A 72,089-nucleotide genomic window follows, 5' to 3' on the forward strand; every position below is an offset into this window, starting at 1 on the left:
GGACTCAGCCCACAGTTTCGCTCGGGAGCAGCTGCAGGAAGCTGGCATCAAACAAAAGCGCTACTATGATGTGACGACCCGAGGAAGGGACTTCGCGCCAGGCGAGTTGGTCTGGGTCTACAACCCGATTCGGAAGAAGGGCCGCAGTCCCAAGCTGGACAGCAAATGGACAGGACCCTGTAAGATACTCCAGAAGCTGGGAGAGGTTGTGTATCATGTCCAGCTTCCCCCCCGGGGAAGGAAGGTGGCCCTCCACAGAGACAGACTCGCCCCCTACCGGGGGGTCCCCCTTCCCTTGCCTCGGATACACAGGTGACCTCTCCCTTGCCCGCCCAGCCCTTTACCAATACCCCGCTTACGCCCCAGGGGGAACCAATTTCCCCACTCCCCTCCTCCCCCGCCCCCTCCAGCTCCCTCCCGAGGACTGGCACACCCGACCCAGCTGTCCCACTGCTGGGAAATGGAAGAAAGCGGCCGAGGCGGATGAAGAGGCCTCCGGACCGCTTGCAAGACTTTGTGGTGTCCTTAGACTGAAGGGAAGGGGGGTGGGGGGGTTTGTGAACCCGCTTTTGTGTGATGTGTTGTTTACACTGTTTTGTTTGCACTAATGGGTTGCTCTGTTTTACATGCTGCTATGGTGTTGCCAAATGTTGCCTTACGGGTCAGTCCTCGAGGGCGAGGACTTTTTGTAAGGGGGGGGTGATGTAGCGGCTGGCTACGGGGTGTTAGCCAATGGCTTTGGATGGGGGGCGGGACTTCTGGGGAAGTGAGGGAAGTGACGTTGTTGACAGGAAGTGTTGGTTCGAGTTTTGCCGGGAAAGGAGATAGACGCATGTTGGAGCTGTTGTGTGCCTTAAATGCATCTTGTACAATAAATGCAAGATAACTGAAGAAGTCTCTGAGCCTACATTCCTGAGATTATTACCGTATATACTCTGATGATTATCTTGTGTGATGACTGTATTATGATGTTAGTATATATTTGATAGTATATATCTGTTTCATGAATCAATTTAAGTGGACCCCGACTTAAACAAGTTGAAAAACTTATTCGGGTGTTACCATTTAGTGGTCAATTGTACAGAATATGTACTTCACTGTGCAACCTACTAATACAAGTTTCAATCAATCAATCAATCAATCAACAATATGATTTGCCTGAGTGGCAAAAGAAAACATATTGAAAAAATGGAAGCCAGCGTGTTCACATTAAACAAAAGTTATACACTGAGTTTCTTAATTTTTGCAAGTGACTCGTTGTAGAATATTCTGGTTTCTGTTGATGTATGTAAAAGGTAAAACCAAAGGCCACAAGAGCAAAATGGCGCCACCTATTAGAGCGAGAGACGTCCAAATGGTAAACATCACCAACAATTTAACGTTTATTAAACACTAAAAACGAAGCCAGAGTTAAACTGTTTAAAATCCCATTTTGATGGTAAATAGAGTATTATGTTGTAGTTATGATATAGTGACAGCGCGTTTGAAAAATGGCGGCTGGCATGTTTTGAGGAGGAGCTCGCTATTCATTCACGTCAGCGCCTCTCCCCCCTCCCTCCATCCTGCCGTCACACAACGGCTGCCGTCGTTTCCAACCGCTTCTCCATATTTCGTCTCGTCGCCACCATAAACCCGTTTTGGAACCAGGTGAGCCATGTTTACAATCTATCTGGCATTCGTGCTAATGTTATGCTAGGTTCCAAGAGTTCGCTCCATGCTTACATTCTAACCCCAGGGGTTAGCTGGCATCGTCTCCCACCGTTTATGTTCCATGGAGGTTTGCAACTATCGCGAAAATGTCGCCTGCTTTGTTTTGTTTGTTTATTTGACGTTCGGCCATACCATTGCTGATGGCGTCGGTAGAGGTGGGGACCGGGTGGACGACAAGCCAGCCGCAACCCGGTCGACCAGGCCACACTAGCCCGGCTCTGCCCATCCCTACACGGGGATGTCAGGCACAAAGGCCCGTCCTCTATTAAGTTCTTATTCATACATTCATTTTCTTAAATTAGTTGATTGTAACTGTACCGTTGTCATTGCAAACTATGACTTGTCACTGGCGCGGTAGAATACATTTTTTTGTGTACTTGACAATTGACTTTGACACCTCGGGGACATACTTCTTGGAAAACGGTATTATAAGTAACACTAGAGACCAATATTTATGCACATTATTTCCAAATTGCACTACTGTGAAAACCATGCAACACTGAATGCATCAGTCAGACATGCTAACTCACAACAACAATGGAGCAGACTGAGGGCAAAGTAGCGACTGTGGAGTATAATAGTGCAGTGTCCAAAGCTATATCGCAAGCTAATGTTAGCATGTGTGTTTATTTTGGTCATTTCCAGCTGTGAATCAGTGTTACATTTGGCAGCAGTTTTTAATTTAGTCTTTTGATGAAAATGTCTAATCTAAATTGATTTAGTTTTTCTAGTTTTAGACAATGGAATTACTAAACATTTTAATAATAATAATGGATTAGAATTATATAGCGCTTTTCTAGACACTCAAAGCGCTTCACAGAGAAGTGAGAACCCATCATTCATTCACACCGGGTGGTGGTAAGCTACATTTGTAGCCACAGCTGCCCTGGGGTAGACTGACGGAAGTTTCTGTCACGGCTGCTCTACCGACCACGCCATGCCGCCCCTGCTTTTAGCAGGTTTTAGTTAGCTAACATTACAGTAAATTTAGTTGACTAAAATATAAACTATAAAAGATGAAGCCTTTTCAAAGTTTATTTCAAAGCACCTTATTTGTATCTAATCAACCTGCCAAGCATTTGATTAACACAAAAGTAGCATTATCTCATGGTCAGGAATGATGTGTGATGAATACAATGGTCAATGCTTAAAAATATATTTTGGGAACTTTTTATATTTTTTCATGCTACGTCGTTGGCAAAACAGGTGTGTATGTGTGTTGTGAAACGGAGTTATGATGCATGCCTTCATCGTAATTTATGAACGCAGCAAATATACAAACCCCAAAATGAGTGAAGTTGGCACGTTGTGTAAATCGTAAATAAAAACAAAATACAATGATTTGCAAATCATTTTCAACCAATATTCAGTTGAATAGACTGCAAAGACAAGATACTTAATGTTAAAACTGGAAAACATTATTTTTTGGCAAATATTAGCTCATTTGGAATATGATGCCTGCAACATGTTTCAAAGAAGCTGGCACAAGTGGCAAAAAAGACTGAGAAAGTTGAGGAATGCTCATCAAACACTTATTTGGAACATCTTGCAGGTGAACAGGCTGATTGGGAACAGGTGGATGCCATGATTGGGTATAAAAGCAGCTTCCATGAAATGTTGAGTCATTCACAAACAAGGATGGGGCAAGGGTCACCACTTTGTGAACAAATGCGTGAGCAAACTGTGGAACAGTTTAAAAACAACATTTGTCAACGAGCTATTGCAAGGAATTTAGGGATTTCACCATCTACGGTCTGTAATATCATCAAAAGGTTCAGAGAATCTGGAGAAATCACTGCACGTAAGCAATGATATTACGGACCTTCGATCCCTCAGGCGGTACTGCATCAAAAAGCGACATCAGTGTGTAAAGGATATCACCACATGGGCTCAGGAACACTTCAGAAAACCACTGTCAGTAACTACAGTTCGCCGCTACATCAGTAAGTGCAAGTTAAAACTCTACTATGCAAAGCGAAAGCCATTTATCAACAACACCCAGAAACCCTGCCGGCTTTGCTGGGCCTGAGCTCATCTAAGATGGACTGATGCAAAGTGGAAAAGTGGTCTGACGAGTCCACGTTTCAAATTGTTTTCGGAAACTGTGGACGTCTTGTTCTCTGGACCAAAGAGGAAAAGAACCACCCGGATTGTTATAGGCACAAAGTTCAAAAGCCATCATCTGTGATGGTATGGGGGTGTATTAGTGCCCAAGGCATGGGTAACTTACACATCTGTGAAGGCACCATTAATGCTGAAAGGTACATACAGGTTTTGGAGCAACATATGTTGCCATCCAAGCAACGTTATCATGGACGCCCCTGTTTATTTCAGCAAGACAATGCCAAGCCACGTTTTACAACAGCGTGGCTTCATAGTAAAAGAGTGCCGGTACTAGACTGGACTGCCTTTAGTCCAGACCTGTCTACCATTGAAAATGTGTGGCGCATTATGAAGCGTAAAATACGACAAAGGATTGTTCAACAACTTAAGCTGTACATCAAGCAAGAATGGGAAATTATTCCATTTGAAAAGCTTCAAAAATTGGTCTCCTCAGTTCCCAAACGTTTACTGAGTGTTGTTAAAAGGAAAGGCCATGTAACACAGTGGTAAAAATGCCACTGTGCCAACTTGTTTGCAATGTGTTGCTGCCATTAAATTCTAAGTTAATGATTATTTGCAAAAAAAAATTTTGTTTCTCAGTTCGAACATTAAATATTTTGTCTTTGCAGTGTATTCAATTGAATATAAGTTGAAAAGGATTTACAAATCATTGTATTCTGTTTTTAATTACGAATTACACAACGTTCCAACTTCACTGGTTTTGGGTTTTGTACATAGCTGTGTAGCTGTCACAACATCTTGACTGCGAATGGCATCATATAGCACCAAATATAAAATGTGTCCTCTTCACTTTCTCCCAGGTGTACACATATTACGATGTGGAACATGTTAAATCCATACATTATTGTTTTCACGATGTAAAATAAACACTGCTGTGGATGCTCAAAGCACACTACACACACTTGGACCTCCTGCCACATATAGCTGTGTTACATAGGTACTGTTCAATGGAACTGTGCGTGTACTTTTTCATTGTTCAATCAACATTTAATGTACCTTGTATAGCTATTTAATAGCGACTTGATGCTAGTAATACAGGTCCAAATTGACATCGAAAGCAAAGATATGCAAATGAACAAACATGAAAAAGAGTGGAGGAAAATGACATGTTTATGTATATTTATAATCAGCATGTGTGAATGTAGTAGCCATGCTTAGAGGTTTAGAATTGCTAATGATAGCGTAAGCACATTGCAGTGCTCTGCTGCAGGCAGGGTTAAAAAAAAAAGGAATAAAAGAGGCTGGTGATTCTGGAAGCAGAAAGAGTGATGGGTCGGGCCTCTGGGTTCTAACCATGTTAACACTTTCTACTTTTTAATGTGCTGTGAAACTGGTGTAAATGCCATAAAGGTCGCTGCAGCATAAATACAAAATTGCCTGTCTTTTCAGTCTGGTAATTTAAACCATGTAGGCATGGTGGAGATATTTATAAAACAATCTTGACTTCCTCCATATTTCCTCCAAACAAGCTGTTTGGAATTAGCCAATTTGCGTGTGACGTTTTCCAACATGTGACGTCAACATATAGCTCCATATATACTAGAGCAGGGGTGCTCATTATGTCGATCGCAAACTACCGGTCGATCGCGGTGGGTGTGTCAGTCGATCGCCAGCCAGGCATTAAAAAAATAGTCCTAAAAATGAGCGATCATAAATCTTTACCATGACGTCACTTTCGTCACTTGATTGACATTCACGGCACCCGAGGGTCTTGTGAGATGACGCTGGCTGCTGCCAGCTCATTATTAAGAAAAAATTACAGACAGGAAGGCGAGAAACACTTTTTATTTCAACAGACTCTGGCGCCGTACCTGTCGTCAAAACTCCAAAGACCGGCTGCACAGTTCCTGCCTTCACAATAAAAGCTCTGCTTCATCCTGCCTGTGCTAAGAGTCTCAGAAAGCTGGCGTGCACAAGCTAGCAAGCTACGGAGTTTGCCGCCAATGTATTTCTTGTAAAGTGTATACAAAGGAGTATGGAAGCTGGACAAATAAGATGCCAAAAACCAACCACTTTCATGTGGTATAGGACAGAAAGGAGGACTTTTTTTCTCCTCCATTTGAAAATGCGGACGTTATCAGCACCACTGTCTGATTCCAATCAATGCAAGTTAAACTGAGATAATAGTCAGATAACAGATTAAGAAACTACAAACTAATCAACCATTTTACAAGCTCTCAACCACCAGTCTGCAAGTCTAAACAACAGTTAGCTAACAGGCTAAGGATCAACCTTATAATAACTTGCTAACAGCTTCCTGGTTAACCAACAGCAGGATAACTGGTCAACTACCAGTGTTGTTGGAATCATCAGTTGACAAGCCAAGGAGCAAACGGCCAACAAGTTTAACAACCAGTTAACAACTTAACCGAAGGTGGGAATCTTTAGGCACCTCACGATTAGATTACAATTCAGGAGCTACGATTCGATTAAAAATCGATTATTGATGCATCTTTAATTTATGTATATTGATGCAGGTTTACATTTATTTTTGTTTCACTAAAAAAGTGTTTCTTACTTGCAACTTTTAAAAACAGTGCATTTGTAATAACAAATTCCCATAACATTTATTAAATTAATGAAAATGTGTGCAAAACTGGAAAATAAGTGCCCTATAATAAAGTAGCTGATCGAATCTCTTGGTGAGGTGGCTTGCTGCAGTCAGCCACATTTTAGAACTGTCTGCATTACTTTATTTACAATAAATAAATCGATTATCGATTATTGACATTTACTAATCGATTTTTATAATCGTCCATGTCCGAATTACGATGCATCTAAAAATCGATTTCCCCCACTTCCAGTTAACACGCTTAACAGCTAGCTAACCATCAGCAAAGTAACAGGCTAAACAGTGTCGCTGGCTATACAAAAGCAGCTAATAGGCTGAACCAAACAAGTATTGACAAGTTATCAATAAATCATTTTACCTGTCAGTTCTCTGAAGCCAAAATATTAGCGGTGTTAAACATGCTACAAATGCTATTGTGTTCTGTCGATGCATTAGTCCTGGTTAGACAGGATCAGTAACAAACACGATTCAGCGTTCTCTAGCCTCTGCTCACTTAACCCAATTTGTTCTCTCTTCAATGTAATTTTAGCTTGTGTGTGTGTGTTGACACATTTGTCACCACCACCAACCCATCATCTCTCACACTGTGTTTCTATCACCAGAGGAAACATTTGCTGGGGCTGTACACATTTTGCTTTGTTGTCTTGATTGGCACTTGTTAAAATAATATACTCCCATTTGGTTGAAACATGGCAAAGCGTCATAATTATTTTTGGTTTGTGTGTTTGTGTTAGCAGGATAAGGCAAAAAATAGTGTTTACTGATTTGTCTCTTGAACAAGCCGTCAACTTCTGGATCCATTTAAATACTTCTATAAAACAAAAGGGGGTTTACTCTTCTATTACTTTGGTAATTACAAACTTGGTAACCATTTTGTATTTAGCATTATTGCCACTTGAAAGGACTTGTCAGTAAACAGAATGGTAATGTGTGTAGGGCTGCAACTAACGACTATTTTGATAGTCTACTAGTCATTGACTATCTTAACGATGAGTCAACGAATCAAATTATATATACAGTGCCCTCCAAAAGTATTGGAACAGTGAGGCCAATTCCTTTATTTTTGTTGTAGACTAAAAACATTTGGGTTTAACATCAAAAGATGAATATGAGACAAGAGATCAACATTTCAGCTTTTATTTCCAGGTATTTACATCTGGATCTGATATACAACTTAGAAGATAGCATTAATTATAATGGAACACAACATTTTTAGGTGAGCAAAAGTATTGGAACATATAAACTTAAAATAGATTAAAGTAAATAAGACTTAATATTTAGTTGCAAATCCTTTGCTTTCAATAACTGCATCAAGCCCGTGAGCCATTGACATCACCAAACTGTTGCATTCTTCTTTTGTGATGCTTTTCCAGGCTTTCACCGCAGCCTCTTTCAGTTGTTGTTTGTTTTGGGGGGTTACTCCCTCCAGTCTCCTCTTCAGCAGGTAAAATGCATGCTCTATTGGGTTTAAGTCTGGAGACTGACTTGGCCAGTCTAAAACCTTCCACTTCTTGCCCACGATTAACTCCTTTGTTGTTTTGGCAGTGTGTTTTGGGTCATTATCTTGCTGCATGACGAAGGATCTCCCAATCAGTTTGGTTGCATCTTTCTTTAAATTAGCAGACAAAATGTTTCTGTAGACTTCTGAGTTAATTTTGCTGCTGCCATCATGTTAAATCATCAATGAAGATGAAAGGGCCCGTCACAGAAGAAGCCATGCGAGGCCAAGCCATGACATTACCTCCGCTGTGTTTCACAGATGAGCTTGTATGTTTGGGATCATGGGCAGATCCTTTCTTTCTCCAAACTTTCGCCTTTCCATCACTTTGGAAGAAGTTAATCTTTGTCTCATCAGTCCATAAAACTTTTTCCTAGAATTTTTGAGGCTCATCTCTGTACCTTTTGGCAAATTCCAGCCTGGCCTTCCTATTCTTCTTGCTAATGAGTGGTTTGCATCTTCTGGTGTAGCCTCTGTACTTCTGTTCATGAAGTCTTCTGCGAACAGTAGATTGGGATACCTTCACTCCTGCCCTCCGGAGGTTGTTGCTGATGTCACTAACGGTTGTTTTAGGGTCTTTCTTTATAGCTCTCACAATGTTTCTGTCATCAACTGCTGATGTTTTCCTTGGTCTACCTGTTCGACGTCTGTTGCTTAGTACACAAGTGGTTTCTTTCTTCTTCAGGACATTCCAAATGGTTGTACTGGCTATGGCCAATGTTTGTGCAATGGCTCTGATTGATTGTCCATCTTCTCTCAGATTCACAATTGCTTCTTTTTCACCCATAGACAGCTCTCTGGTTTTCATGTTGGTTCTACCTCTAAATGCAGTCTGCACAGGCAAAACCTATCCTACCCAATCTGAAACTGAGCTCAGACATTCAGTGCTATTTATTGTTTGAATAATCAATGTAATTGGGAGACATCTGGGCAACAAAACACACCTGTCAGTCACATGTTCCAATACTTTTGCTCTGATGAAAAATGGGTAGTTTCAAACAAAATGTGCTATCTTCTAAGTTGTGTATCAGATCCAGATGTAAATACCTGGAAATAAAAGCTGAAATGTTGATCTCTTGTCCCATTTTCATCTTTTGATGTCAAACCCAAATGTTTTCAGTCTACAACAAAAATAAACAAATTGGACTCACTGTTCCAATACTTTTGGAGGGCACTGTATATATATATATATATATATATATATATATATATATATATATATATACACACATACATACAGTCGTGGTCAAAACACTTGTGAAGGACATTATGTCATGGCTGTCTAGAGTTTCCAATAATTTCTACAACTCTTATTTTTTTGTGATAGTCATTGGATCACATACTGGTTTGTCACAAAAAACATTCATGAAGTTTGGTTCTTTTATGAATTTATTATGGGTCTACTGTAAAAGTATACTTACAGCAACATACATTATCAATTTTGGTGATGTAGAAAAGTTACAATCAAATCAAATTAGTTTCATGGCAAGGCCTCTTAACTTCATGTGAGTGATTATGATTGACTTTTTGATTGATTGATTGAAACTTTTATTAGTAGATTGCACAGTGCAGTACATATTCCGTACAATTGACCACTAAATGGTAACACCCGAATAAGTTTTTCAACTTGTTTAAGTCGGGGTCCACGTTAATCAATTCATGGTACAAATATATACTATCAGCATAATACAGTCATCACACAAGTTAATCATCAGAGTATATACATTGAATTATTTACAATCTGGGGGGTAGGATGCGGAGGGGTCTGGACGGGGGGATTAGGTTGGGTTGCTATCAGCATACTTCAGTCATCAACAATTATATCATCTGAGAAATGGACATTGTAACGGTGTAGGTCTCACTTCGTAGGATATGTACAGTGAACGGTGAACATAGTGAGCTCAGAAAGCATAAGAACAAGTATATACATTTGATTATTTACAATCCGGGGAGGTGGGATGTGGTGGGTCGAGGGGGTTAGTCTAGGGTTGTAGCTGCATGGAGGTGTTCTTTTAGTGTGGTTTTGAAGGAGGATAGAGATGCACTTTCTTTTACACCTGTTGGGAGTGCATTCCATATTGATGTGGCATAGAAGGAGAATGAGTTAAGACCTTTGTTAGATCGGAATCTGGGTTTAACGTGGTTTGTGGATCTCCCCCTGGTGTTGTGGTTATGGCGGTCATTTACGTTCTGGAAGTAGTTTGACATGTACTTCGGTATCAGAGAGGTGTAGCAAATTTTATAGACAAGGCTCAGTGCAAGTTGTTTTACTCTGTCCTCCACCCTGAGCCAGCCCACTTTGGAGAAGTGGGTAGGAGTGAGGTGTGACCTGGGGTGGAGGTCTAGAAGTAACCTGACTCGCTTGTTCTGGGATGTTTGAGGGTTTTGGAGATTCTGGGGTACCAGGAGGTGCATGCGTAGTCGAAAAAGGGTTGAATGAGAGTTCCCGCTACAATCGTTATGATGCTTTTGTTGACCAGAGAGGAGATTCTGTATAGAAATCTTGTTCGTTGGTTGACCTTTTTGATTACTTTGGTTGCCATTTTATCACAGGAAAGATTAGCCTCTAGAATGGAACCTAGGTAGGTGACCTCATCTTTCCTGGTGTTAACAATGTCACCCACTTTAATAGTGAAGTCACTGACTTTCTTAAGGTTGATTTGGGACCCAAATAGGATGGATTCCGTTTTACCTAAGTGTATGGATAGCTTATTGTCAGCGAGCCAGGTGCAAATTCTATAGAGTTCGGCACTGAGGATTTTTTCCACCTGTGATTTGTCCTTGCCGGATACCAGCAGGGCAGAGTCATCCGCAAACAGGAACAATTCTTTGTCTACTGACACCTGTTGACTTCTCTGAGCCCATTTAAATAGGGCTCATGTGATGCAGTCATTAGACTCGGTTACAAACGCAACAATGGGAAAGTCAAAGGAACTCAGCACAGATCTAAAAAAAACGAATCATTGACTTGAACAAGTCAGGAAAGCCACATGGAGCCATTTCAAAGCAGCTTAAGGTCCTAAGAGCAACTGTGTTGGGTGTTGTGGCCAAACAGCTCAATTTTTGTTTCATCTGACCACAAAACTTTCCTCCAGAAGGTTTTATCTTTGTCCATGTGATGTCAGATGAAACAAAAATTGAGCTGTTTAGCCACAATACCCAGCAATATGTTTGGAGGAGAAAAGGTGAGGCCTTTAATCCCAGGAACACCATACCTACCGTCAAGCATGGTGGTGGTGGTAGTATTATGCTCTGGGCCTGTTTTGCTGCCAATGGAACTGGTGCTTTACAGAGAGTAAATGGGACAAAGAAAAGGGAGGATTACCTTCAATTTCTTCAGGACAACCTAAAATCATCAGTCCGGCGGTTGGGTCTTGGGCGTAGTTGGGTGTTCCAACAGGACAATGACCCCAAACACACGTCAAAAGTGGTAAAGGAATGGCTAAATCAGGCTAGAATTAAGGTTTTAGATTGGCTTAAACGTGCGGACAATGATGAAGAAACAGGTCCATGTCAGAAAACCAACACATTTAGCTGAACTGCACCAATTTTGTCAAGAAGAGTGGTCAAAAATTCAACCAAAAGCTTGCCAGAAGCTTGTGGGTGGCTACCAAAAGTGCCTTATTGCAGTGAAACTTGCCAAGGGACATGTAACCAAATATTAACATTGCTGTATGTATACTTTTGACCCAGCAGATAAGTAGCGTCTTATAGTCCCAAAAAATATGGTAATTTATTAGCACATTTAACCATACCAGTGCATCCCAAATATTTTCTGTTACGCCGCCCCCAGGGAGAAGAATATATTTTTGAAGTGCGTCGATCGTAGGGGAAAAAAACCCAGAGATTTATTTAAGAAGGTAACTAAGGCAATGTAAAATGCCAGCATAATTCGGACTCCCAAACAAAATACGAACGAGATGAAAGATAATGAAGCAGGTATAGGAAAAGTGAATAATAAAGCGTACACAAACCTCTTCACGCTGCATATGTGCACTCCAAACTGATTAACTTTCCGCACAACTGGCAAGATCAATCAATGAAAGTTTATTTATATAGCCCTTAATCACAAGTGTCTCAAAGGGCTGCACAAGCCACAACCTCATCCTCGGCTCAGATCCCACATCAGAGTGAGAAAAAACTCAACCCAATGAGAAAAGGGGACCGCAGATGTGGGGACCCCCCCTGGATGACCGGTGCGATGGGTGTCGAGTGGATCTAGTTAATAATGTGAGAGTCCAGTCTATAGCGGGGCCAACAGGGGATCATCTTGAATGGAGACAAGTCAGCAGCGCAGAGACGTCCCCAACTGATGCACAGAGGTGTGGTCCACCCCGGGTCCCGACTTTGAACAGCTAGCGAATCATCTGTGGTTACCTTAAAACATCTCCACGCAGGAGAGGGGAGCAGAGCAGAAAAGAAGAGAGATGGTAGATCAACTGATCTAAAAGGGAGGTCTATTTAAAGGCTAGAGTATACAAATGAGTTTTAAGATGGGACTTAAATGCTTCTACTGAGGTAGCATCTTTAACTGTTACCGGGAGGGCATTCCAGGGTACTGGAGCCCGAATAGAAAACGCTCTAAAGCCTGCAGACTTTTTTGGGGCTCTGGAAATTACTAATAAGCCGGAGTTCCTAGAACGCAGATTTCTGGCCGAGACATATGGTACAATACAATCAGCAAGAAAAGATGGAGCTAGACCGTTTAGTATTTTATATGTAAGTAGTAAAACCTTTAAGTCGTATCTTAAGTGCACAGGAAGCCAGTGCAGGTGAGCCAGTATAGGCGTAATATGATCAAACTTTCTAGCAGCAACATGGATGACTCATTAGCATCCATAGTTAGCAATAAATCATTAGTAATTTTTGCGAGGGCTGTCTCCTTAGAGTGATTTGCCCTGAAACCGTACTGAAAGGGTTCACAGGGATTGTTAGACACTAAGTGTTCATTTAGCTGCTGTGCAACAATTGTTTCGAGTATTTTCCAGATAAAGGGAAGGTGGGACACCGGCCAAGTAGTTTACCATGAGGTCCGGATCGAGGTTAGGTCTTTTGAGCAGAGATTGAATAACCGTTTTTTTTAATGCTAGGGTAACAGTGCCAGAGGAAAGTGATAAGTTTATAATATTTAGCACTGATGGTCCTAATATTACAAACCGCTCCTTGATAAGTTTCCCAGGAAGTGGGTCAAGTAAACACGTTGTTTGTTTTGTTACATTTACACGTTTGATTGATTGATTGATTGAGACTTTTATTAGTAGGTTGCACAGTGAAGTACATATTCCATACAATTGACCACTAAATGGTAACACCCGAATAAGTTTTTCAACTTGTTTAAGTCGGGGTCCGTAGCAGGAGTTACTCAAGTGTTATTTCATCAAAAAGAGAGAGACTATTTTGGAGGGCAATATCTGTCGTATATACATTCGTATCTGTGTTAATAGAACCTAGTTGTAACTGGGACGCGTTGTCTTTAATCTCCTTTCTAATGAGTTCAATTTTCTTATTAAAGCAATTCATAAAGTCATCTGCCGAATGGGTGGAGCTACTGGGAGAAGTCCATTGTTGGGTTAACGATGCTACTTATAGCATCTATGCATATGCCAATTATCAATAAACGTTAGTCCCTGTTCTCTACAAAAACAAGCCAGCCACTAATCTGCTATACCTCTCATCATTGCCTCTCGCAGGCAGGGGGCCAGAGACAAGTACTCAATGCCTGGACATCTTTCTAGTGAGATTACAAATTCTAGCTATGTTCCTCTTTGTAATCTCTGACTGTCTCACCCTGGTGTCATTGGAGCCAACGTGTACAACTATGTTTGCGTAACTAGTGGTGCGATTAGCCTGTCGTACGTGTTTACTAGGCCTGTCGCGAGTTAGCTCCCTAAGATTAGCTTCAATGTCAGGTGCTCTGGCCCCGGTAATACACTTAATTATGGCTGGTTTGCTAAACTGTATGTTTCGGGTGAGGAGTCCCCTATGACTAAGGAGTGGTGCCCGGTAGATTGGGGTATAGGACTAGCTAAAGGTCTAAATCTATTATGCGTCTCAACCGGTTCACCGTTGCTTGTAGGCCGCTTAAAGCTGCTACAAACTGGGCTAGTCAGCTCACTACAGCTAACGCTAGCAGGTTTGTCCGCAGCGTCTAAAGTTACGAAATTACTGCGCTCTAGTTGGTGGACGCAGTCATCTAGTAGGGTCAAGCTATCCATGAGAACAGTGTACGAAGAGCAGGGAGCCATACTCACGTTGTTCTTTCACCGAGTCGAGTTCTTACTGTCTTTGGAGAAGTGGTCGCCACGTGTGGGTGCAAATTCTTTCAGACAGTCGCCGCCTTCGCCGCGCTAAACTTCGTTAGCTTAGCAGCTAGCTAGCTGAGAGAGGAGCAGTGAGACAGAGAGCGGGTGGTTTGCAAGTTAGATAAGACTACCAAGTATGTTTGGGAAGGAATTAAAAAAGCTGTAAAACAATTAGAAGCACACAGATAGAAAGATAATACTTCGCTTTTTTCGCAACAGCGAGCAGTCACTCACGGAAAACAGGAAACCGGAACCGATAGTCCAGAATAATAGAAAACCTCATCTGGAACAGTATCAGTCGTGGCACGAACAATCTTTTCCTGCAGATTTAAAACTCCTTTCATGAATCGACAGAACCTTTTGAATAAACTCTTGAAACATTCAGAAGTTTGGTTTCCATGATTCTGCGTCCGAAAATTCCTTTGCATCAGATCTGAATCTGCTCCTATACATTCTTGGTAGAAGCATCATGTTCGTAGCGCAATCCAAGATCATTTCTTGATGCTGTCTGCTATTTAACATCAGCATAGCCTCTAGAGACGCAATATTTGTAATCTGTCAATATTATAGCGGACATCGGTTAAAACAAGTGGTAAGGATCCGCAATGCCTAGTGTGACGTCATAGGTCAACCGTAAAAGCAAATCCTTCGTCCGCGCTAAAATGAAATAAGCACCCCCGGTGTACGGGAGGCACACAGCGTATGACCAATAATCAAATTAGAGAGATTGCATGGACACCTGGACTTTACACGCAGGTGTGAAAATACAAAAAAACGAACTATTCGGGAAATCAGACTAATTTAGTGCGTGTTACAGGTGACACTTGTTCATGTCATCAGTGTGAAGAAAGGAGTGCAAACAATGTTCTTTAGATTCTCTTCCTTTCCCTTCACTGCCGCCATGTTTTTTTCAGGCTTGGCTTTGTGCTCTCTTTATCCCTCCCTTGCTCGCTCTACCGTTTTTTCTCCCTCCTTCCTCTTTCTGTTTTTCTCTCTTCGGCTTTCCTCCCCTCCCCCCTTTCTCCTCCCCACTCTACCCATTTTTTCACTTCCCTTTGCTCTCCATTCCCTATCAGCCCTTCTTCCCCAATCTTTTCTCCCTTTTTCTCTTCCTATCTATCCTCCCTTCCCCCACTGCAGTCTCTCTCTCTCTCTCTCTCTCTCTCGCTCTCTCCTTCAATCCCTTGTTCATTCCCTGCAATCATCTGTTCTCTTTTTTTCTCTTTGCTTCCTCTATTATGCCCCCATTTTGTCCTCTGCAGCCTCTCTCTCTTTCTCTCCCCTCTTCTCTCCATGTTCTCTCTATCCTGTTGTTTACTGCACCTCCATGTGACATTTACAATAATACAAACTTTATTGGCAAGACAATGTTGATTAGTTTGAAATCGATGCATATTTGATTCCCCATTTAGCACTTCAATGACCCGCTCCATGTAAAAGCCTCTGTCTGTCATTGTGGTGTTGCTTAGTTTTTGCATCCACTCAACAAGTGGCAAAAAACACTAATGCCTCTTCTCAGGCATGTAACCAATGTAAAAAAGTAAATTTGTCCAATACATGTTGCTGTTTTTATGTGAAGTAAAGGTATTAGGTAACGGTTTTTGAGAATAATAATAATATAATGGTCACCCCTTTTGATTATCATTTCTCCATTGTTATTAATTTCTATTAATTCATATATATTTTAATAATTTGGAAATATGTCTTCATTTATTTATTATTTAGTTTGTAACCTAAAATACAAGTATCAAAAATCAACATTCCCCATTGCAATTCTATTCAATTGATACATCTTGGGTCCCCAAAACACACCAAAATGTAGTAAAACGAAAACCAGTGTTTGTATCCAAACATTACAATATAATGCAATGATAATGTACAGAATTTACCCTGGAGAGTGGACTTTTACAGTATCATCTGTTAGTTACTTCTTTGTCAAAAACACCATCCGCAGCTTTTCCATATATTTATGGATAAATGTCTGGCGTTTAAAAATGATTTTACCGCCACCATAACTCATTATATTGTGCTACAAATTCAATGACTATATAGATCATTTCTTTTTCAGTAGTGGTTCTTCGCTCATACTGCTTTGGCATCGCAAGGAAGAATGGCAAAAAATGGCATTTCTACTGGTTATTAAAGAGGGTGCGTGAAGCGCAATTTGGAGGTATTTGGGCTTCGAAACTACCGATAAACGTGACGCTTTAAACACGGAAGCGCCACGCTGCAAGGGGTGCGAGCGCTACTTTAAAACATGCCTCGCCAGAGGTGGATTTAAAGTATTACAATCTTTGCTTCAAATGTAGGTAAACATTTAAATAACAATTATCCAGACCGGCACAATGATTTTAAAGGGAATGTAGTTAACCATCTCTCCTGCTGTGCACATACAGATACGTAGACGCACACACAGCGTCTTGTTGCCAATTATTAGTGCATGTCAAACCGCCCACGTAACGTAAACTAATGCTTGTGAAATGACTGAATTTTGTAACAAATTGCCACAGGTTGTGTTTGATCTTTTATCAATGTGTGTTTTACCTGCTACATGTCTTAGCTGTGTACTTTTTGCCGTATTGTTTTTAGTATTTAGTAAGGATTTTATTTCTGTTAAAGCACAGACCAAGAGTGGCAAACATAAACCATGAAGCATTTAATACAATGTCAATAAAGCTTTCTATTCTATTATCTTTCTAATCCTAGATTATGGCACGATATATGTTTTAAAAAATATTTAACAATTGTATGAGTGCAATAAGAAAAGCCCAGTGTTTTTATGACTTTTAGTTTTTATTTTAATCTTCTAAAATTGTTTTTTGAGTGTAATAAGAAACATATGTTCAATGTATCGTAAGATTTTCTGTTAAAATGAAGCTAGTAATGACATTTGTTTGTGGTCCACTTGATTTTGAAAAGTATCAAAATACATTTTGGTACTGGTACTGGTACCAAAATATTGGTATCAGGACAATCCTAAAACATTCACGCATTATTTTTTACTCATATTTTTACTTGTATTGATTTCATTGTGTATACAAACAAGTTTTAGTGTGAAAATACGGCTGTTTGGAGGTTTTTCTCTACCAGTTTTCTACACACATTTAAGTGTCTTCTTTGAGTACATCTTGACACTTATTTAACAGGTAGGTTTTTATATCATATATTTTAAAATATTTTGACCAATTTCACAACTGCTAAATAACGTTTGATGCAAACACCTAACCTGTATTGACTTTTAATCCACCGTGGTCACACCAGACCTTAGTGGCAGCAAGTTTACTATGTTAATTTTAAAATTAATACTTGCCAAAATTACCATAATTCCTCAATAAACTGCAGAGAATACTAGGTATTTCCTGTGGTCGGGGATGTTACGCTGAGGCAAGTGGATGACATATTCAGCGATTAATAGGGGTAAATCACATGACTTTAAAACAGCATTGATTTCATTCATTCAGATCATCCACGACATCGTTGTTCATACTTTATACATTTAGTGATGTAAGAATAAACGTCCATATACAACAGTTGACACAATTTCACTGACATGTAAAACCGTAATTAAAAATAACTCACTGCGTTGCATTGACCGTGAATAGTCAAAGCAGTTCACCAAAATAACAATCATTTTGTATGTCTCTAATGATCATAGTAACCACAGGTGTCATTTAAACACATTAAAACAATACCAACACCACCAAATAGCAGTGGTAAATTGTAGTAATTTGTTAGATCTGGAGCTTAAGAGTTACTAATTTCTTTTTATGTAGCATTCTCTTCTAATTACATTCCAATAAAGCTAAACAAGCTGAAATGACCACAATCGCCCTCATGTGCACAAGAGGCACACAACGTATGGCCAACAGTCGCATTAGATATGAAACATGGAAATCGGAACTTCACATGTAGGTGTGAAAATAGAAGAAACCAAATTATAAGAGAAATCAGACTAATTTAGTGCATTGAAACGTACTGACTGACACAAGAACTAACTTTTTACTTAAGAAAATGTAGAATGCTAAGATAGCCAAGACCAGCTAGCTAACATGACATGACGAACAGAGGCTCAGGCATAATAGTGTTGTTCTACTTTAATACTAAGAGTAAGTTACAATTGAGGCAGTAAATTAATCAAAACTCATCAAATGCACACTTCAACCACTCCAAAATGTTCTTGTTGACAAGCTGTGAACAAGTCTCCCAAACATGTTGAGATTCAGTCTAAAGCTCCTGCCCACTTTTGTTAATTTTTAAACAAAATCTTACTGAGATGTCTTTTTTCAATTATTTATGTTGAGATCTTCTTGAGCCACTTAGTGAGTGCATTAATTTGCATATTGTCGGTAGAAAATGGATGGATGGATGGATGGATGTTTCTTTTCTTTTTTTTAACAAAGAAAATATCAAAATGTAACTTGAGTTGCAGCAACAATAGAGTTCATTAAAGGCCTACTGAAATGAATTTTTTTTATTTAAACGGGGATAGCAGATCTATTCTATGTGTCATACTTGATCATTTCGCGATATTGCCATATTTTTGCTGAAAGGATTTAGTATAGAACAACGACGATAAAGATTGCAACTTTTGGTATCTGATAAAAAAAAGGCTTGCACCTACCGGAAGTAGCGTGACGTAGTCAGTTGAACATATACGCAAAGTTCCCTATTGTTTACAATGATGGCCGCATGAAGTGAGAGAGATTCGGACCGAGAAAGCGACAATTTCCCCATTAATTTGAGCGAGGATGAAAGATTTGTGGATGAGTAAAGTGCAAGTGAAGGACTAGTGGGGAGTTGAAGCTATTCAGATAGGGAAGATGCTGTGAGAGCCGGGGGTGACCTGATATTCAGCTGGGAATGACTACAACAGTAAATAAACACAAGACATATATATACTCTATTAGCCACAACACAACCAGGCTTATATTTAATATGCCACAAATTAATCCTGCATAAAAACACCTGCGTGTTTGTTATGCTAGCTCCTAGCTCCTCTGCTAGCTCCTAGCTCCATAGAACACGCCAATACAATTCAAACACCTGATCAACACACACAATCACTCAGCCCAAAAGACCGTTTACCTAACCCAAGGTTCATAAAGCTTATATATTTTTAAAAAGTTACGTACGTGACGCGCACATACGGTCAAGTTATCGAATGTTTAGCAGCCAAGGCTGCATACTCACGGTACCTGATATTCAGCTGGGAATGACTACAACAGTAAATAAACACAAGACATATATATACTCTATTAGCCACAACACAACCAGGCTTATATTTAATATGCCACAAATTAATCCTGCATAATAACACCTGCGTGTTTGTTATGCTAGCTCCTAGCTCCTCTGCTAGCTCCTAGCTCCATAGAACACGCCAATACAATTCAAACACCTGATCAACACACACAATCACTCAGCCCAAAAGACCGTTCACCTAACCCAAGGTTCATAAAGCTTATATATTTTTAAAAAGTTACGTACGTGACGCGCACGTACGGTACGGTACGTGTTATGCTAGCTCCTAGCTCCTCTGCTAGCTCCTAGCTCCATAGAACACGCCAATACAATTCAAACACATGATCAACACACACAATCACTCAGCCCAAAAGACCGTTCACCTAACCCAAGGTTCATAAAGCTTATATATTTTTAAAAAGTTACGTACGTGACGCGCACGTACGGTACGGTACGTGTTATGCTAGCTCCTAGCTCCTCTGCTAGCTCCTAGCTCCATAGAACACGCCAATACAATTCAAACACATGATCAACACACACAATCACTCAGCCCAAAAGACCGTTCACCTAACCCAAGGTTCATAAAGCTTATATATTTTAAAAAAGTTACGTACATACGCAAAAAAAAGCCAAAGCTGCATACTCACAGTAGCACGTCTGCGTCTTTGTCATCCAAATCAAAGTAATCCTGGTAAGAGTCTGTGTTGTCCCAGTTCTCTACAGGCGTCTGTGTATCCAAATCAAAAGTCCTCCTGGTTAGAGTCTCTGTTATCCGAGTTCTTCCATCTTGACTGCATCTTTCGGGAATGTAAACAAAGAAGCGCCGGCTGTGTACTGTTGTGGCTGACTACGTTCGAAAAATACGTCCATTTCGCACCGACAACTTTCTTCTTTGCTTGCTCGGCTTCCTTCTCCATAATGCAATGAACATGATTGAAACAGATTCACGAACACAGATGTCCAGAATACTGTGGAATTATGAAATGAAAACAGAGCTTTTTCGTATCGGCTTCAATGTGGAAGGCATACCCGTGTTCGCCGGGCTACGTCACACGCATACGTCATCCTCAGAGGCGTTTCGAACCGGAAGTTTAGCGGCAAATTTAAAATGTCACTTTATAAGTTAACCCGGCCGTATTGGCATGTGTTATAATGTTAAGATTTCATCATTGATATATAAACTATCAGACTGCGTGGTCGGTAGTAGTGGGTTTCAGTAGGCCTTTAAGAACGGTATATATTTAATATTTTATGTTTTTGTTATACAGTGGTGGTCAAAACTTTACATACACTTGTAAAGAACATTATGTAATGGCTGTCATGAGTTTCCAATCATTTCTACAACTCTTATTTTTTTGTGATAGAGTGATTGGAGTACACACTTGTTGGTCACAAAAACATTAATGAAGTTTGGTTCTTTTATGAATTTGTTATGGGTCTACTGAAAATGTGACCAACTCTGCTGGGTCGAAAGTATACATACCGCAATGTTAATATTTGGTTACATGTCCCTTGGCAAGTTTCACTGCAATGAGGTGCTTTTGGTAGCCATCCACAAGCTTCTGGTTGAATTTTTGACCACTCTTCTTGACAAAATTGGTGCAGTTCAGCTAAATTTGTTGGTTTTCTGACATATACTTGTTTCTTCAGCATTGTCCAAAGTCAGGACTTTAGGAAGGCCATTCTAAAACCTTAATTGTAGCCTTATTTAGCCATCCCTTTACCAATTTTGACGTGTGTTTGGGGTCATTGTCCTGTGTGAACACCCAACTGCGACCAAGACCCAACCTCCGGGCTGATGATTTTAGGTTGTCCTGAAGAAATTGGAGGTAATCCTCCTTTTTCATTGGCCCGTTTACTCTCTGTAAAGCACCAGTTCCATTTGCAGCAAAACAGGCCGAGAGCATAATACTACCACCACCATGCTTGACGGTAGGTATGGTGTTCCTGGGATTAAAGGCCTCACATTTTTTTCCTCCAAAGATATTGCTGGTTATTGTGTCCAAATAGCTCTATTTTTGTTTCATCTGACCACAGAACTTTCCTCCAGAAGGTCTTATCTTTGTCCATGTGATGTCAGATGAAACAAAAATGTAACTGTTTGGCTACCATGCAAAAAGGAAGCCCTTGCTCCAGAAGCGACACGTTAAGGCTTGTCTAAAGTTTGCTGCTGATCACACGGACAAAGATAAGACCTTCTGGAGAAAAGTTCTGTGGTCAGATGAAACAAAAATTGAGCTGTTTGTCGTATGTACAGTATTTTCCTGTGTGGCTTAGAGATGGGATAAACTTGCTTAGACCACAGTTAGTGCTGTCTCAGTTTTATGTGTAATGCCAGTATAAAGTCTTCATCTTTAGCCCTTATCATCTAATTCTTCTCCACTCAGCCCACCCACCACTACCTCTCAATGTTTTCCTCCAGTATTCTTCCCCTGCTTCTCTCTCCGTCTCTGTCTCTCTCTCTCTGCCATCCTTCATTCGCTCATCCACCTGTCACTCATTCACCAAGCATCTCTTGCTCTCTCATTCGTGCTACAGTCTGCACTCTTTCTCTCCTCTGATGCATGATGGATGCTCGGATGCCTCGGGAAGCAATAGAAAGAGAATAAACAGATAGAAGGATTCAATTTATTTTTAAGGCATTAGGACAATAAATAATGCCCCAGACACATTTATTTGAGCTGAAATAGGATCAGACTGATAGCCCCGCCTCCCTCCATTCCCAGCGTATATATAGGAGAGCGAGCCTCGCCTTATTCGGCACTCAGCTCTGAAGGATGAGGTCCTTAAAGCACCTGAAGCCTCACAGCAAGAGGAGTGTGGTGAGTTTACTGGCCATGGTGCTAATTATTAGTTTGCTGCGGCTATTTTTTACATGGTTGCTGACACACTGTTGATGTTTGTTTAGTTATTTCTTCCTGTAGCTGTTTTTTTGTCATTTTCATTCTCACTGTTTCCACATATCTTTCTTCCTCCTGTAGCCTGACGTTCATCTTCTTCTCTTCCCCTCCCCCTTTTTTCTTCTCAACTCTCTTCCGCTCTACCATTCCTTCTTTTTCTGTCTACTTCCTCCATCATTTCTTCTCCATTCCTTCTTCTAGTCTCTTATTGTGTTTTAATCCCACTCCGTCACTGGGTTACATGTTACAGAAAGATTACAGAATAAGTCATCTCCATGAACTTTAGTAGCTGGTACACGTGCCAAGCAGGAAGCCATTAATGAAGGTGCAGAATGACCATGAATATATTTCAGAGAAAAAAAATTGCAAACAAAAAACTTTTTCATTAATATCAATTTAATAACAACTGTTTCACTGATTGTGATGGGTACCTTTTACATTTTAATCAATACAGTATCAATTCCTGGTAGCTGTTAATGTTGAGTACCATTATCAATTTCCAATTTTCAGTAATTTGGTGTGTCCAAATGTGTTAATAAATGTTAATTAAAAGCTGAGCTGTTCTGGCCATTTGTTGTCTTGATTTCTTACACTTGTGTGTCTCATTTGCAAGTACTTTACTGTAAAATATAGGAGATTTTGCTGGCAGTTCCAATTAAACATTAGATGGCAGTAGTCTACAGTGTGTTGCCTTAGCCAGGAAGTAGTCATTAGGTTGAATGTGACAGTTTTTTCTTTGGTTGAGCCATAAAGTGTTTAAACTGTAAGTATTGTACTTATTACACACTAGCTGTTTGATTGTAACGTGCATCTTAGTTGAAGTTTTAATGACCAAATTTGGAAGTGTTGAAATCGTCATGTAAAATTGGTAATGCTAATCATTAGCATGTCTATGGTAAATCCATTATACATTAGCATCAAGCTAGTTTGAAAAGTGGAGCCTAACTGGGCTTTTGGGTGCCTTCTTCTTGTTTTGTTGGTGTGGAAAATTGTTACATTATGAAAGTCTGACTGAGTCCACTCTGAGTGCTTGACTGCTTGTTTCTTAGCTCCTGCGCAGTTTTTTTTGATGATTCTGCTTAATTGATCAACATTTTTACAAAATGTTACGTATTTGTACTAATCGTGCTCTACATTTACTGAAGTACATGCCTCTTTGTCTTTTGTGTCTGCAGGAGGAGGCGAGCCGGCGCCTGGGTAGATGTGAGCCCAAGGTAATGGCCAGGCTGGTGGACACAGGCACACAAACAGATCCAGTCGTCGTGCTGTCCTTGGCCCAGGCCGCCGTGCTAGGTCTCATCTCCCAGAATGAAGTCTTCGGCGCTACCATCGCACCCAACGGCTTCTACACCGGCGAATCAAAAGAGTCTCCCGCACCGCCAGTAGACGGAGTGGACTACGAGTACGCGGACCAGCTCATAGGCGCCAACGGAGATTACCTCGGAGACAACTTAACTGAAGACGGACAGATGCAACCCAGCTGCAGCCAGAGGAGGTGGCAGCAGGGCGCTCCTCAGCATCCCGATGTGAAGATGGTGTTGCCTGAGCGTCACAGGCCTCAAGCAGTTGATGGGACCGTGTGTCACATCAAAGGGGAAGTGGTGAACTCTGGTATGAGCTCCTGTGTTCATATGCTTAACAATATGGCTCCCAGAGGGGGTTTAATTCAAGTGGACCCGGCCACCCTACGAGGGACCAACAAGAACTGTGCAGAATGTGAGCGTGAGGCCTCCAACCAGCAGCAAGCCAACACACACGTCCACCCGCCTCCTACTCAGGTGCCCCACAGAGGAGGGGAGCACAGGGGACTGCAGGGCCAGCGCCCCCTTGGGGGTCATGGTCGAAGTGTCCGAGAGGATGAGGCGGAAGTTGATCACCAGGGGAACAATATGATGAAGCCGAGCCAACAAGATGAAGCCATCAGCAGCTACTTCCAAACCAGCGAAGTTGGCAGCTACGATTCGGGGGAAATCGCCATGGGGACTGAGTACGAAGACAGTAACCAGAACATAATGTGGACGGATGGGAGCGGGGTTGGGCAGCAGCAGCACCAGCAGCAGCCTCAGCAGCCGCAGCCCCCTAGAAGACACGGCGGCCGCAGGGTGGACAGACTCGACATCAACATCCAGATTGACGAGTCCTACTGCGTGGACGTGGGGGATGGTCTTAAGCGCTGGAAGTGTCGAATGTGCGACAAGTCTTACACGTCCAAGTACAACCTGGTCACGCATATTCTGGGCCACAACGGAATCAAACCGCACGCGTGCCCCCACTGCGGCAAGTTATTCAAGCAGCCCAGCCACCTCCAGACCCACCTGCTCACCCACCAGGGCACCCGGCCACACAAGTGCACCGTGTGTAAGAAGGGCTTCACGCAGACCAGCCACCTGAAGCGCCACATGCTGCAGCACACCGACGTCAAGCCCTACAGCTGCCGCTTCTGCCGCCGCGGCTTCGCCTACCCCAGCGAGCTGCGGGCGCACGAGGTCAAGCACGAGCGCGGCCGCTGCCACGTGTGCTCGCAGTGCGGCCTGGAGTTCCCCACGTACGCCCACCTCAAGCGTCATCAGGTCAGCCACCAGGGCCCTCACACCTTCCAGTGCACTGAGTGCAACAAGTCCTTCGCATACCGCAGTCAGCTCCAGAACCACCTGCTGAAGCATCAGAGCCCCAGACCTTACACCTGCTCGCAGTGCGGATTGGAGTTTGTGCAACTGCACCATCTACGTCAGCACTCGCTCACACACAAGGTAACTATCTCAGAGCTTTACTGCCACCTGCAGGACTGGAGTGGAACATTAACTTTTCAAATGTTTTACTGGGGATTTAGAGTTGTCCTTAGTTTTTTGGGGTTATTTTGGACTGGACACGGACGAGACAACACATTTTTGCGAAGTAGGATTTTTTATAATAGATCAAATATTTTCATAGAGAATTTAAAAAATTGTTAACACATACAGTTTTTAACAATATTAAAGCCCTCAAACATCCATATAGTCACCTTAATCGTTTCACGATTAGATTGTAGTACAGTACTTACCGGTAGCCCGGAGGATCCTCCAAGTTTCCCTAAGTTAAAACTACCCTTCCATGAGTGAAACCACCGACATGTGTTGTTCTGCAAAAACTTGGTCAACTTGACACTCACAGCTACGATATTTAGCTATGATGTTAGCATTCTATGTCAGCATTGTGTGTCTGCGCTGACATTCTGCGTTGATCAAGCCAAAGCTGTGTTATTGATGTTAAAGTTGAAGTGCATCAAAAGAGTTCATCTCCACTTTGGCCGGGGCAGCAGATAATAGCTGATAGCAGTCTGTTAGCCTGAGGTACGGCGCTGAATGTCCAGCTGTCTTGTTAGATATCGCTCAAGTCAAAGCCTCACCAATGTGGAGATGTGAGGCAGAGGTTTAAAATGAATTAAATCAAAAAGTTGTTTTGCTAAAAAGTTGTGAAGTTGAGATTGTTGTGGCAAAAATAGATAGCGCCGTGTTGTGTTTAGTAGGGATCGCCCTTAACCCAAAAACAGAAGTCATGCTTGAATATTATTTGTTGATCCCCACACGATGATTCTAACAGACAATGTAACAATATGAAAATTTCATATCAAGATTATCATGACAAAAATGATCATCGTTATCATTATTATTGCGGTATTGTTGAATGTGTACAATGTAGACCGGAAGAGTTAGGGCTGCATGGGATTCTGGGTATTTGTTTTGTTGTGTTTATGTTGTGTTACAGTGCAGATGTTCTCCAGAAATGTGTTTGTCATTCTTCTTAGGTGTGGGTTCACAGTGTGGCGCATATTTGTAACGTAACAGTGTTAAAGTTGTTTCATACGGCCACGTCAGTGTAAGCTGTGTGGCTGTTGACCAAGTATGCCTTGCTGTCGCTTACGTATTTAAGCAGAAGCTAAATTCAACATGTGGCCGAGCAGGTACGCTGTTTGAACAGGCTGTAGAGGGCGTCAAAAGCAGTGCCATCAAGTCCTGAAATTCGGGAGTCTCCCGGAAAAATTGGGAGGTTTGGCAAGTAAGACGTCATGTGCCACTCATTTAAAACTCGCGGGCCGCACTGACATTACATTTTTATATTAAGGTGCGGGCAGGGGCGTGTGTCTGAGACCCCTGGTTAAAACATAGTACACAGCAAAAAAAGCTTTGTATGCAGTGTTAATTCATTTTAGATTTTCAAAAGAGTTTTGTGGCTCCCATTGTTTTCTTTAATTTGTGAAACTTGTCAAAATGGCTCTTTTAGTGGTAAAGGTTGCCGACCCCTGACTTAGACAAATTGTTAAAAACACTATTTTGCGTGTTTTGTATTTCTTATGCTTCACTGATAGTGTTTTAGTCTTAGTATTTTATCTGTTTTAATGGATACACTTTTATTGTTTTAAATATTTGTTTGTACAGTAGCACTTTAAGATGTTTATAAATGAAAAGTGCCTCACAAATAAAATCTATTATTATTTCTGGCAGGCGTTGCGGAATTCTACTCGGTTCAGAGAACCTTGAACGCACCGTAAAAACACCTGTCTCGTATTCCTCTGAGTATAGAACAATCACTCTGTACTAAGTGAACACAACTTTTATATTTAATGTGCGCAATTGAATATTTGAGTTGCTCAGACAGTACTATGTTTCTGCAAGTTCAGATTGGGCTATGTTGTTTCCTAATGGGAAAAGACGTTAATGTCTCTTGTTTTCATGTTGGCATATAAGCTGGTGAGGTGGTGCCAGTTAGTCTGTGAGTTTATTAAAGTGCAGTTATCAAACAGTTTTACGATCATTTTAATTTAAAAACGATACTAACCATCGGGAGGTTTACTGCGGTTATCATTAATACTGTTTATTGTTGCATTTTTAACTGTAATTCATAAATATAATTAATTTAACACTTAATTTAGGCCATATAAACAGCCATTTTTAGTACCTTTTTCCGAAATCTTGCTACCCTTGTAAAGCTGCTGGAAATGTGATTTTTTTCTCCGAAATGAATGAAGTATCTATCTGCAATATGCTTTAAAAAAAAAAAAAAAGACTTCTGCAATGTAGTGAAGCCATGACATTCGAAGTGTGATGTAGCAAGGGATGACTTTACATAGAGTTCAATCTTTAGATCCAACTTTACAGGTGTATTTTTACACATTATGCAGGACGATTGTTTCAGGCTCATTTTGCATTCAAAATTTTGGTCGCTTTCCAAATTGAAATGTTACGAGATTTGCTGAAGTCTCACAGGATTGGGCAACGTCAAACGAAATGATGGTTTGGGTTTTTTGGGATGGTTAAAACTTCAATTGACGGTACACTTTCAAAAGGTTCTTAAACTTTAAAGGACAACTGTACTTTTTTGGGGTGGGGGGGAGATTTTGCCTATCATTCCTCATTATGTAAGACAAGAACACATTCTAACTCCTAAATAAACGCTAGCAAAACTCAGCTAGCAATCAGAGTCGCTCAATCCCGATTACACGGTGCTTAAAAAAACTTCCATCAACGTTTTTTTATACATGCTGTAAATATATATAGCATCTAGTAACAGGCACATTTATAATAACATGTAATATTTAAGCATACGGGCCGTGTATTATTTTACAGACGCATTACAACGTTCGCTTTTCTCTTCAACAACACTACTAATCATGGCAGACTTAATGAGAGCTATCAAAGACTACTTTGGGACTAATGATGATCCAGAACCTTATATTTTCGAGCCTCGATGTAAGGAGGATGAGCTTCAAGTTTTAGAAGCTGTGTGCTAAACAGATGCAGCAGTGAAACGCTAAGCATCATGTAGCAGTAATGCTAAGTACTAAACAAGAAATACAAACTATGAACATAATAAACACTTGCTGTAAAATATCTGCTCTCACTGGGATGCAGACTCATGGAATGTTCATATCTTCCCGTTTAGAGGAAGAATTAATCACAATTCACCCGAGGTAAAAACAAAAAAAAGGTGGCAGCAAACTTAGTGTTTTTTTTACTGTCTTTCTTGCCATCTCCGGGTCTAAATTGAATGTCAAAGTTAACTAACTTCTCGGTTTATGGCAACAACGTTCTACTATCCAGGTGAGAGGTGTGATTTATAATCTAGAGTTAACTTTCACCAGTTCCGAGGCGATGCAGCATCTCACTGGTTCAGTATGTCAATATAGCATCATAAGCTAATTGGCTCTCTGTGTGATCACGATGCCACTAAAAATAGTTCATTTGTATTAGCGCTTAAAATAACAATATTGCAAATAATTGGTTAATATTCAGGTCACGATATGTAAATGGAGTATTGTTGGCAGTTTTTGGATGTTTTTTTAAAACTGCTTCATTCATGGACAGAATAGTGTACTCTTATTTGCTGCATTGTTAGCCGCCTTGTATGTGCCATATTTCACGAGTTAAAATGCATAAAAGAAAAACATGTGTTCTTGTCTTACATAAGGATTGTGAATGATATGCAAACTCCCCCAAAAGGTACAGTACCCCTTTAACAGTGATAGCTGAAAATCTGACTTTATTTGCAAGCTCCTACCATTTGCAGGTGTTTTTAGCTTCTTTAGACAGCACCTCTGCTGGTTATATCCGGGTAGTGTGCCTCGTAATTTAAACCCTGCATGTTAAATGTTGAGTTTTGGGGGTTTTTTGCATCTTGCAGGGCACAAAAGGCCACAAGTGTGAAGTATGTTCGCGCGAGTTCACACTGTCTGCCAACCTCAAGAGACACATGCTCATCCACAACAGCGTGCGGCCCTTCCAGTGTCACGTCTGCTTCAAGAGCTTCATTCAGAAACAGACACTAAAGACCCACATGATCGTCCACCTGCCCGTCAAGCCCTTCAAATGCAAGGCGAGTGTGAAAGGTCAGGCGTCACTTCAGTAGACATACAGTAGATAATCATGTCCTCTGCTGTTTCCAGGTGTGTGGCAAATCTTTCAACAGAATGTACAACCTGCTGGGCCACATGCATCTGCACGCTGGCAGTAAGCCTTTCAAGTGCCCCTACTGCACTAGCAAGTTCAACCTGAAGGGCAACCTCAGCAGGCACATGAAGGTCAAACACGGGATGGACGTGTCCCCTGAAGGACAAGGTCAGCCTGCTAAAACTTCTGCATACACATATTTCATATTGCAGTTGTAATAGTGAGGTTTTGTTTGCACACATGGCTCTATTTTGACTAGGGGTGCAATGATTCAATTCAGTATTTGTGTTTGCCGGTACTATTCAGGAACAACATTATTATTATTATTATTGTAGAAAGATACGATCCCAAGCGATTCAGTAACTTTTTAGCAAAGAAAGCAACCAGTGTGACAATGAAATAAATAGTGGATACTGGCAATTGCAAGTAAAGTTTCCTATATTCCTCTTATTTCTTCTCAGGGAATTATGTATAAATGAATTATTATTAAGGCAAAGCTCTCAATTTACTGGTCGATCTACGTTCCCATCCTCACCTATGGTCATGAGCTTTGGGTTATGACCGAAAGGACAAAATCACGGGTACAAGCGGCCGAAATGAGCTTCCTCCGCCGGGTGGCGGGGCTCTCCCTTAGAGATAGGGTGAGAAGCTCTGTCATCCGGGAGGAGCTCAAACTAAAGCCGCTGCTCCTCCACATCGAGAGGAGCCAGATGAGGTAAATCGGGCATCTGGTCAGGATGCCACCCGAACGCCTCGACAGGGAGGTGTTTCGGGCACGTCCGATCGGTAGGAGACCACGGGGAAGACCCAGGACACGTTGGGAAGACTATGTCTCCCGGCTGGCCTGGAAACACCTCGGGATCCCCCAGGAGGAGCTGGATGAAGTGGCTGGGGAGAGGGAAGTCTGGGCTTCCCTGCTTAGGCTGCGGTCCCCGCGACCTGACCTCGGATAAGCGGAAAAAGATGGATGGATGGCTGGATGGATGAATTATGGATACAAATACGAACGTAAACCACAATAATTGGTCTTTGCATTTACATCATATTTGAATAAAGTGCAACCAACACTTTAGGTTGAAATAACAAAAGGAAAACTTTTCTGCTCACATTTTCAACATTTGCGAACTTTTCAATCAAAGTACAGTAACCAACATTTTAATAGTAGATTTACATACTGCTTCTGCTTTTTTTTTTCCCATTATAGAAATAATACAATATTATTATAGAAAATAAAATGCAACCAACATCTTTTGAGGTTGAATTAGCAGTAGATTTACCTGAAAAATTAAGTGCAACCAAATCTTTTCAGACTGAATTAGTAGAGCTTTGACCTGATTAAACACGGAACATTATAAAGACATTAACGGAAGTGACAGCAGACAAGTTTCAGCGACACATGGACCAAATGGCCGAGGGTGTAATGAACAAAGTTGGAAGTAAGTAAGTTGTGACCACTTTTTCGGTCATGAATTACATTTTTTTTTACTTTCTCAATCATACTAATATACTGTGTTTATCACACTGTTTTTAACCTTATGTTTCAAGCTGGTCCGTCTGCAAACTTGCTCAGCTGTCACTTTCCTTTTGTCCGTCGCATCCTTTGCGGCTTAAAGTTAAGTTGTGGCTTTATATTGGTAAATGGTAAATGGGTTGTACTTGTATAGCGCTTTTCTACCTTTTTTAAGGAACTCAAATCGCTTTGACACTATTTTCCACATTCACCCATTCACTCACACACATTCACACACTTATGGCGGGAGCTGCCATGTAAGGCGCTAACCAGTCCCATCAGGAGCAAGGGTGAAGTGTCTTGCTCAAGGACACAACGGACGTGACTAGGATGGTAGAAGGTGGGGATTGAACCAGTAACCCTCAGATTGCTGGCACGGCCACTCTCCCACTTTCGCCACGCCGTCCCTTACCTTACTTTGACCATATTATTGTGTTGTGTTGTTTGTATTTGTTGTGGTTTTTGCAATCGTACTGTAGCTGAAAGTTTGTGTGTCGTAATTTATGACACTGTCTTGTGGCGTTTGCATTTGTTATGACTTTTCTCGACCACCGTAGCTATCTGCCAATTTTGTTTTGATGACGCCAAAGACGGGCAGACAGACTTGAATAACGTTTAACGTCCTGTCCAATTAAAAGTGCTAAACTTCATATAAAGTCTTCCGTTCCTAAATCTTATGTTTTCTTTTTTCTAGTATCGATAACATTTATTTATTGCCTTTTGAATCAATGTTGGATCGATACATATGTGCCAGAAGTCCAAATCGCCGAGTACAGATCGATAAACTTGAAACTTAGGGATACAAATTGATATATTGATCAATCGGTATACCCCTAAATAGGATCACTAGGCAATAGTGGAAATTGTAATATGTTCCAAAATCTAATTGTCTCCTTGGTTTTATGTTTTAAGTCACACTTAACTGCCATGCACGTGTACAAAAAACTATAAACCGTTTTAGTGCATTATTGTACTGAGCAGCCGGGACAGAAGCGTATGTACCCCAGTTCCTGTTCCATGGTTGTCATCACATTTTGCTCCTCTCTGCCATTAATGAGTCCCTCCAAGATTTTCCGACTGTAACTTTGTCCAATGCGTTTTGGCCAATCAACGTTATTTTTGCAAATCAAATTTGTCTCAGAGCGGCACCCAAACGCACATGTCAACTGTTAAATTCAGGGGTATCCAAACTTTTTCCCTGCGAGGGCCTCATACATACAGTAAGCATTTAAGGATGCGGGGCCCATTGCGATACATATTGTACATTAAAGGTGCCATATGTAGTAATCTGAACAGAAATGGTACTGCAATCACAGTTAAAATTCTGTAGTCCCGTCCTACACTCCATGACTGAGGTTGCCAGATACGCAGCCGAATCTTACTCCAAGGAACTTCAAATGGCAATCGACGAGTCCTACGATGTAGGTTTCTCTTGTTTATGCTTCTTGCAAGATGGTTTACTAAGTAATTATGCCACATTTTACTGATGTCGATTAGCCAAATGTATTTGTAAGGTTACGCAGCAATATTTTAGTCGGGAGTCGGGACAGATTGTTGTCATTACCTTACCTTACTTTGACCATCAAAATATATTATGTATAATAATATATATCGCATAGGCCTACTTTGATGGCAAGCCAAGGCCAACAGTAAAATTACCACCACATTTCATTCAGCATAACTCCATGTTGCATCCAACCTGACGCACTACATTCTCTTCCATGTACGCACACATAAAAAATATGCAACATAAGGTGGCAAGAAATATTTCAATAATGAACAAAGCAAGATATGTTTTGGACCAAAAATCACGCCATATTTTCTACTGCTCGATAGTGTTACCATATCTGAGTTATTGTGCAGATATATGGGGAAATAACTACAAATGTGCACTTCATTCACTAACCGTGTTACAAAAAAGATCATTTAGACTGATACGTAATGTTGGATATAGAGAACATTAAAAACACAATTTATTGAACCCAAAATTGTGAAATTCAACGATTTGGTAAAATTGCAAACAGCTAAAATGATGTACAAAGCAAACTATAAACTGCTACCCAAGAATGTACAACAATTCTTCTCAACTAAAGAGAAGTATAACCTTAGAGGAAAAACTAACTTAAAACATTTGTATGCACGTACAACATTTAAGACCTTTAGTATATCAGTATGTGGAATTAAACAATGGAATGGATTAAGCAAAGAAGTTAAACATTGTACTGATATGATCCAGTTTGAGGTTGTTCAAATTAATAGTGCTTACAAAGTACAAGGAAGAAGAATTATGAGAAATATCTTCAACCCTATTGAAAACGGAATATTCTTCATCTCAGTATGTTTATTTATCATGGCTGACTTAATTATATATTGCAAGAACTGCTGTATTAATCATTCACTAAGGTAATTTTGTGTTACAAAAAGAAGACGTGAACATATGTATTTGTAAACGCTCTGAAGTGGGAAAGGGGTAGGATTAAATAAACTTTGCTTCTTCCTACTCCTTTTCGGACATGATGTAAGGAGAATTTAATGAAATTATTTGTGATTTTTGGGGCTCTAAATATAATTTTGAAATGATCATATCCCGGCTGAACTACCGTTATCAGTTATAAAGGTATTAGAAAAGAACATAGTTTATTATTGCCTTTTGACATATCAGGGCCATTTAGTGATGACTTGACATTAAATTAAATATTAAATTATTAAATTAAAGATATCAATACAATATATGTCAATCAGTGCTAAACATAATTATTATGTTATTATATATAAGTTATCGATAACGAAGCATATACCTCAGGGGTCTCAAACTCAATTTACCTGGGGGCCACTGGATGCAGAAACTGGGTGAGGCTGGGCCGCAAGAAAAGATTTCTTAAAAAAAAATCTAACATGCACTTTTTAATGAATTCACCTTCTTTGAATGGCTTTCCCGCCCTAGCAACCATCTCACTCACCATGTAGCTAGCTTTGACTGCTGCATCGCTCTTTTCGCTTGCTTTCTTGACGAAATCTTGTTGCCTCAGTAGACTGGTTTTAAAATTTGCAACCCGGTTCACTCTCTCATCTCCCTGGTATTTTGCATACTCCTCAGCATGTCTAGTTGTATAATGACGTTTCAAATTGTATTGCTTGTGCACTGCAACTTTCTCTGTATCAACTACAGAAAAGAGCTACAAGGATTATTCATAAAGTAGATTATTTAGAACACACTAACATATTATTTATTAATTCGGGTTCATTGAAATTACAGGAGCTAGTAAAGTTACACACATTATGTGTCATGTTTAAGGCTAAAAGTAAAACATTACCATCAAATTTACAAAAAATGTTTGTCATCACTTGTGAGAATGAAGAGCATAGAAGAAAAGGTCATTTCCAACATCAGTATTCAAGGACAACTTTAAAACAAATGTGCATATCAGTGGTGGGGGTTAAACTATAGAATTCTCTTTACAATGAGATAAAAGATTGTAAAAATATATTCCAATTGAAAAAATATATAAAGTCAGAACAATAAAATCATATGGACAGCCATAAGTGTTTACACTTTGATTTATATTTATTATTTTACTTATTTTTTGCCTGGTTTTGTATTTGTTTTGTATCATCCCGTGAAGTGTATATTACTTCTTTTGTTTTTTTTGTTTGGTTTGTACATCATGAAGTTTTGCACTTTTTGTGTTTTTTTGTTTGTTTTCGTTATATTTGGATGTAATTGTTGGTTTATATCATATATGTATCATATATGATATCATTAAGTAAGACCACGTATTATGTTGAAGGGGGCAGAAAAATATAAGATTTTTCTTCATCCTGCTCCTTCTCAGGCATTGGTGTGTAAATGTATAATTGAATAATTGAGGTATAATTGTCTATCGATCAAAGATGCACATCAATGAAGGAGATAAATAAAAATGAAATGAAATAAGACACGTCGGGGTGCTTCCGTGCTCAACAAAGAAATATTACATCAAAAATCGTCTCTGCCTGGAGCCAACAGGAGGGGGTGGCTCGCCGTGGAGTTTACAGTTACGGTAGCACAATTAGCCCCGAACGGGCTAACATCACCACTAACGTGTTACACGTCTGATTCGCCCAGCGCTGGGGTCCAGTTTGAGGTGTGTGTGGGGGGGTTGAGGTGCGTGGGGTTGGGAGGAGGCAGGGGTGTTTTTGCAGCCCGGAAAAGTTAGGGCTGCAAAGGATTCTGGGTATTTTTTCTGTTGTGTTTAGTTGTGGACGTTCTCCCGAAATGTGTTTGTCATTCTTGTTTGGTGTGAATTCACAGTGTGGCACATATTTGTAACAGTGTTAAAAAATAAATAAAATAAAATATGACCACCCTCAGTGTGACATGTATGGCTGCTCCTCAAGTATGTTTTGCAATAACTGGCGTGTGTCTGCAGCAGCCTCGTACAACATGTGTCTGGGCCGGCACGCTGTTAGTATGGAGAAAAAGATGATGCGGTGATGAGGTGGCGACTTGTCCAGGGTGTACTACGCCTTCTGCCCGATTCTAGCTGAGATAGGCTCCAGCGACCCCGAAGGGAATAAACGGTAGAAAATGGATGGATGGATGGGTGACAGTTTCTAGGGGACTCTAAAGGCAGTGCCATTGCGGCACGCCCTTGAGAGCCTTATACTACCACTCAGCTCCGCACACAACGCTGTCAAGCGCCATTAATTTAAAACTCGCAACGCTGTCAAGCGCCATTCATTTAAAACTTGCGGGCCGCACTAACATTAAACTTTCATAGTAAGGTGGGGGCCGCACAATGACGTCTCGGCCGCATGTTTGAGACCCCTGATATACCTCATTTTGTCCTAAATTAAACAGGTACAGCTGCAGGTAGTGTTAACATCATTCTAACTTTTTTAGCCAATTTTGCAGCCGAAAGCTTCATACTCTTAAAACTTGGCAACTGTTAGCATGCTGACGTTAACATTCTAGCAGGTTTTTTTTAGCCAATTTTACAGCCCAACACCTCAGTCAATTAACTTGGTACTTGACTAGGGATGTAACGGTAAACGGTATAATGATAACCGCGATAAAACTCCAGATGGTTAGTAATACCGTTAAAAAATTTTAATTACCGAAAAACCGTCATTTATTCATGCATATTAGGCAACACTGCTTACTTCCTGGAAATTGACACGCCGCAGCGCCGGCGCATGCACATTAGAGCCATTAGGCTCGAGGAAACATGGCAGCGACTACACGGACTTTGCTTTGAAAATGTTCCCTCCGAGTAAACAGAGCCAATCACTTCGTTTCACTTCATTTCAATCGATTCTACTTCCGTGGAGTCTCGATGTGCGTTTAAGAGCGCAATGCTGTTGGAGGAGAACAATATTTGATGTTGCAGTTTCATTTTGAACGTGCATCTAGAGTCCTTTCGTCAGCTGCTGGGACTGAGAGTTAGCATGCAACAGGCAATGTTGCCACAACTTGTTTATGAAGTCTTTAGTTTATTGACTGGGATGCTCGCTCGTCCTTTATTTTAACTGCTAACTTTGTCAGTGTTCCAATAACATCATTACTAGCTAAAATGTTTTGTCATCTCATCGAATTGAACGCAGGCTGAATTGTCTGTGAGGCACAAACATTGTGTATTGATGTGAGAGGTATCACTCCTGTTTATTTTTGTTGGCCAAACTGTTGCACTGAACAACTAGGAGGTTTTGTTAGAAAAGAAAAAAGCTTGTTTATTAGACTTCATCTTCATTAGCCAAACTGCTTTGTGTTTTATATTGATAGCAAAAAGTACACACCACGTTTTTTTTTTTTACCTTACTTGTGTTTTTTTTTCATTCCACAAAGTTATTACTTTAAAAACCATTCATGTGACATGGCACTTTGTTAATGTTTTATGGTGTATAATTAATTCCTATACGACATATTTCTCCTTAAACTCTCAATTGATCTGTCCCGATACAGCGTGTACATGTACACACATTAGTACATGTAGTATGTACATAACTTTAAAAATACCTCCTATGAAAATGTAAAAATAGAGATAAAGGCATCATGTACTGAGAAAAAGCGGACACACTGATACTATTAATGAACAAAAACACAAATATTTGTCTTTAAATATATAGATAACGTTTATCTAGAGCAGCGGTCCCCAAAATCCGGCCCGCGGGAAGTCTCAATTTTTACTCTCTGGTTTTCCTAGCTGCTCAGGCAAATCGTATTGTCTAAAAATGCATTTTCCCATCGATAACGTGACATCATCGGGCTCGTGCCGCAGTGTCGGGCAAGCGTGCAGCAAGTGCGCACTCTGGGTCATTTAGTGCGTGAGGAATATATATATATATATATATATATATATATATATATATATATATATATATATATATATATATATATATCTAGAGCATTTTTATTACATATTTCAAATTAAATGATGGCGTTGCATTCACACCCCAACATTGTTTTACCAAACATAACCAATAATCCTGATTAATAGTCATGATTTCTATATTGATAAAAAATAATCTTATTATTTTGCGCAATTTTTACATTCATTTTATTTATTTATGTTATTTTGCTTCTGCCATATTACTTTTATAATGCTTGTGTTGCTTTCCTAGGCACATTCAATTTTCTACTCGAGCTACATACATACAGTTTGAAAGTGTCTGTTTTTTAAATTAAAAGATTTCAGTATAAGTAGTTTTTTAAAACTTTGACCACATCTAAAATTATCGTGATAATAATGATAACAATTATAAGACATTTTCATACCGAGACATGCTAACTTTTTAAGCTAATTTCACATACGTACGCTTCAGAGACATATGACTTGGTTCTTGAGGCATTCTAATGCTAATGTTAGTATTTAAGTTCGGCTTGCACATTTCAGCATTAACATGCAGTTTCTCGTTTTTTTTCATAATATGGTCACTACTGCCTAGTTTTTCTTGTTATATTCTTATTTTACTGTTATATTTTTATTCTCATTGTCGCTTTTTATTTTTATTCTTATTGTAATATTCTATTTTGTTTCCATTTATACCCCCACTATTTACGTTTTAAATTTGATCTCAATTCTGTACACTGCTGCTGAAATTTTAATTTTTCCGAGGGAACTCTCCTGAAGGAATCAATAAAGTACTATCTATCTATCTCTCCCAAAATTGCATATTTTAGTTCTTTGTGTAAAGAATGTGTCGCGGGCCGATAAACAAGTTGCGGGCCGCTAATGGTTCCTGGGCCACGCTTTGGACCCGCGTCAGCTAAACTATATCAACTCCAATGACAATATGCAGGTGTACCTAATAATGTGGACCGTCCTTTTAAACTTACCTTTTTTCCCCCTCTATGCCTTCCTTATCCAGAGGTGCTTCCGGAAATGGACAACCAGGGAGAATATGAAGGTCAGAGCTTCGGCTTCACGTCGCCCGACAACATGGACAATAGCGGTTCTCAGAACCTTACCAAGCTGACCACGACCAACATGGAAGACATGGAGGACTATTACAACTTTGGCAAGGACACCAACGCCTACGCCACACCCTGAACTTGCTGGGAAAGAACTAATGCGCAGACGGAGACGAGTGACTTGACTCTCAAGGAGAATACTGTGAAAGTTTGTGTTGTATGCGTGGATCAATAACTACAAGAAAAGGCCATTGATTGGACTTCCTGTTAATCACAAGCGTATATTTTTGGACTGTAAGGGCCAGTTAGGCTATGTAATAACTGCAGTATACATATTTGATACATAACTACAGTACACATGTTTGATACATAACTACATGTTTGATACATTGTCACTATATTCTTTAGATTGCAATGCACTTATGAACATAACAATCCTTACATGCACTCTCTCCTCTACCAATGAGATACAACACATGTGACTTTAGCTTGACATGAATAGTCTAAACTGTGTAGTTAGTTGCTATACTTGTTTATTAAGTTTATTTATTTTGACAGTTTTTGAGCCAATATAAAGCGAGCTTTCGTAGAGGAAGATTTTTGTTTTCCTTTTTAAGGAAGCCTGTCTTCAGTAAACTGGAGGGAAGCAGACTGTAAAAGTCCAGACGGTCTTATGAACTCTGTAGGGTTGGACATTTAAATCGTTTGAAGTGCAAACTGAGGAGCATTTTTCTTCTTTAGTGTTTGTTTGGAGTTTAGGCAGGTTGTTGGTTTTTTTCTTCACTTTCAATTCAATCGGAGAAAAATATTCCAAGTGTACATTCTGTATAAGTTATAAAAAAAATAGTGTGAATTGAAAGTGGACTAAATATGATGGTCCTGCCTGCTCCTCATGATTCTGTTTCGGGGAGGTGAGCTCCCCCTGTCCTGCCATGCAGGTCAGTCCGCTTTTTTTTGATGATAAAAGCAAAAGACTAGTTCAACATTATCAAACTTAAACATCATGGAAATTTGACCATGGAATATTTAATAATAAAAAAATCTCTAGTTTAAATGAACAATAAGCTTGGCTTGTCTGGAATGTCATTTAGTTTTCATGTTGATTTTGTTATAGTAATGTTTTACATTGGATTGTGAATCCTTTAATTTCTACATTTGGAAATTTTGCTGACAAGAAAAAGTCGTCACAGCCTGTGCAGCGGTACCTAGTTAATGTTTACAAAAAATGAAGTTATAGAGTTACAAAAAATTATGGAATTTTTTATGTCATAATTTTAGAAACATTGTCATAATACTGCAAGAATAGTTATTTTATGGAAATATTAGTAAAAAAAACAACTATTACTACATTTAGTATTTCATTTTATTACAGTTAAACTAATGTAATAAGAAAACCGTAACAAATTAAGAAAATGTTACTGCTAAAATCCACCCATCCATTTTCTACCGCTTGTCCCTTTCAGGGTCACAGGGGGGCTGGAGTCTATCCCAGCTACACTCGAGCGGAAGGCGGGGTACACCCTGGACAAGTTGACACCTCATCGCAGGGCCAACACAGACACACTAGGGCCAATTTAGTGTTGCCAATCAACCTATTATATACATCTATATATATATACTGTATATACACACATCTACAGTATATATATATATATATATATATATATATATATATATATATATATATATATATATATATATACACACACACACACACACACTAATATAGTGTGTATATACATTGTATGTGTATACAAAAGTTAAAGTACCAATGATTGTCACACACACACTAGGTGTGGCGAAATTATTTTCTGTGCATTTGACCCATCACCCTTGTTCACCCCCTGGGAGTTGAGGGGAATCATTTTTGGTGATTTAACCCCCAATTCCAACCCTTGATGCTGAGTGCCAAGCAGGGAGGTAATGGGTCCCATTTTTATAGTCTGTGGTATGACTCGGTAAATATATATATATATATTTATATGTATATATGTGTACATGTGTATATATATATGTATCTATACACATGTATGTATATATACAAATCTATACATGTGTATATACTGTATGTATTTGTATATATATATTTGTGTATATACACATCTATAGGAGTAGACGTGTGTATATATGTATATATATATATATATATATATATATATATATAACAAAAATATATGTATATAAATATATGTAAATATATCCATGCATATATATATATATATATATATATATATATATATATATATATATATATATATATATATATATATATATATATATATATATATATATATATATATATATATAAATAAATATAATTAAAACAAATATATATATATATACATATACACACACACACACATATATAATTTGAGTTAGTTTTTGGAAAAAGACAGCGCCTACTGGTTTACTTCTGATTGGCTTTTGTGTGGCAGTTCAAGTTCAACATTGTCTCTCCGCTTTACAATATTGCAGTGAATGTATTGAACATTTTCATAGATATGTGGAGAGAAACATTCCGGTATGCTCATTATTTGCATGATGCTGCGTACGTATTATGTTGCACAGCTGGATGGTGATTAGACCCTGACACAATACCGCCCCTAAAACTACACTGCTACCTCATTACAAGCTTCTTACGTAACATTACATTGGAAAAGGTCGGATCATGTATGAAGTGGTAAATCCATACACGACACGTCAAATAGACCTTATTAATACATTGGACCCAACATTAGAAACAGCTGCATAATCCATTGGACCCAACATTAGAAACAGCTGCATAATCCAATCAACTTAATAAAAACACCAATTAATATTAAGCAGTATTTAAATTTGCAAAGGCAACATTTTTTTTATATACCGTACTTTTAACTCTTGTGTACCTCAAACTGTCGGATGAAGTGACACTAAAAAAATTTGGGGTCAATGGCGACACCTGCTGGTGATTGTGAGTAAGTGCGTCAGCGGTTAGTTTTTGGCGAAAATGCTGCATTCTGTGTAATGGCCAGCAGGGGGCGACTTGGAGAGAAATACGGACTTGCACCTGCCATGATTTACTAATATAAACCTTTGTTATATTTTTAAGCGAACATCCTTAAAGGCTTAGTTTACCTTGAGCATCACTGCGCAGGTCTTAATGACAACACACCAACGAGCTGATTACTCTTCCGCCGCTACTTTTTTGCACATGACTAGCAGAGCAAACTTTAACGTTTTAAATTTTAAACGGACACAAATGAAAACCTGCACCTGCGATTAGGTTTTAAATGGACAATCACGTGATATGTCAGCTTTTGATTGGGTGCTTTAACCATGGCAGGCAGCCAATCAGTAATGGCCTCCTGAGGCGTTATTCTGTTTCGTAGACTAATTACTAGTTAATTCATTACAGTAGTTGGTTCCTTGCAGTATAAAAACGTATCTCAAAAGCACGAAACGTAAAATGAAATGAACACTTGGTGTTTGTTAAGCTGACATATTACTGGAGTTACTGAAATGAAATAAATTAAAGATTAACTGCTAAGAAAATTAAGCGAGGGACATTCTGGCGGCGAATTTAAGAAAACGTTTCTGATTGGCCAACACGATCAGCACTTGACGAATGAAAGAGCTTATTTGAATGCCAGCTAAAGATGCGTTCAGGTACTTAAGTGAATGTCACGATTTACAATTGTATAGTGTAAATACAAAACATTTTCCATTACATTACATAACCATATATAAATAAAACTATATTATACAGTATTTACACGTGTTTAATAGGGAGATAATCAGATGCATTTATTTGAGGCTTTTTGTAGTTTGTCTAGATATAGACATTTGTTTTTACTGAAAACATACTTGAAAAAAAATTATTATATATACTTATTGTACATCATCGCTTTAAGTTATAACCAGGAAAAGGGGTGTTATTGAAGTGGAGCAGGGAAGCAAACAAAAAAAAAGTAAGGCACTAACAGAATACAAATGAAATGGTCAGAATTTACCTTCATAGAAAACATAAGATAGACGAAAAAGTAAGTTCTATCTTGTAAAAACATAAATACAAACAACTTAATAAACAGTAAAACAAATATTGGGTTTTACATGTCATTTTGGGCCATCGAAAAGTTTGACGATATTTTAGGGCAATTGGGATAGTTAAACTCAATGTCATACTGTACTAACACTTGATGTAGTAAAATAATGATCTCTACTGTAAATTAGAGATCATAAAATATATAATATAATATATATAAATAATTGGTCATTTTAAACACCAGTACCAGTGTTATAGCTCTTCAACACAACACACATTGACTAAACAAAGAGGAAATAACAGTTCTATTTTTACCAAAGAAGAAAGGTCTAAGTCATTGCGGCCACGGAGCCTTTCTTATCACTGAAGAAGCTCTTGAGCATCATCACTTGGCCGATGCCGATGATAAACAGCAGAACGGTTTCGCCGATGGACCAGAAAGTCACGCGTTCCATCAGGTGGTCCGCCCTTGTGCGGTCGTGTGCTTCTCTGAGGCGATACCACGTCTGGGACTCAGCCACCACTTTCAGGATCTCGTGGATGGAGACACACGTGGATTCCAGCTGACCAAATATACAGAAAGTTACGTTCAGCTTTAGGAATCTTTTAAATCGCTCATACATTTGACTACTGACAACTAACGTCAGCTTTTCACACATTTTTATTCTCACTTCAAACAATTCAGTCTTTTAAAAAGTACCTTAGCTTGAAAAATGTATATATTTTTAAATAGTATTATATATACATACACACAATAACAAATGTTTTCCACTTTTCCAGAATATTGAACACTGCAAAATTCTGAATAATTTTTAAATCGCAATGTTTTTGCCCAGAATCTCACTCACACACACGCACGCACGCACGCACGCACGCACGCACGCACACACACACACATTTTGTATTTGTGCATAACTTCCTGTCCAATATTTTGCTAAATTGAGCCAATAAAAAATTCTAAAATAGTCATCTTCGTTGTTTGTTACCGAATTTGCCTTTTGTATCCGGAAGGGGTTGTTGCCAAAAGTCAGAAGTGCGCTGCTATGGAAACGGAAATAAATGCGCAGAAGAACTCCTTCCGGCAATGATTAAAATGACCAAAATACGGTAAATCTTGTACATATTACATATTGTTATGAACGTGTCTGTTACTACATTATATTTAATTGCAGTGTGTATACAAAACATTGATGGAGGGTTGATGGGTCTTAAAGGGCTTTGAAGGCTACAACATACAAACACTTTTTTTATCATCGTTAGAATCCCCCCCCAAAAAAGACATGTGTGTTCTTGTCTCCCATAATGATTGCGAACAATAGGCAAAATAAAAAATTTAAAAAATGCAGTTCCCCTTTAACGTGGCTAAGTCCCCCGACAGGCCAAGACCCTTTTGACAGTATCTGCACCCTGTCAGCCATGTTGTAGTTTTTAGCGCTTCAATAATGGAGTCAACAGACTCATAAGTTCTAACGTAAGTTCTAACGTAAGTTAGAACAGGGTGTCAAACTCATTTTTAGATCGGGGGGCCACATGGATAAAAATCTACTCCCAAGTGGGCCGGACTGGTAAAATCACGACACGATAACTTAAAAATAAGGACATCTTCAGATTGTTTTCTTTGTTTAAAAATAGAACAAGCACATTCTGAAAATGTACAAATCCTAATGTTGTTGTTTTTTTTTACACTTACATGTTACGGTTAATAATTTGTCGTTATTTATATTTTCCGAATAAATTATGTGATAATGTTCATCAGTCAACTCATTAGTGTTCATTTGAAATCTATTCAGATAAAAACAATATATCAAAATAAAATTACAGGATGTTATTTATGTAGTTTGATCATTTTCCTCAAGTGATGTACTAACATCTGGTTTATTTTTTTACATATTTAGCATCATCTACAAAGATACAAAATATTGCTATTGCGACATCCAGTGGACATATATAGAACAGCTGTTTCTTTCATTAAAAAAATTTCAGGTTAATTTTTATACTTGGCAAACTCATGCCGCGGGCCGGATAAAACCCCTCAGGCCGTAAGTTTGACACCCCTGAGTTAGAACGATACGCTTCTTTGTACTAGAAATGGCAAAATAGTAAGTAGGTTAGATAACATTATTGAATATGGTTAAAATCAAGAGTAAGATTAATTCAGTGTTAATATTTGAGAGGGTCCAGTCCCCTCTGTAGTGGAAAAGTCAGGTCCTGAGGTCAAACATGTTAAGGGAGCCCTGATCTAGACCACAAAGAATTGTTTTAACTGAGATCCCATCCATCTATTTTCTACCGCTTGTCCCTATGGGGGTCGCAGGGGGTGCTGGAGCCTATCTCAGCTGCATTCGGGTTTAAGGCGGGGTGCACCCTGGACAAGTCGCCACCTCATCACAGGGCCAACACAGATAGACAGACAACATTCACACACTAGGGACCATCTTAATTTCCCCTCTGGGATTATTAAAGTATTTCTGATTCTGATTTAGTGTTGCCAATCAACCTAACCCCAGGTGCATGTCTTTGGAGGTGGGAGGAAGCCGCAGTACCCGGAGGGAACCCACGCAGTCACGGGGAGAACATGCAAACTCCACACAGGAAGATCCCGAGCCCAGGATTGAACCCAGGACCTTCGTATTGTGAGACACATGCACAAACCCCTTTTCCACAGTGCTGCCCCTTGTTTTAAATGTAGATTAAAAATATAATTTAACCCCTTTCCCACCGTGCTGCCCCTTGTTTTAAATGTAGATTAAAAATATCATTGTAATTAAAGAACGAACATACTATTGCAAATTTAACGGGATAACCCAAATGTAGGTAAGGGTTAAAGATGTTAAAATGTTGACCACTAGTTTTGCCTTTTCCTCAGCAGATTATTAACCAATTTCCCCTGACCGGACCTCCGTTACCTGTGTCAGCGCTGTCGCTCTGGTCATGCTGGGAATCAGAGGCTCCTCCTCGCCATGGCGAAAATCCAGGTAGATGGATTTATGTGAGAAAGTGGAGAACTCATTGCTGAAGCAGACCTTGTAGACTCCCTTCATGGCAGTGGTGTGGGAGAAGCTGTCATACTGCTTCTTGTCCTCCCTGTACAGAATGTTATCGTGGGGATCTGTCACAAAACAGTCCACGTCGTAGTTCCCTCCTGAAATCACCTTGGTTGGAAGAAAGATTGAAGCACAAATAAGTTACAATGTATAACAATGGCAGCCATACGAGCTGGGAGGCTGACAACAGCTGTTAAGATAACAGTCACACAAAAGTGTAGTCATGTATTGAAATGTATGAAAGTGTAATGAAGTGAAAATGTATGAAAAAATGTATTGATTTATCAAATAAAGCGCATGTAAAATACATGTTTGGCCTTATAAGTATAATACAAGTGTGTCTTGTGTGAGAGGTGCGTTCAGGACATACCTGATAATCTAACTCAAACTTAATGTCTTTCTCCAGGTCTTCGTAGAAACATTGCTTCTCGTTGTCGGGAAGCTCAAACGTGAGCTCGGTGGCAAAAAGCACCAAAACATTACAGAGCAGCAGCAGTGAAAGCGACAACAGCAGCATTGTTCAAAAATTAAACCACAAAGTGTGGCGACTCCTTCATTGAATGTTTGCTCTGACGTGGCGCGGCGACAAAAGACTTCCGGGTTATTATTGTTGTTGTTGTTTTTTAAATATGTGATTATTCATTGTTATTTATGTCGAATATCTAACTGTATGGTGAATATTGTGTCATAAAAGAAAAACGTACGAATATGATCAATTTAAAAAAAAAAGCTTAAAATTATGATGTAATGACGTAACAAAGAAAACCGGAAGTAGGGAATGCAGCGAAATAAAAGCCAAAGGCAAATAATTTTAAAAAAAGGCCATGAAAACGTCACAAATTCTAAAAACACTTTTAATCAAAGACACATTTACTTTCAAGCGTTACCCCTTGCACATGTTTATGTACATTGTTTTTATTTTCTCTCTTTCATTATTTATGGTAGTTTGTTTATTATCTTGAATTATTGTCTGGAAAATTTTATGGAATTATTTAATATTTAACATTTTGAAAAATTATAGAAGGTTCATCTTCATGTTCATATTGTTTGTTTTAAATGATGGCGTTTATTTTGTATGTGACGTTTTGCATCATATTGCTGTTGAAATAAAGTTATGGAGGGAAAACTATTGAATTTACAGTAGCCGTATATACGTCACACAGCATGATTAGATTAACGTTTTTATTATGTTAGAAAAACCCATTTCCTCTCTTTCCTTTTAGTAGTTCTATTAATATATTGGAATATTGTCTAAAAACTAATATATAGTTGCCTTTCTGAAGGATGGTGTGTAGTTTTGTATGTGAAGTTTTGTATTGTTGAAATAAGGTTGTTAAAAAACAACCTTATAAAACCCTATTGTTGTTTTTTTGTTTCATTTATTTAACCGTTTACTGTTTGTTTATTTATGAATACTTTAATTTCCTGATTTGACTTAAGTGGAAGTCTATTTTATATTATGTGAAATTGAATGTATATGTTTAATAAAAATAAATAAAAACACCAAAATACCACAGCAAAAAAACTACTCAAGTTAGCCAGTTACAGTATGCGCAGTGCAACCCAAACCTTAACGTTTTCTTTTAACATACAGTCAACATAATTGTTAAAAAACACGACATAAAGTTATAAGTACAAAAAATAAAAATAAATTAAAACAATTGTTGGTGTTTTGCATTTTTTAAACAAGTGAAGAGCAATCAAACTTTATTTTGAAATTCCAAAAATACATACAGTTCGTTTCTTATCTCAGCTATGTTATAAGTGGACAAAGTTAATACTTAAGAAATCAGAATCCACGCAAAAGCACTTAAGTCATAATTTAAAATACATTATTAGCGCAGTCTTACGCCAGTAAACGCAAGTCACAACGTGATTTGCTGATAAAGGTCGAAATCATAATGGTCAACTTCCGGTTTGTAATTTTACTGCGAAAAGAATGTCAAAAATCACGCCCCCTTTCCGTTACGTATTATTGTTTATAGAAGTGTCTTGTCACTGGCAACTTGTGTCCTCCAGCCAGTGGATGACCGTTCTGCTCCCTTAACTTTCATTGTGTTGTGTGTTTGTTTGATCGGTGAACGATTATTCCAAAAATAAAAACAGAAATGGAGCAGTACGCCCAAACCGTAAAGGACTTCGTGGAGGCACACGCCGTCTGTTTCACCGTTGCGTTTGTTGCAGGTAAAATTGTTTTTTTTTTATAACTTACTGTTCTTATGTTTATTATTCATACGTTTCACGTTGAACACATTTTGAGGGGAACAAACCCTCAAAAAATAGAATCGAGTTACTCATGAAAATACAACTTTTCTTGAGAAATCCCTGTGAATTCTAACCATTAGTTAGTTTGATACATCATAGCACATCATAGCAATCCTCGCATACACTATGAATGGCCCCTGGTGGCTGTGGCCAAGATATTAGACGGATGTCCTTTCTTTATGATGTGCTTTCAACAGATTTGTCCTTGTTCCTAAAGCACTGTAATGCACAAGCTTAAGCCATACATGTAAATATAACTGCACTTAAAAACTGTCCACTTCATGTTTAAAAGATCAGCCAGTGATTTTGTGACATTATGTCGCATCATCACTTTATTTCCCTTGAAGAATAGTCGCCTTTGTATGTATAATGTGAAATATTTTTGAAATAAATACAGTGGGATGGATCTCTTAAATTCAAACACAATCCATCCATCGACCTTCTGTTTGTGTATTTAATATTGCTGTCAACTGTTTTACTCATGCGATCAATCACAAAACATTATTGCATTGATCATATATTTATGCGGATTAATCATGTAATTTATTTTGTTCCTTTACCCTAATTGCAGATGGTTGATCCATCAGTGATCAGATCAATGCATACATCAGTGCAAAGATGGTCTGCTCACTCACAAATTTCACAAAAAAAACACCTCAGACAGTACTTTAAGTAGAACTATTTTTGTGCAAATAAATGACGTAAATCAGGGGTCTCAAACTCAATTTACCTGGGGGCCACTGGATGCAGAAACTGGGTGAGGCTGGGCCGCAAGAAAATATTTCTTAAAAAAAATCTAACATGCACTTTTTAATGAATTCACCTCCTTTGAATGGCTTTCCCGCCCTAGCAACCATCTCACTCACCATGTAGCTAGCTTTGACTGCTGCATCGCTCTTTTCGCTTGCTTTCTTGACAAAATCTTGTTGCCTCAGTAGACTGGTTTTAAAATTTGCAACCCGGTTCACTCCCCTAGTATTTTGCATACTCCTCAGCATGTCTAGTTGTATAATGACGTTTCAAATTGTATTCCTTGTGCAACGCAACTTTCTCTGTATCAACTACAGAAAAGAGCTATAAGGATTATTCATAAAGTAGATTACTTAAAACACACTAACATATTATTTATTAATTCTGGTTTATTGAAACTACAGGAGCTAGTAAAGTTACAGACATTATGTGTCATGTTTAAGGCTAAAAGTAAAACATTACCAGCAAATTTACAAAAAATGTTTGTCATCACTTCTGAGAATGAAGAGCATAGAAGAAAAGGTCATTTCAATTCTTGACGAAATCTTGTTGCCTCAGTAGACTGGTTTTAAAATTTGCAACCCGGTTCACTCCCCTAGTATTTTGCATACTCCTCAGCATGTCTAGTTGTATAATGACGTTTCAAATTGTATTCCTTGTGCAACGCAACTTTCTCTGTATCAACTACAGAAAAGAGCTATAAGGATTATTCATAAAGTAGATTACTTAAAACACACTAACATATTATTTATTAATTCGGGTTTATTGAAACTACAGGAGCTAGTAAAGTTACAGACATTATGTGTCATGTTTAAGGCTAAAAGTAAAACATTACCAGCAAATTTACAAAAAATGTTTGTCATCACTTCTGAGAATGAAGAGCATAGAAGAAAAGGTCATTTCAAACATCAGTATTCAAGGACAACTTTAAAACAAATGTGTATATCAGTGGTGGGGGTTAAACTATGGAATTCTCTTTACAAGAGATAAAAGATTGTAAAAATATATTCCAATTGAAAAAATATATAAGGACAGAACAATGAGATCATATGGACAGCCATAACTGTTTACATTTTGCTTTATATTTATTATTTTACTTATTTTTTGCCTAGTTTTGTATTTGTTTTGTATCATCCTGTGAGGTGTATACTACTTATTTTGTTTTTTTTGTTCTTTTTGTACATCATGAAGTTTTGCACTTCTTGTGTTTTTTTGTTTGTTTTCGTTATATTTGGATGTAATTGTTTGTTTATATGATATCATTAAGTAAGACTACGTACTATGTTGAAGGGGGCAGAAAAATATAAGATTTTTCTTCATCCTGCTCCTTCTCAGGCATTGGTGTGTAAATGTATAATTTAAAAATTAAGGTATAATTGTCTATCGATCAAAGATGCACATCAATGAAGGAGATAAATAAAAATGAAATGAAATGAAATAAGACACGTCGGGGTGCCCCTGTGAAAGAAATATTGCATCAAAAATCGTCTCTGTCTGGAGCCAACGGGAGGAGGGTGGGGGGTGGAGTTTACAGTTACGGTAGCACAATTAGCCCCGAACGGGTTAACATCACCACGTCTGTATCAGCGCTGGGGTCCAGTGCACCACACTTTTGTATTGTCGCTCGCTCCTTCGGCGGAGTGCTCGTCTTCCCCGCCCGGACTGTTTACAACGGGGGCGGGAGCGAGCAGGCGGGCGAGGGAGGGAGGCAGGGAGGGAGGAAGGAAGAGCGTGTGTCATAGAAAAGCGGCAAAATGTTTCTCTGCTTGCATTACGCAAGTGACATCAATGCATACTTGCCAACCTTGAGACCTCCGAATTCGGGAGATGGGGGGGGTTGAGTTGGGCGGGGTTAGGGGTAGCGGGGGTGTTTTTGTAGCCCGGAAGAGTTAGGGCTGCAAAGGATTCTGGGTATTTGTTCTGTTGTGTTTATGTTGTGTTTAGGTGCGGATGTTCTCCCGAAATGTGTTTGTCATTCTTGTTTGGTGTGGGTTCACAGTGTGGCGCATATTTGTAACAGTGTTAAAATATAAATAAAATAAAATATGACCACCCTCAGTGTGAAATGTATGGCTGTTCCTCAAGTATGTCTTGCAATAACCTGCGTGTGTCTCTAGAAGCCTCATACAACATGTGTCTGGGCTGGCACGCTGTTAGTATGGAGAAAAAGATGATGCGGTGACAGATTCTAGAGGACACTGATGACAGTGCCATCACGGCACGCCCTCGATATTGTCGAGAGCCTCATACCACAACGTGATTGGTAGATTTCTTCAGCTCCGCACACAACGCTGTCAAGCGCCATTCATTTAAAACTCGCGGGCCGCACTAACATTAAACTTTCATATTAAGGTGGGGGCCGCAAAATAACGTCTCCCGGGCCACAATTGGCCCGCGGGCCGCGTGTTTGAGACCCCTGACGTAAATTGAAGTAAAACCGTTTTAAAAATGTTCCTGTATGACATTCTCACAATAATTGCATTTATATTACGGTCTTTTAAAAAAAATAAAAAATCCTTTGACTAATGCAAGCACGCAATTTAATGTGATTAATTAGACTTGGAGACTTAGACTTAGACTTCCTTTTTATTGTCATTCAAATTTGAACTTTACAGTACAGATAAGAACGAAATTTCATTTCATCAGCTCATGGTAGTGCAGGATGAAAAAGCAATAAGGTGCATATATAAATAAATAAATAAATAGGTTACTGTACAGATAAATATATTGCACTTTTTCACCTGCGTCCACGTTTATGGATGTATGTTATATTGTCTTTTTTATTCCAGCAAATAATGTGATTAAATTCAATTGTGTGATTAATCCGATTTAAAAAATAATCTGACAACACTAGTTTTAAGCAATATTTGCTCCCCCCCATTTGAAACAAAGTAAATGATAATCTGCATTGTATGAAACAGTACCAGCACAAAACCTTTTATGTACTCTAGTGTACATGCATTATTAATAATCATAATCATAAACATTAAAAAAATAAGCTAACCACTGTTATTAAGACATAAATGGTGGAATGCGTCAACAAAATTGTAAAAATTAAGGTGGCAAAAAAGCCAAAGAAAAAGCAAAACATGCACAATGATGTTGTAGGTCTATTTGGAGATGTACAGGTATGTCTGTAAATATGCACCTATGTGAATGGGTTAAAAAAAAGCAAAACATGCACAATGCCATCCATCCATTTTCTACCGCTTATTTCCTTCGGGGTGGCGGGGGGCGCTGGAGCCTATCTCAGCTACAATCGGGCGGAAGGCGGGGTACACCCTGGACAAGTCGCCACCTCATCGCAGGGCCAACACAGATAGACAGACAACATTCACACTCACATTCACACACTAGGGACTCTTTAGTGTTGCCAATCAACCTATCCCCAGGTGCATGTTTTTGGCGGTGGGAGGAAGCCGGAGTACCCGGAGGGAACCCACGCAGTCACGGGGAGAACATGCAAACTCCACACTGAAAGATCCCGAGGCCGGGATTGAACTCACGACTACTCAGGACCTTCGTATTGTGAGGCAGACGCACTAACCCTTCTTCCACCGTGCTGCCCATGCACATGCACAATGCCTGCTAATTAAAATCAAGACATACATTGGCGTAATGTGTCAAAAATATGTAAAAAAATAAAGGTGGCAAAAAGCCAAAGAAAAAGAAAAACATGCGCAATGCTTGCTAAATGACGCCGTTTAAAAATGTACGTTTTGGACAACTTTGGAGGCATTTTGTGTTTTGAAAACTGGTTGATTTTTAAATCTCACTACCTCAGGGGACTAATGAGACTGTAATTTGTAATACTTTCCACCTCTAGCGACTAGACAAAAGCATAAGAAAAGATGTAAAACGCAGGGCACTGACGAGCCGTCATTGTAGATCGTATGTAGTGTCGAACACTGCGAACATGTTTTCCTCTTGCAGGAGGGAGCCTGCTGGCCTTGCGCAGGTGGCTGGCGGGGGGAGTGTGTCGGAGCAAGGCCCGGCTGGATGGAAAAACTGTCCTCATCACAGGAGCCAACACCGGCATTGGGAAGGAGACGGCCTTGGATTTGGCAAAACGAGGTCAGCTTACTTCTTTTATCTTGATTTTACATCACAGTACTTCCGTTTTTTTTAAAATTTTTGTCCAAAGGGGCCAGAGTGATCTTGGCCTGCAGAGACATGACCAAAGCCTACCTGGCAGCTGATTACATCCGTCACACAAGCGGAAATAGCAACGTGGTGGTGAAGAAGCTGGACCTCGCCTCCCTAAGGTCGGTCCGAGACTTGGCCAAAGACATCCAGCTGACCGAGGAACGTTTGGATGTCCTCATCAACAATGCAGGTGTTTTCTTGCACCCTTTTTACACGCTTGCAAGCTCCATTTGTCTAAACCACAAGAACAACAATATGTACATAACTATTCAAATAGAATAGGATATAAATAGACTTGATTATAGGCTAGTAGGAATAGATAATACATTGAATAAAATACATAGAAAATATTGATTAATCCAATATAGCAAACAAAATGTAAAGTATGTAGGTTCAAAAGTAAGATTATTAGAAGTGCAGTGGTACCTTGGGATATGAGTTTAGTTGGTTCTGTGACACAGCTCGTACCTAAAATAACTTGAATTGCGAATGAATTTAAATCCATTAAATCAGAAAAATACAAACAGAATTGTATTTTTAACTGTAACATGTTTTTTTTAAAGAAAACAAACTTTTAGGTTAAAAATACTGTAAAATAAAAATGTATAGTATTTACCTTAGATTTCTAAAGTATCTCCTTCCAGTTGCGTCTTTGTCAAACCAGACCATGAGCAGCTTCTTCATATTTTCATGGATAAATGTCTGCCGTTTAGATATTATTTTGACATTCTTGGCTGGCATTAGACTCATTTTTTTTTCCAGTATGGTGCAGACTAGCAATGCTACGCTGTCATGTTTTGGATGATTTTTTTTCTTTAATTCAATGAATATTCACTGTCCTTCTCACTCACTTTCTTCGTTTTAATGGTTGGAAAATAAGTTATGTCGATCTCTAGCTATAAGATTATGCTGGTGAGTAAGACCAGATGTTTTGGTAGGATCTTACGGGGTTTGGCTTGTTACCCAAATTTTTGCTCAACAATTAGCCAAGAGACTGCTCTTATCTCAAAACACTCTTAAATTGGGCCCCTCTTTAATTGAGGTACCACTTCTACCAAGCAAGAGGGTATATGTTAGGGGTGCACAAAAAAATCGATTCACATACGAATCACAATTTCTATTCATCCCGATACTAAATAGTCATAATTTTTTTAATATTTATTTTTAAATTTTTTTATGTAAGAATAATTGTTTTCGAATACGTTTTTAGGCCATCTCCATGGAGCCAGAAGGTGCTTTTCTAACCTGTAACCAGTTTTAAAAAAGTGTAATCGGTTTGAGTCGAATCGTCATTGCAGGAATCGGAATCGTATTGAATCGTTAGGTATCCCTAGTATATGTTTGTTCAGTTTTGGTTATCACAACCTACAGGACTGGAGTGGAACAGTACAGTTAACGTTGTTAGGATTTCACAACGAAACAAGTGCTGATGTTGATCTTTTCCAGGTATTATGATGTGTCCCAAGTGGAAGACCGACGATGGCTATGAGATGCAATTCGGTATTAACCACCTGGGACATTTCCTCCTCACCAACCTTCTTGCTGAAATGCTGAAAAAGTCTGCTCCGAGTCGAGTCGTCATTGTCTCCAGCAGTGCGCATGAAAAAGGTAAAAGGGCGTTGTGGTTCTGGCTTCTGTCCAAGGTTTCTTCCTCGCCTGAAGTGCTACCCCACAGACAGATCTACTGTCCTTTTGAAACAAATCAACACGCAGCAAACTATTTTCGGAACATCTCATGGAATTAATCAGTGCACTTCAGCTCTCCAGGGCTGACAGCACTTGTGCAACTCCGGGCCATAACACCACCACTAACTTGTCACCATACCTATCTTGGTATTGACTAGAGGTGGGAATCTTTGGCCACCTTACGATTTGGTAACGATTACAATTCAGGATTATTGATGCATCTTTAATTTATGTATATGGATGCAGTTTTACATTTCTTTTTGTTTAAAAAAATAAGCGTTTAGCACTTACAACTTAAAAAAAATAAATCATTTGGAATAAGACAGTTAAATTAACTCCCACGTTTATTAAATTCATGAAGATGTGTGCAAAACTGGACTAAGTGCTGGAAAGTAAAGGAGCTGGTCGAATCTCTCGGTGAGGTGGCTCTCTGCAGTCAGCCAAATGTTAGAACTGTCTGCATTACTTTATTTACAACAAATACATCGATTATTGACGTTTACTTATCGATTGTTGACATTTACTAATCGATTCTATAATTGTTTATGTCCGAATTGCGATGCTTCTAAAAATCGATTATTTCCTCCATCTGTAGTATTGACAGCTATTTAGACAATGTGGACCTATCAGACCACAGAACACTTTTACACTTTGCATCAGTCCATCTTAGATGAACTCAGGCCCAGCGAAGCCGGCGGCGTTTCTGGGTGTTGTTGATAAATAGCTTTCGCTTTGCATAGAGCTTTAAAGGCCTACTGAAATGAATTTTTTTTATTTAAACGGGAATAGCAGATCCATTCTATGTGTCATACTTGATCATTTCGCGATATTGCCATATTTTTGCTGAAAGGATTTAGTAGAGAAAATCGACGATAAAGTTCGCAACTTTTGCTCGCTGATAAAAAAAAAACCTTGCCCCTACCGGAAGTAGCGTGACGTCACAAGCGGTAGTGCTGCTCACAATTCCCCGTTGTTTACATGGAGCGAGAGATATTCGGAGCGAGAAAGCGACGATTACCCCATTAATTTGAGCGAGGATGAAAGATTCGTGGATGAGGAACATTAGAGTGACGGACTAGAATGCAGTTCAAGAGATATATTTTTTCGCTCTGACCGTAACTTAGGTACAAGCTGGCTCATTGGAATCCACACTCTCTCTTTTTTCTATTGTGGAACACGGATTTGTATTTTAAACCACCTCGGATACTATATCCTCTTGAAAAGGAGAGTCGAGAAAGCGAAATGGACATTCACAGTGACTTATCTCCACGACAATACATCGACAAAGCTCTTTACCATGAGCTAACGTGATAGCATCTGTCTCAAATGCAGATAGAAACAAAATAAATAAATCCCTGACTGGAAGGATAGACAGAAGATCAACAATACTACTATCAGGAGACACCGAACCAAACACTGGACATGTAAATACACGGTTAATGCTGTGCCGCCTGTCGAAGCCTGGCAATGCTGTTGCTAACGACGCTAACTTAACAACGGGACCTCGTCAGAGCTATGATAAAAACATTAGCGCTCCACCTATGCCAGCCAGCCCTCATCTGCTCATCAACACCCGTGCTCACCTGCGTTCCAGCGATCGACGATGCGGTCGGCGGCCCAGAGACGTAGGAAGTCAAGGTGAGGTCGCCGGCGCTAGTGTCTGCTATCCAACAAAGTCCTCCTTGTTGTGTCGCTACAGCCAGCTGCTAATACACCGATCCCACCTACAACGTTCTTCTTTGCAGCCTCCATTGTTCATTAAACAAATTGCAAAAGATTCACCAACACAGATGTCCAGAATACTGTGGAATTTTGTCGAAGAAAACAGTGTCCAATAGGGTCCAAACACTTCCGTGGACCTCGCGACGTCACGCGCATACGTCACGCGCATATGTCACGCGCATACGTCACCCTACAAAGGCGTTTTGAACCGGAAGTTCCCGGGAAATTTAACATTGCACTTTATAAGTTAACCCGGCCGTATTGGAATGTGTTGCAATGTTAAGATTTCATCATTGATATATAAACTATCAGACTGCGTGGTCGGTAGTAGTGGGTTTCAGTAGGCCTTTAACTTGCACTTCCAGATGTAGCGACAAACTGTAGTTACTGACAGTGGTTTTCTGAAGTGTTCCTGAGCCCATGTGGTGATATCCTTTACACACTGATGTCGTTTTTTTGATGCAGTACCGCCTGAGGGATCGAGGGTCACGTGCATTAAATGTAGGTTTTCGGCCTTGCCGCTTACATGCAATGATTTCTCCAGATTCTCTGAACCTTTTGATATTACGGACCGTAGATGGTGAAATACCTAAATTCCTTGCATTAGCTCGTTGAGAAATGTTGTTCTTAAACTGTTCAACAATTTGCTCACGCATTTGTTCACAAAGTGACGACCCTCGCCCCATCATGGTTTGTGAAGCTGCTTTTATACCCAATCATGGCACCCACAGGTTCCCAATTAGCTTGCTCACCTGTGGGATGTTCCCAATAAGTGTTTGAGGAGCATTGTTCAACTTTCTCAGTCTTTTTTGCCACTTGTGCCAGCTTTTTCGAAACATGTTGCAGGCATCAAATTCCAAATGAGCTAATATTTGCAAAAAATAAAAGTTTCTAAGTCCGAACGTTAAGTATCTTGTCTTTGCAGTCTATTCAATTGAATATAGGTTGAAAAGGATTTGTTTTTATTTACCATTTACACAACGTGCCAACTTCACTGGTTTGGGGTTTTGTATATCCAACTTTCATTTCTACAATATTTCCCAATGAGAAAATATATTTTGTTTGAAATGCTTTTTGATACTGTGAGTTTTGCTGCTCTATTTCCCTCAGGTCACATCCATTTCGAAGACATTAACCTGGACCAAGACTACCAATGTGACGTGAGCTACCGCCAAAGCAAGCTGGCCAATGTGCTCTTCTGCAGAGAGCTGGCTTCCAGACTGCAAGGTGCTCTAAAACGCCACAAACGCTCCATGCTTCCTTCTCTGTGACATTTTGGCCCAAACTTGATGGATCCCCTCCCATCAGGCACAGGGGTGATGACTTACAGCCTCCACCCTGGCGTCGTCCGCACAGAGTTAGGCCGCTACATGTTCCCTCCTATGCCCCTGTGGAAGAAGATTCTGGCCATGCCCTTTCTGGTGATGATCAAAAGTCCCTGGGAAGGAGCTCAGACCAGCATCTACTGTGCTGTGGACGAGAGTCTGGCCAATGCCACCGGACTTTACTACAGGCAAGTAATCTTCCTCAGTCTAACTAACTGTTACTCAATGCGAGCAAGATTCCTATTAGATTTGAAGCAAATATAACTGCTGTATTGTATTCATCATCTTAATCATACTTGCATGTTGTATTCACTACCAACAGCGACTGTGCTGTAAAGACTCCTGCTCCAGCTGCATTGGATGATACCGTAGCCAAACGACTGTGGGTGCTCAGCGCCTCCATGGTTAGCCTGGTCTGAAATCAGCAGCCTGCATTCATACTGCAGCAACTACCAGGCACTAACTTGGAAGATATGGTGCTAAATTATGTGGCCTTTTTTTTTTTTTTTCACCTTAATTTTTTTATTTATTTCACCCTAAACTGACCAATTTGCACTCTGTGATGGCACTCTTTATAAAAGTATTAGGGCCACACGGAAAAGAAAAAAATGCACCGTACAAAAATAAAGTTGGTGTAAAAATAGCTGTAATACTGCGTGAAAAGATAGAGGAAAAATACACCTTAAACATTACATTTATATTACAATAAGTAGTGTATATTGGGCTGTTTTCGAGTTAAGATTTTTATAGTCAAATCTTATTCGTCAGATTTTGCCCCATTGTCGACGATCAGAGTTTTTAATTTAAGAGAAATAAACAGATGGTGATGTGTTGTAGCATATATTGACTGGTCACAAAGGGTCAGTAACGTCACATGGATGTCCTTTAACACTTAAATACTTAAATATTCCAAAGTTAATTAAAATGTACTTATTTAAGGAATACAATCTCACATTAAAGTGAACAAAACAAGAATCTAATTCGCGACTTTTTTCACCTAAAAAAAAGGCTAGACCACAGTTTGTGAGGCCTGCTCTGGGGCACAGCGCCAAAAGGACATCAAACTTGACTAAATAGAGTAAGTGGAAGGCATAACAAAGTTTCCGTATGTGGACCTGTGGAAGGATCATTACCTTTTTCAAGGGGAGAGCTACACGTTCGGAGTTAGGCAGTGCATCTCGGCGCCCGCGCCGTGTCCAGTCTCCGGTGTGTTTAACGGGTATATGGTGAGATTCGGCCAGCCAGAGGCATGAAGCGGCACAGCGAGACCCGTATGTAACAGCGTAGTGTCCCAATCAGCCTAAAATCCTATCCACCATACAAAAACACTATTAGTATAATATTCTTGTGTGCAGACAAAAACATTTTACTGCATAAGATGTGGGAGTCCAAAACATGCCAGCTGACTATAGACATGACGTCACACCAGAAAGCAGCGAAGTGACAGCTGAAACTAAGTTGTCTCTTACTCCCTAAAAAACTATTTGTTTGCACACAAAAAATTGTTTTAATATTGAAAGGGGAACTTTTTGGGGGGTAATTTTGCCTATAGTGGTCACCTGCTATATGCGGAGATCCCAGCAGGTATTAACTTACCTCCCTCCCATAGCGAGACTCGTCCAAATGAAATTGACTTTGACTATTTGAAGACAGCCTGAGTGTATATGGTAATATTACAAAAATAAATCACATAAAAAGTCTTGATTTTACTGCACGCCAAATATTTTTACAATATCATATAAAAGGTCATTTATATTTTACAGGGAGAAAAAAAACTTTAATAAAGTTGTAATTATTTTACGACTATATCCCATTAAATTATATTATTCTCGTAATAGAATGATTTTTTGTCATAGTTCTCTGTGTGGCTCTAAAACTTCTTCATAGTGTAGTAAATGAGCTTTGAAGCAAACTGCACTGCTCGCCTGATATGGTTTGCCTAGTCTACATATCTTAATGTATTTATTGCTGTGATAGTTTTTTTATTAGAAGGGAGTTTTCTCAGCTGCTGCACTCTTGTGTTACAAAATGCATGCCATACTCTGCCTGTTAATATAAAAAGGTCAACATGAAGCATCAACAGAAATATTAGAAAATGAAGGCCAGACCACATGTATTTATTTGGAAGATAGTTACCATAAGAATGGTTGTATTGTATAACTGTGGTTTGTGTGTTGTATCTGACAGCTTTAATAAAGAAAACTTCTTATAATACAATTTTATACTCAAGGATAGGTCAGTTGCAATTTAAATAAATTATATAAGTGAAAATTAGGCTGTTTTACACCAGTTAGGAAGATAGAAAGATGAAGTGCTATTTACTTTGCAATATAACAATGCTAAAACTGCCTTTATTAAATGACAAAGCAATATAATGAAATGGTAAGAAAAACACCTTCAACTGTTGAAATGGGGTGTCAAAGGTTTTTATGATATAGCGCAGATGCTGTTTTGGAGATTTAAGTGTTGAAAGCTCAAAAATGATAATGAATCAATGTTATGAATTTTTGACCTATTTAAGTCTCGAATTACTTCACATCCAATATTACACTTTTACATTTTGGGGGGAAGAAAATACTGCATATGTTGTGCTTATGCTGTAAAAAACATTTTTTTGACAAAAAAGGCCTAAAATATTAAAAGCTTCATATCGACAATTAGACCTGAAGTTGATCAAGAGGTTTAAACGTTGGTTAAAAAAATTATAATATGACTTATTTTAACATTTTTACATTTACATATACTTCTCTGCCAAATTCTTTGATAATCCGCAGAAGCCCGGGGTCAGCTTTTCTGCTGGTGCATCTTGCACTAGACTTTTCGTTAATATGCTTGGACACAGCATTCTGAACAGCCAGCCTCCCTAGCTATGAACTTTTGTGGCTTACCCATTCTATGGAGGGTATCAATGATGGTCTTCTGGCCAGTTTTCAAGTCTGCAGTCTTCCCCATATTGATCCTAACTGAGACAATTGAACCACAGTGAAGCGATTTAATGACAACCTGTGCAGGTGCTTTGAATTTAGTAGATTAGTTGTGTGTGACACTCAGTTTAAAACATTCATGCCCTGTACAATTTGGGCTGATTTATTCATAGTATTCTAATTTTTTGAAAACCTGTTTTTCGTGGGTTTTGTGAGCTGGAGGCGCAAATTATGTACAAATCAATCAATCAATGTTTATTTATATAGCCCTAAATCACAAATGTCTCAAAGGGCTGCACAAGCCACAACGACATCCTCGGTACAGAGCCCACTAAATACTTGAAATCGTTTAATTTGTGGGTCGTCAATCTATAATTTATGGAAGTTTAACGTTTCAAATGGAATTATGGAAATACACTTTTCCATGATATTACAATTTTTTGGAAAGGGTATATATATATATATATATATATATATATATATATATATATATATATATATATATATATATATATATATATATATATATATATATATATATATATATATATATATATATATATAGGGCGGCACAGGGGGTAGTGCGTGTGCCTCACGATAAGAAGGTCCTGGAATCGATCCTCGGGCGCGAGGTCTTTCTGTGTGGAGTTTGCATGTTCTCCCCGTGTACTCCGGCTTCCTCCCACCTCCAAAGACATGCACCTGGGGATAGGCTGATTGGCAACGCTAAATTGGCCCTAGTGTGTGTGTGAATGTTGTCTGTCTATCTGTGTTGGCCCTGTGATGAGGTGGCGACTTGTCCAGGGTGTACCCCGCCTTCAGCCCGAGTGCAGGCTCCAGCACCCCCGTGACGCCGAAAGGGACAATTGGTTTTGAAATACAAACATATCGATTTGATTTTTAAGTGTGTGGCCCTCAGTGGAAAAAGTTTGGACACCCCTGTGCTAGACCAAATACCTCATTTAGGATGTTGCTGGCTGGTCCACCAATATTGCCCAAAAGTTCAGTATTTTTGGGTCGAATTATTACTAGGGCTGTCAAAGGTAATCACAAAAACATCGTATTAATCACGCAATTTATATTGAGTGCACATGCTCCTTTCTCCTTTACCTTAACTGTGGATGTTTACCAGAAAGGCGGCACAGGTTGCTATAAGGCAGAGTCGTCCAAAAATTTTCCAGCGAGGGCCACAGAGAGAAAAATTGAAGGATGCGAGGGCCACTTTTATACATTTTGTGTATAAAAAAATACTCAAACCAAAACAATGTCGGTGAACACATGCTAATATTTGAAAAAAAAAACTTTTACATCTTAGCTTTGTGTTATAGATAACAAAACAATAAATTAATGATTTTATTTGTATTTATGTTAACTGTGCTCTAAAGTAAGCTTGTATTTACTATTAAAGTTAAAGTACCAATGATTGTCACACACTAGGTGTGGCGAAATTATTCTCTGCATTTGACCCATCACTCTTGATCACACCCTGGGAGATGAGGGGAGCAGTGGGCAGCAGCGGTGGCCGCGCCCGGGAATCATTTTTGGTGATTTAACCCCCAATTCCAACCCTTGATGCTGAGTGCCAAGCAGGGAGGTAATGGGTCCCATTTTTAAAGTCTTTGGTATGACTCGTTAAAGTCTTTGGTATATTATTGCTATTATACCGTTTACTGAAACTCTTGAGAGCTTTAGTACAATCAAAAACATACATCTCACAAGAAATGTGTGCACTTTTTCATCATGACAGGACACACGGAAATCATCAAAGACCTTATAAAGTAAGACGCTCAGGTTGTCGACCATTTTGGTTTTCAGGTCTCATCTTGGGGGGCTTTGGTCCCGTTTAATTTTTCATAGTTTTTTGTTCTAATTTGGGACCTTTTTAGTTTGTCTATAGACTATAGAATGTGTCACGGGCCAATAAAAACCGAGTTGCGGGCCGCAAATGGCCCCCCGGGCCGCACTTTGGACACCCCTGCTATAAGGTCACTGATCAATGCATACGCCAGTGCAATTTGAGTAAGGAGACGTTGGCTAATGTGCTCAGTGGGACATTTTTTTTTTTTTTTAAATACACCTTGAGGGAACTTATATTTGACATAATATTGTGTGAAAGAGCATTGAAGTAAAACATTTTAAAAATGACACCCTGACAATAAAATCGCATGTGTTTCCAAAAATTGGGGTCTTGTTTAAAGTCAATTTAAATTATGCAAGAAAGTAATTACTGCAATGAATTGCAATAAATCAAAATTCAAAAGGTGATTAATCAGATTTTTTTGTAAATCATTGTTTGACTGCAGTGCACTAAATCATCATTTTAGGCTGTGATAATATTTTACACTGACACAGCTTTTGTCACCTCAAGACACAAAAAATTAACATTGTCCCCTTGCATCATGTAATACCATTTCATTGATGTATACATACAAACAAATGGTACCGGGGCGGTATAGCTCAGTTGGTAGAGTGGCCGTGCCAGCAACTTGAGGGTTCCAGGTTTGATCCCCGCTTCCGCCATCCTAGTCACTGCCGTTGTGTCCTTGGGCAAGACACTTTACCCACCTGCTCCCAGTGCCACCCACACTGGTTTAAATGTAACTTAGATATTGGGTTTCACTATGTAAAGCGCTTTGAGTCACTAGAGAAAAGCGCTATATAAATATAATCCACTTCACTTAATCCACTTAAAGAACACAACAAACATTTAATACAAAGAAAATTTCCCCAAGAATGTATGACAACTAGTGAAAGTGAAATTGACTTTTAAACTGCTTTTAGGTACAATTTTAGTTGGAATCTGTCATTTGTGCCATGTGTTACCTATGTTAAATGCTAAAAATGTAAAAGAACGGGTGGATTTCTTCAAAAAAGAAAAAAAAGTCAATCTCGCCTTGCGTAAATTTGCATATTTTTAACATGCTCGCTCTTGCACGCCAGCTGAAAGAATGAGACGACGCACACTGAGCTGTAATTATATATATATATAAATATATACAAAAAAAAAACACAGCAATGCAAAGAGTATAAAAAAAAGAAACACGCCGGCATTTTTGCAGCACGCTTTCCATTAACGTAACTTACATAATTCTTGAATTCTTTGCCTGTTGCATCACCATCGTGTGCCGGTGCACAGTTCTCGTAGCTTTAACAGGTCATGTTATATCATGTCAGCTTTCAGGGGCAGATAATTATATGTTAGTCGGAAAGCACAATATTTAAAGGCATGTGTATGACCTTTTTGGGGTTTTTTAAAGCACGGACCGCACTTGAAATACTTTGTTCGCATATTTGAGGAGGAAAAAAGCAAAGCACCAGGTGCGCCCAAGGATGCCTGAAGGGATTTTTCTTTTGACTTTAAAGTCCCCTGCAACATATTTGACAGCAGAAATGCAAGCAATTCAAATGATAGGTTGCAGTCTTGAACTAAGTGTTACACACTGACAATTAAGACCTGATGTTGCCTCTCTGGTGGTATTGTCATGCACATGCCCTTATCAGTTCTCCGTCCAACGGATACATAATCAATAGCTGGGCTGGAAAAGTGATAAGGAGATGTGAGCGACTATAAAATAGCATTGAAAAAATAAAAACGATGGCGTAAAAAGTTCCTTAATCAGGAGCTGCGAGGAGAGGAGCCGTCCGCCATCTTCTCAGTGTCCTTTAAGCTGATCTGTGTCCAGGCTTCCATCCAAGTCCCGGAGAGAAGACATTCCCCGCTGTACTTCACAGTTTGACTGCTGACAAACTTTTTGGAGACACACCCCACTGATGAGTTTTATTCCAGCGTGGCCCCGCCTGTCTCCTCTGGAGGGATGTCTTCAACCTGCTATTGGTCCAAGTCCCCAAACCTGCCCACCAACACCCCGTAGTTCCAAAAAAAAATAAAAAGTCCCTCCACATGCCAGTCAGACGCTGATGAGCCAGCAGGATGAGCGAGGACAGGCTTGGCCGATGTGTTCCCCCACAGGTGTGCGGGCTAAGAGGCAAATTCCAATATGCGCATACCTGTCAGTTTCTCCGGTATTCGGCCGCCGACAGAGTGAGACCTCTCCTCTCCTTGTCTCGACCATCGGCTCCCTCTTTGCTTTTCTTGCCGAAGGGGCCCACGCAGATGGAGAGGCGGCGTAGTTGCACGAATATGCAATTTAATAACCATGCTGTCTGCATTATTTCTCTCCCTCGAGATCCACGGGTGAAGGCTTTAGAAAGGTGGAGCTTGGCGTCACCGTGTCACAGGAAAAGATGTCACGGGAAATGCTTGCTTTGTGCCTCAGAGGCAGTATGAAGCGTGAACACATGCAAGGCACTTCAGAGACATATTGGACTCTATGCATACTTCTACTTTCCACTTGGAAATGTCTAGTCTTTACATACCGGGCCTACATACCGACTCCACCAACAGCCAAGCAACTCATTCATTGTGTATTTAACATACCGAGCAAATAAAGCCCATACTGATAAATATCAACTTAGATTTGTGTATAATACCATCACCGTTCTAAAGTTAAAAAAATACTTGTCTGACACCAACCGGAGAAGGAACAAATGTTTCATGCGTTGAACATGCCAAAAAAAAGTGATTTGTTTGACTTATAAATACCATGTCTTATACTACTATAATGTATACTACTACTATAGTTTTTAGAATTAAACCTACTGTATACACCTAACCAACAAATAACTTGGCTAAAAATACTTGAAAAATGTTAATTCCGCTTCTTGTAACATTATTTCTTATACTGTAGTATATTGATCGCGCTGCAGCTTTGTCCAATGTACCGTATGTTTGTATGTATGTTTGTTTAAATGTATGTTTAAAGGCCTACTGACATTAGATTTTCTTATTTAAACGGGGATAGCAGATCCATTCTATGTGTCATACTTGATCATTTCGTGATATTGCCATATTTTTGCTGAAAGGATTTAGTAGAGAACATCGACGATAAAGTTCGCAACTTTTGGTCGCTGATAAAAAAAGCCTTGCCCCTACTGGAAGTAGCGTGACGTCACAGGTTGAAGAGCTCCTCACATCTGCACATTGTTTTCAATCATGGACGCCAGCAACGTGAGCGATTCTGACCGAGAAAGCGACGATTACCCCATTAATTTGAGCGAGGATGAAAGATTTGTGGATGAGGAAAGTGAAAGTGAAGGATTAGAGGGCAGTGGAAGCAATTCAGATAGGGAAGATGCTGTAAGAGGCGGGTGGGACCTGATATTCAGCTGGGAATGACTAAAACAGTAAATAAACATAAGACATATATATACTCTATTAGCCACAACACAACCAGGCTTATATTTAATATGCCACAAATTAATCGCGCATAACAAACACCTCCTCCCCTCCCGTCCATATAACCCGCCAATACAACTCAAACACCCGCACAACACACTCTATCCCACAGCCCAAAGTACCGTTCACTTCCGCAAAGTTCATACAGCACATATATTTCCCCAAAGTTACGTATGTGACATGCACATAGCGGCACGCACGGATGGGCAAGCGATCAAATGTTTGGAAGAAAGCTGCGTACTCACGGTAGCGCGTCTGCTATCCAACTCAAAGTCCTCCTGGTTGTGTTGCTGTAGCCAGCCGCTAATACACCGATCCCACCTACAGCTTTCTTCTTTGCTGTCTTCATTGTCCATTAAACAAATTGCAAAAGATTCACCAACACAGATGTCCAGAATACTGTGGAATTTTGCGATGAAAACAGAGCTGTTTGTATTGGGACACAAAGGTGTCCCAATACTTCCGCAAACTCCGTGACGTCACGCGCAAACGTCATCATACCGAGATGTTTTTAGCCGGATATTTCCCGGGAAATTTAAAATTGCACTTTATAAGTTAACCCGGCCGTATTGGCATGTGTTGCAATGTTAAGATTTCATCATTGATATATAAACTATCAGACTGCGTGGTCGGTAGTAGTGGGTTTCAGTAGGCCTTTAAATAAAAAAATAATAGACATATCGTCTATTCAGAAATATTATTTTTTAATTTGAAAGCTCCTGGATGACTAAAAGGGGCTGTTTGCAACTTGCTCACAGTTACATTTTTTAAAAGCAAAAAATATAACAAAAACTAGCTTATGTTAACATAAGTGGTATAACAGAAAAACATTTGTTTTACAATTGTCTATATTTTTTACAATTACTAAGTTTATGGGGTAAAAGATTTTACCGGCCCGAATTGAATGATTAACGTTTACTGCGGTCACTCACCCTGTCTCTGCAACACGTACGCGCAGGGAGCGCATCCACACATACAAAAGCAGTCCAAGAGACGCAACGTACAATTTGCAGTCATGTTGCTGTTATGATAGAATATACATTCAATGACAGCTATTGCTAACTATACAAATTGCTATTATTAGCTAACACCACTCAAAGATAACGCGCGTGCATGTGTTATGAATGTACATAGTACATTCTCGAAACCGTAAGAGCACGGGATATACTGTGTAAAATATATTGCAAAGTTAGCGCCCTCTAGGCATCTGTGTAAATGTTGCAAACAGCTTGGCTGATTAAAACACATTTAATTAATATGTTTTGGTGTCTGCTGGCGTTTTTTTAAATGACGTTTGTTTTTACATTTACATGAAAAAAATGCTTGTTCGAAATAAACTGAAACTGAACTGAACTGGACTGAAAAACGTCTTGCAATATGCATTTTCTTGCCTTTGGAACATTCCAACAAACGGTTCCATGAGCGCATCTTCGATGAGTTTCATTGCAGGCTTAAAGTTTTCCACATAACTCCTGGTGCAAGTCGGCTGCTAGCCTCAGGCTAAGTATAATCAAGTCATGATCTTACATGTGTGTTACAGACAGTTATGTGAATAACATGCAGATATAGTGTAATATGTTGTCATATTGACCCACGTTTGAGTGGGAAATGTACAGTAGTATTTCAAACCTGTTGCTGTTCGCATGTGTCTAAATGAACAGTACACTTGTCTTATGTAAAGTTTACGATCAGTGACGACTTGGCTATCTCTTTGTTTATGTTCTGTCGGCATGATAAGTTTAACAGGTCCAGTTAAAAGTGCTTTGTTGGGGGATGCATGCACAAAAACAAACATACCCAGCAGTACAGTTTCATTATTCAAGGAATCAGGAAGCTTTATTGTCACACCAGCACACATGAACTTAGCAGATAATTTAGTATCCAAGGTCCCATATTTATCCCAATGAGTACCACAAGAACAATAGAATAAACATAATAACGGAAATATAATATGATATGAATAGAGTATATTATACAGTAAATAGCGTAGGTGTGGCCATTGCTCATAAAGCTAAGCACAGGGACGGACGGGGGCCAGTAATGTGGTTAATAAGCTATTAAAATGTATTTTCATTTTGTTTTGATTGTTTGAATGTTAGGCCTATTTTCCTAACATGGTATGCAGTATTTTGTCAAAAATTATGTGTTGAACTTGTAGATCTGCTATTAAAACATTTATGTGGCACTTTTGTACAATGAAAAAAATATAGCAGCATTGAATCTCCATTAATGAGAAAGTCTCGGCTAAAGTCATCAATCTGGTAATGAGTCTGGTTGTTTTGCAAAATCATTAAAGTGAACTGTTTTATGAATTACAAAACTTGATCCAACCTGTCAACCTTGATCCCAATTTCCAATACTTATTGACCTAAATTGATTTAAAACTAATATTTTCTGCTTTTTTGTTTTTGTTTTACTAAAACTAAGCACATTTTTGAGTTTTTGTTAAATAAAACTAAGCTAATAAAGAAGCCTAACCTAACCTTAAATTATCACATATAGAAATGACTAAAATGTGACTAAACTATGAAGCTTTTTCAACCAAAGAACTAAAGGCTTAATTTACTAAGATCCAAATACCACGTGCCAAAGAAAAAAAGTGGTGCAGACCGCCTTGTTTAAATGAGGATTTTGCACGTAGTATACGGGGCATCATCACGGAAACACTCAATCACTTCCTGCACATTCATGTTATCATGCCTGTCACGTTTTGCTATGCTTTCAAACAAGCAGCAGACATGTACCACTTTTTATGGGCATTTTAGGAGCAGTCCTGCAGTGCATCTACAATGGAAACCACTTTTTGTGCACACCTTACTAATGGGAGAGGCTGCGGTACTAACTGTGAATGTGAAGAAGAACATGCAAGAAAATGCATATTGCAAGAAGTTTTTTTCACATAGAAGATAGGCTGTTAGTATATCTTGTATTTGAAAAAATGGATGTCTTTTTTTAAAAAAATCAGCAGACACAAAAATGCATCAATTGTATTTGTTTTCTTTTAATTTAATTTTATTAGTTTTAAGTATTTTGGCTTTCACAGTTTTACGGGATAATTTTCTTCGATGTCTGCTTGAAGAGTCTGTGGGCAAGCAATTGGACACAGGAGTGGTGGAACTTTCACGTGAGTTTCCAAAACATTATTTTTACCTTTTTTCTGCTCCGTTGTCAACTATTTATTTTGCAACCGTCTATTTTAGCGAATAATTATGACGCTTATCACTTTATGTTGACGTTCTGGTCGGATGAATACAACCTGAGCGCAGTAGCGTTCACATTGCATATATATCAGATTTATATCCACCTACGAAAGAGGCCTGGGTTCGATATGAAAAATTCAGAATTGCACGGTTCGCACGGACATGAAAAAATTCGACACAGATCCCATGTGGGCAAAAAAATCAGAACTGACCTACAGCGTGAACAAGGCCTACAACCGCAACTTTTTTCTCACGCTTAAGACCCTGTGGCGTATACTATGCTGCGGCTAATTTATACATTTTTAGAGTTCACAATCTTCACATGCCTGCATTAAATTTTGCCTCATCGCATCAGACCTATGAATTAGAGCTGCTGCACGGAACGTAAATCTGGACTGCTGCGTGTGAAGAAGACGGCATAAACTCAAAGACGAATTTGCCTCAAGTGGAAATGAGGTTGAGAAAATGTCAAAATGAGAATTTTGAGCCTTTTCATCTCTGACACTAAAGAAAACAACTTTAGCGGTTTCAGAGCGCAGGAGGAGGATGCACAGGACTGCACAGAATTGGCCTATCTCAGCATGCTGTAAAGTGATTTTCTAAATTTCCTGTAAATAATCTCTTTGATAATGTGTCGGATGCTGCGTTCCGTTTTTATGCAGATGACGCGGTCATATATTGTTCATCCTCTGCTGTAGAGCAAACCTCTGAGCTACTGCAGTCTGCTTTTGATGTTGTTCAGTCCCATCTGAGACTAGTGCTAAATGCAGAGAAATTTTATTTTCAAATTGCAAACGACTGCCAGTGCTCCCATTAGCTGCTATGCTGGTGCCAAAACTTTTTGAACCAAAAATTTTTTGTATTTGGATTTTAGTTTTGTGGTATAAATATTTTGGGTTTTGGCACCAGCCGCTAGATTAAATCTGACTAATCTAAATTTAAGACTAGATTTGACCAATCTAAGCCTATGAGCATGAATTGATGAAGCCTATTTGGATGAAAGGTGAAACGTTTTCTAAGACAAACCAAACAGTCCATCTGCGATTGATTGAATGCCCTGAGATGACTGCCATTGAACATTCCAAAAATATGAAATGCTCATAAATTTGAACTTGAAATGGTCACGACACATCAGTACTTGGGGATTGTTATTGATGAGAACTTGTCTTTTAAATCACACATAGAAAAACTTGCGGGTAAACTTAAAATTTACGGGGTTTTTTTCCTTCAGAAACTAGTCCTGTGTTTTCCTACAAGTGAGGAAACGCTTTATTCAGACCACTGTTATGCCTTTGCTAGATTATGGAGACTTGCTTTTTATGAATGCACCTGACACTTATTTGAAAAAAATGGATACTGTATATCACTGTGCCTTATGTTTTATTACTGATTGTGGCAACAATGACCACCATTTCACTTTGTATGCAAACGCAAACGGTCCATCTTTGTCAGTCCACAGATTTTCTTGATGGATGGTTTTTATATATAAATCACTGGTTCCCCCTTATTTATGTTCCTTTAAATGTAGAGAATCCAGTCGCTACAGTGAAAAGTCAGAGGACATCCTTGGCGTCTTGGTTCCGAGAACCAACACAAAGTCTCTGTAAATAAAAAAAAGCCTTCAGATTTGCTGCTTCATGGTCACGGAATGAATTACAAAAGTATCTGAGGCTACCTGAATTGATCACTTTGGGGGAATTTCAGGCCAATTTCAAAGGATCGAGAAACTGTTTCTATTAGGCATTGAACTTGTTTTTAAAACATTTTCATTGAATTGATTTTTTACCTATTGTGTGGTTTTTATGTTTATGTTGTAAGTCATTTGTACTTTTAACTATATAGTGGGACTGCTCCTGTTTTTGCTGATGTTTTATTTATTCATGAAACCTGTTATTGCTACCCTCTTGACCAGGTCACTCTCGCAAAAGAGATTTTAATGTCAATGAGTTTTTACTTGGTTAAATAAAGGAAAATGGAAAAAAATAATGAATGAGAATGAAGACAGCGCTCAATGATTTTTCCAGTAGGCTGTTACCGTGTTTCAGGCACTGTCTTTTATCACATTTATGAATGAACACAGGCGCCGGTGTAACTATTTCATGTTTCAAAACCTGCGGCTTATACATGTGTCTGGCCTATATACTGTATGTACAAAAAATAATTTGTCCAAAAAATAAGTGGGTGCTGCTTATATTTAGGTGCGCTCTAAAGTTTGGTAATTACGGTATCTATAAAGGTCTGATTACCCGATAAAAAGTTGCCACCACCAATGCCTCCTTTGTTGTCTTCTTATTCTCTGGCAGACCAATGGCCTCATGTAACAACAGTTGCGTGGCGCTCCTACTAAAAATAGACGTACGTTCAACTCCAGCAAAAAATTCAGATGTGTTATGTATTAAAGCCAAGCACATTACTTTGTTACATCGCTATCAACTTGAAATTGTTCCCAGATGTCGGCGTGGCTTGGCACAACCAAAACACGCCCAGGCCACACCCCCTTATTAATACGCAAATTATATTCAAAGTAGCCACGTGCTTGAGCTCGGCACAGTCTGACCAATCACAGGTGGAGGTGCTTCTTTTTTGTGTTTGGAGCGACTTTCAGCCTGTCATTGCCAGCCGTGTCTCCGAGAACTGAACGCTGGCGGAAATAACACAAAAGTGAAGAAGATAGATGTGCGTGACCAAAACTGACTTAGGAAATTAGTGATGCACCCTGTCGCTACAATGATACGTGGAACTTTAAAAGAGGCGGGTGATCTGATAAACCCCATAATTTGTGTAATTTACAACAAAGTGTGTTCAAACAGCAGCCTGCTTACATGAGCCAGATTAGAGTTTCATGTTATATGGATAGGCTCCAATCCCCCCACATCCCCACAGCCTTGCGCTCCCGAGAGGTAACAATTGTGGGAGAAAATGGATGGATGGATTTGTTTGAAATCTTTTACATTTAAACATCCCAGCATATCACAAAAGATATTGTTTGATTACTCAATATATTAATACAACACAGGAGAGTTTCTTGCGGTGGCAGCCGTATACGTGACATCCTCAATCTTGGTGGTGTGCGGCGACCACCCGCTGCTGCTGTCCGCCTGACATGGCCAAGTAGGGAGTCATAGGATCATGTTTTGACAGCAATAGCTGGGGAAATGATCGCCTAGATAAATTAATGGACGTCCTTACAAATATTAACGTGAATATGAAGCAATAAATGCATTGGCGAAAAAGGAGCCCAAACGACCATCTCTGTGTGCCGCCAAAGTATCCACAGCCTGTAGAAATGTGCGTACGTCAGCCACTAAGTTGGCGTGAGGCAACGCACATTTCCACGTCAACGTCAGTCTTGATACGTTTCATCTTTGCTGTGAAAAAGGTTGATCGCCAATTTTTTGTGCATACGCCAGCTTGTTACATGAGGGCCCAGGTGCGTGATAATGTGTGTTTATGATAGAGGTAACGCCGTCTACAACAAATAAATGAATTTGTGGGAAGGATTGTTCTTAATGGGGAACTGCACTTTTTTTTGTTATTTTGCCT

At 39.3% G+C, this 72,089-nt stretch overlaps 3 protein-coding genes across 4 annotated transcripts; 2 read left to right on the plus strand and 1 right to left on the minus strand.

The window, feature by feature from the left end:
* The first annotated feature begins 1,284 nt into the window (after positions 1 to 1,284).
* On the plus strand, positions 1,285 to 39,207 carry LOC133632350 (zinc finger protein 710-like). Of its 2 annotated transcripts, none has more exons than XM_062024733.1 (5): positions 1,285 to 1,357; positions 23,520 to 25,094; positions 29,002 to 29,193; positions 29,264 to 29,435; positions 38,125 to 39,207. In XM_062024733.1, exons 1-5 carry the CDS (start codon positions 1,322 to 1,324, stop codon positions 38,304 to 38,306), a joined length of 2,157 nt encoding a protein of 718 aa, XP_061880717.1. In that variant the 5' UTR covers positions 1,285 to 1,321; the 3' UTR covers positions 38,307 to 39,207. The 2 variants fall into 2 exon arrangements, with proteins under 2 accessions (XP_061880717.1, XP_061880725.1); XM_062024741.1 differs by lacking the exon at positions 1,285 to 1,357 and adding an exon at positions 1,377 to 1,647 and having other exon boundaries at positions 38,125 to 39,205.
* Positions 39,208 to 41,915: 2,708 nt separating this feature from the next.
* Positions 41,916 to 45,845, minus strand: LOC133662907 (transmembrane emp24 domain-containing protein 3-like). The gene is made up of 3 exons (XM_062067103.1): positions 45,603 to 45,845; positions 45,095 to 45,340; positions 41,916 to 42,751 (listed from the first exon to the last, which is right to left on the minus strand). Exons 1-3 carry the CDS (start codon positions 45,747 to 45,749, stop codon positions 42,518 to 42,520), a joined length of 627 nt encoding a protein of 208 aa, XP_061923087.1. The 5' UTR covers positions 45,750 to 45,845; the 3' UTR covers positions 41,916 to 42,517.
* Positions 45,846 to 47,191: 1,346 nt separating this feature from the next.
* Positions 47,192 to 59,343, plus strand: LOC133632366 (retinol dehydrogenase 11-like). The gene is made up of 7 exons (XM_062024754.1): positions 47,192 to 47,416; positions 52,181 to 52,321; positions 52,392 to 52,583; positions 53,840 to 54,001; positions 56,912 to 57,028; positions 57,110 to 57,308; positions 57,443 to 59,343. The coding sequence occupies exons 1-7, from the start codon at positions 47,341 to 47,343 to the stop codon at positions 57,543 to 57,545; spliced, it is 990 nt and encodes a 329-aa protein (XP_061880738.1). The 5' UTR covers positions 47,192 to 47,340; the 3' UTR covers positions 57,546 to 59,343.
* Positions 59,344 to 72,089: the final 12,746 nt, after the last annotated feature.

Source organism: Entelurus aequoreus, linkage group LG02 (assembly GCF_033978785.1).
Source record: "Entelurus aequoreus isolate RoL-2023_Sb linkage group LG02, RoL_Eaeq_v1.1, whole genome shotgun sequence".
NCBI lineage: Eukaryota > Metazoa > Chordata > Actinopteri > Syngnathiformes > Syngnathidae > Entelurus > Entelurus aequoreus.

What these genes read in the sequence shown, in the direction of transcription:
- LOC133662907 (XM_062067103.1), bottom strand. Translation starts at nt 45,749, where the DNA reads ATGCTGCTGTTGTCGCTTTCACTGCTGCTGCTCTGTAATGTTTTGGTG. An exon ending in AGTTTGAGTTAGATTATCAG is followed by an intron (nt 45,341 to 45,602) that starts GTATGTCCTGAA and finishes CTTCCAACCAAG; the next exon opens with GTGATTTCAGGAGGGAACTA. An exon ending in GAGCGACAGCGCTGACACAG is followed by an intron (nt 42,752 to 45,094) that starts GTAACGGAGGTC and finishes ATATTTGGTCAG; the next exon opens with CTGGAATCCACGTGTGTCTC.
- LOC133632350 (XM_062024733.1), top strand. Translation starts at nt 1,322, where the DNA reads ATGGCGCCACCTATTAGAGCGAGAGACGTCCAAATG. An exon ending in GAGCGAGAGACGTCCAAATG is followed by an intron (nt 1,358 to 23,519) that starts GTAAACATCACC and finishes TTGTGTCTGCAG; the next exon opens with GAGGAGGCGAGCCGGCGCCT. An exon ending in TCAAGCCCTTCAAATGCAAG is followed by an intron (nt 29,194 to 29,263) that starts GCGAGTGTGAAA and finishes TGCTGTTTCCAG; the next exon opens with GTGTGTGGCAAATCTTTCAA.
- LOC133632366 (XM_062024754.1), top strand. Translation starts at nt 47,341, where the DNA reads ATGGAGCAGTACGCCCAAACCGTAAAGGACTTCGTGGAGGCACACGCC. An exon ending in GCTGGCTTCCAGACTGCAAG is followed by an intron (nt 57,029 to 57,109) that starts GTGCTCTAAAAC and finishes CCCTCCCATCAG; the next exon opens with GCACAGGGGTGATGACTTAC. An exon ending in GCCAATGCCACCGGACTTTA is followed by an intron (nt 57,309 to 57,442) that starts CTACAGGCAAGT and finishes TGTATTCACTAC; the next exon opens with CAACAGCGACTGTGCTGTAA.